Here is a 60,948-nt window from a genome sequence, read left to right on the forward strand (position 1 = left end):
GACATGAGGGGTGTGCCTCATCACTCTTATCTCTGGTCAGAGAGAGTATTGAATATCAGAAGGTGTGGGAGTTCAGAAAGTAGAAACTCTCTCCACAATTTATTGACTCGATAGATCTTGGGTTAGGATCTCAATGCTACAACCATGTAATGGGAGCAAGGAGAAGACTCACAGAATAGTGGGAGATAGGCTACATATCTCTTATATCCACCAATTGCCTTATTTAAAGGACTTTTCCTGCTTGGGACGAACATAAACAATCACAAACATTGCCTCTTAAGGAGAACTTCAGACAGGTGCCTGGCTAAATAACAAGCCAGGTCTTCCAGACTACATGGAGACAAGAGAGTCTACCTCAATGCAAATTGCTATTTAAGCAAAGCAATTCAAGTTCTTAAGAGAACTGAGCAACTAAGGGTACCTGAAATCAATCAAATATAATCAGCATCCCAACATAATCAAACAGACAAATTATAAACCAATAGTCAACATAATCAAACATGTGCAAAGCACAAAGCTCAAAGCTCACATGAGCTAAGCATCCTACAAAACAAACACATTAGTTCATAATGGTCAAGTGAAATAATTCAAATATGAATCAACCTCCTTAAGGCATTAGCTTTTTAACCTGAAAAGTCAAAGTCAAGCTCAAACGTAAGTAACAAGACCACTAGGACAAGCCTAGGGTCCAAAGGAGGGAAAAGTCTTAAAACAGCAAGTAAAACATGATCAAAGTCAAGATAATTCAAATAATAGGAGATCCCAATTGGTCTCATATCCAAACTATGCACTAATTTTATTTCATGCACAAATTAAGGCAAAGTGATCAAAGTTGAATCACATATGGACAACCAGAATGATTTCAATCAAAAAAATATCAAAACAACACAGTAAATTCCACAAAAATTATATCCTAAACAGAGGACATTCAACAAGCTGCATATCAATTTTCATGCCATTTGGACTAGTGGAGCTATGTCAATTAAATCAACATGTTAAGGCATGCAAAAACACAACCAAAACTAGGTCACAATATGAGTATCAATTTCAATCAATGGTAAAACAGTGAAATCAAATTAGAAATGAGTGGGACCAAAGCCAAATTAAATCTACACATGTTAGGAAGCACTCCACCAAATTTCATATTCATAGGGTTAGGGATGAGTATTTAACAACACATGTACATTTGTCACTCATAAAACAATCCAAAAATGCTAAACAGCAATCAAAAATCCAAATCAAATGGAAAATGGATCAATTAAATCCACAAAAATTCATGGTGAGACCTAACATATAAATTGTATCTCATGCAAAAAATCAGGGCCATAGGCCTAGGGGAAGCATGGAAAAATAATTCATGAACTCAGCATAGCATAGTGTGACACATATTGTCACACTCAAAAAAGATAAATCATATCTAACAAACCAGAGGTCCAAAAATTACAAATCATATATCAAAATCTCCAGAAATGTGTCAAGAGTCATCATATGAAATTTCATTAATTTTGGAGCTAGCATGAATATTTGGTGATTAAAATGGTAAAACATATGAATATTGCACACATGTCAAAAATCAATAAGCCAATTAAAAATTCTACCAGGCACAACTTACACTACTATGCCTAAAAAAAAGTAGATTAAATTTGGAATCTATCAAAAAAAGTCCCATCTAATTTGGACTAATATTGGATTTTATGTGAATTTTTAAAGATTTGATTAATTATTGAAATGTTATTTTAATGTTATACGAATTAATTAATGATTAATTGAATTAATGTTGATATGGATCAAATAACAGCAAGAGCAGTAACGTGATATTCCACGCCAGGCTTTGAAATGGTACTGTGTTCATTTATTACATGGCGGCCTCTCATTGGTCAAACCAGGTGGGAAACAAGTTTTTGAAAGTGCCATGACAGTGAAACAGATCTACCGCGGGATTTTCCAGAAAGCTTCATGTTCATCGCGGTTCTTCAAGCTCAATCACTTCCAGCTTCCGTCACGGCGATTTCTTCACCAAATCAAACAAACCGCATACCGTTCTCTCCGTCTCTCAGCGTAGGTTACGATTATGGCAACGCTTTTGTCCGAAGATTAACGCACGCAAAGAATCGATCGAAAGAAGTTTCGCACGCAAATATTCGGATCAACATATCTAGCTCAATACTTAACGGAATCGCGCGATTCAAACAGCAGAATGATCTATGTTCAACGATCTATCTAAACCACATGCTGATTTCAAGAATCGAAGAGTTCGAATTTTTACCTTCTTGAAGTGCAGCTCGTGATTCAGTGTTTGTTTCGCTTCGATTGATGAAAACAGATGGAGTATAATGCTCTAGGAAGTGAATGGTGATGATCTTTCAGCTCAAGAACGCACGAATCAATCGATCTTGCCAACCGCCATTGAAGAAGAAGCTTTGCACAGTTGGAGTTTTGGATGGTTTTTGCTTCAATTTGCTACAAACAGAACTCTAAGATCACCTGCAAATGAAGATTCAACCAAGAATTCGCAGAAAACAATAGTGGATTATTGAAGAATTGATGAAAAAGTGTATGTGGAAATTGGAGAAAAAGTGAGAGAATTTGAGAGTTTTTTGGATGAATCTGAAAAAATGATTATCCATCTGAGTTTCTGTTATAATTAAGTTTATATACTAATGCCTAATCCAACTCATAATCATGCTTAAGCCAAAAATGATAATTAGTGAAATATGCTTATATGTGCAATTTGGCATCTTTGCCCTTGGATGGCTAGAAGCAATGAAACAGTAATTTTTCACTTTGGACAAGTCACAATTGGCATTTAGAAGCTATTGGAATTGGTCCCATGCCAAAATTCCAAATATTTTGAAAGTTGGACCGTTTTGCCCTTGGTCTTTAATTAGTGCACTTGAAAAATGGCCTTTTTATGTGAATGCTTTTGGCGAAATGTGATGATGGATTATGAAAGTACATATCAAATGTGGTTTGCTCAAAGAAGAACCATCCAATTTGGCCATTCCATGTGAGAGTTATGCCACTTTGAATTCGGGCATTTTCTGAAATTGATCTGACCATATCTTGTCAACCACACATGGGAATTGAGTGTTCTTGGACTTTTTGGAATGGTGAGAACAAGATCTTCAACTTTCATGTTGGACAAAATTTCATTTGAAGCTTTCTTGGACACGTAATATTTGGGAGAAAAACTTTCCATTTTGGGCAGGTGAAAATTACAGGTCATTTCCATTTTTGGAAACTTTTTGTCTGACCTCAAATCCTTCAACCTTGATCTTTGAAATGTCAAATGAGACTTGTATGGACATGAAAGAGGTCTTTCTAACCATCTCACACCCTCCAATCCCTGATTAAATGCACAGTTGACCATAGTTGACTTTTGTTGACTGGGCCAAGTTCTGATGAATTCCAAATCTCTTTCACATGGGATTTTGGTTCCAAATGATATCACAAGTTATATGAACTCTTTATGAATGATCATGGTGTCCAAATTCTTCAAGAATGGCCACCATCTATTGCTCAGGGCCTGATTTGACTGTTTGACTGATGATTGCTTCAGCTGCAAGAAACAAGGTTAGATGACAATATTTTTGTACTTTTGGTTAGTGAACGTATGAAAAGCAGTGATATACAAAAGCAACACATGCTTGATGATCAAGAACCACACTCACAAGGTATCCCACCCACTAGGAGGGCAGCTAGGGTATGCAATGATCCTTGAGGCCATGATATGATATGATATGAGCCATGAGGGATCTTAGGGCAAAAATTGGGGTCTTACAAAAAGCATGCAATTTTTTATTAACTTAAGAAAGCAAACAAAAACATAAACAGAGAAAAACTGAAAACAAAACAAATAAATGGTTCTCTCCCTCATACTTAAAACATACATTGTCCTCAATGAAAATACATAAATATAAAATAAGAGTGAGAGAAAGGAAAGAACACAACCAAGGAGTCAGGGCGGATAAATGATCGCATAAGCAGTCTTTCCCAAATATAGCTCTTCTACAGTCTCTTCTTCCAAAGTCGGGTTCTCATGGAGTAGCTTTGGATAATGTCCATTGAACTTGAAATTTTGATTAGTGTCTTCACCTTGTATTCCAGGATCAAAGAAGTATCTTCGATAAGTAAAAGTGTTGAATGACACGCGAAATTGATCTCCTTTTTCACAACACCAAGAATAAAAGGATTACGGGGTTGTCTCACTACTTTTGTTTCATCTTTAAGTGAGATCCTATGCATACATATGGATGGGCTAATATCACGAGTGTTAGCCAAGGTTCATCTAATTCCCTTCTTATGTTTCTGCTTAAGTTGAAGCTTTGGTGAATAATATGAATCCTCAAGAAGTGGTTTAGGCTCTAAATAAGGTGGTTGTTCAATGGATGGTATATTTGGGGGAGCCCTAATGTCAATAACTTAAGCTACATAAACAACTTCATTTACACTATCACCTTACAAGGCAACATCAATCTCAACACAAACAACACAAAGGTTAGTGTTAGTACAATCATCACATGAGTAAATATCATTAAAACCAGATAAAGTTGGAAAATCAGCTGAAAACAAATCAGAATAAACTTCATCAACAATTACAGAAAGCAACACTATTTGAAAAATGGAATGCTCTTCCAGGGGATGTTTCATATCATCAAAAATATTGAATTTCACGACAATGTCACCAAATTCCATGGACATGGTTCCATCGTCAATATCAACTTTTATTTTATCTGTTTTCATGAACGGTCTGTCCAAAATGATTTGTGATCTGCTTGAATTTGTTTCCCCATACATGTCCAGAATGTAAAAGTCTACACGAAAAATCAAGTCATTAACTTGAACAAGCACATCTTCTACTTCTCTGGTGGGCGGGCATTGCTTTTGTTCGCTAGTTGAATAATTAAACTTGTATGCTGCAAAGGACCAAGATCAAGATTATTATACACATAAGTAGGTATAACATTAATTCCCGCTCCTAAATCAAGCATGCAATTTTTGAATTTATTATCCCCAGTGGTACAAGGAATAGCAAAAGTTCCTGCATTCTTGCACTTTTGTGGCATGCCCTGAGTGAGGGTTGGACTGGTAAGTGAAGTGTTAGGCTGAATAAGGGCCGAAACAATTCGTCCCAAATTCACTCTCTCATTTCCGGTAAGCCTCCTCTTATGTGCGTATATATCCTTCAGAAATTTTGCATATTTCGGAACCTGCTTAATCACATAAAGTAGTGGAATATTCACTTCCACCTTTCTGAATACATCCAAAATCTCTCTCTCTCTCTCTCTCACTCTCTCTCTCTCTGTCTTCCTCATCAACTTTCTTATTTTTCATAACTCTTTGTGGGAAAGGGATTGGTGGTACATACTCTTTTTTAGCCTCAACAACAACCGAAGGTTCAGATGTTGCACTAACAATTTTTTTTTATTTTTTCTGGGGTTGGTTCTGAACTTTTTTGGTCCTCAAGGAAATTGCGCTCACATTAGGGCCTTTTGGCTTCACTACTATTTGGGTAGATAGTTGGTTCGATCCTTGAGCTTGTTGCATGGAATTCATTAAAGTGGCAAGCTGTCCAATTTGTGTTTGCAATGTCTAAATACTAGAATCTATTCGCTGCTGAAATTGGAGACTATTTACAGCCATTTGCTTGACAAGTTCCTCTAGTGAAGGTTCAGAAGGTGAATAAGTGGTTACTTATGGAGGGATATATGGTGGTGGTGGTAGAAGGGGTAGCATCAACTGTTTCACTAAAGAGGTAAGTTCATCAACTCTGGTTTCTAGAGCATTGTTGAAAGAAGAAACCTGAATCTCATTCACACATTTTGCTTAGACTATAAAATTATCCCTTGTTGTGAACTGTTGAGAGTTAAGTGACATGTTCTCAATCAAGGATTTGGCAGCAGCTAGAGTCTTATCAACAAGTGCTCCACCACTAGCAGCATCTAAAATGTTTCTTTCCATTGGTAGCAATCCCTCATAAAAGTATTGTATTAGCAATTGTTCTGAAATCTGGTGGTGAGGATAACTCGACACTAACTTCTTGAATCTCTCCCAGTATTCGGCCAATGATTCCATGTCAACCTGTCTAATACCATTTTTTTTCCTGATTGAAGAAGCTCTTGAAGTAGGGAAAAATCTTTCTAGGAATATTTTCTTCATATTATTCCAACTTGTAATAGAATTTGGCTCAAGATAATATAACCAATCTTTTGCAACACCTTGTAGTGAGAACAGAAATGTTTTAAGCTTGACATGATCTTCGGTAATTCCTTGAGGCCTCAATGGTGTAAAACACACAATCTGAAATTCTTTTATATGCCTATGTGGATCCTCACTTGCAAGACCATTAAACCTTGGCAACAAGTGTATTAAACCAGATTCCAACTCAAAAGATACAACATCAACAGGATATTCAATACATAAAGCATTATAATTAACATCAGGGGCAACAAGTTCTCTTAAAGTTTTTTGGTTAGCCATGTTAAACTCAATAGACAAAAAATCAACAAAACAATGAGAAAACACACAATTAATTCAGCAATGCAACAACAAATAGGAAAATACCGATAATGTCCTTATTAAGAAAAAAAATTGAAATACAGAAAAAAAAACTATTAAAATAAAAGGAAAAACACAAAAATTAATCTAATAATGTCAATTAAGAATTTTGAGATTTTTTTCAGAATTTTCCGAAACTATCAAAACAGAAAAAAAATCATAAAAAATAGAAAAATAAGGAATTTCAGATTTTTAGGACGACTTCTACGATTTAGTTCTTAAATAGAGGCTTTTGATCCTTGATTTTTTTCCTAGTTAATCAACAAAGAATCAGAATAATTTGAGACAATTTTCTAAAAAAAACAGATTTTTAAATCCTAAAACGCGAAAAGACCATAACGCAAAAAAGTTATGGCAAAAAATGCTAGAACACATATGACTATAATAATGGTTAGACTATAATAGTAGTTAAAATCTACAAGAGTCCCCGGCAACAACGCCAATTTGATTCGTTGTCGCACACGAGTCAAAACGAGTAATTAAGAATGGTAGTCTAGGGAAGTGACGCTCGAGTATCGTATCGCAAAGACTCTTGATAAATTAACCAAATAAGAGAATGAAATAGGGGGATTTTGATTCGATTAATAATAAGTGATTATAAAATATGATTATAAAATATGATTATAAAATGTGATTATGAAATAAGTTGATCTATTGATTTGGTTACTTATCATTGGTTAATATAATTTTCATGCCCTAAGCGGATTCTAATCCCTTTTTTATTACAGTAACAATAACAAGCCATTGATACTAATATATGATATGTGTTCCTAATTTCTGAATTAAGCAAACGGATTCTGAATTAAGCAAACGGGTTAAGCACACGCGAATTAAGCAAACACGATTATGGAACATATATCAATCAAAATTAATCAACACGTATTCTATAGAACTTGAATAAAGCATACAAGACATAGAACAAAATATTGAAAGGGAAAAGACATTTGATTGAAAATTAGGAAATCTCAAAGTATCAGCGGAAACCAATTACAGCAGATCAACCTTGTGAACTTTAGTTCTCCATGAAATCTTTTAAGCAATATTGTATCATCCAAATTCAGAATAGGATTCCTGTAGTAGTGAAAGACCTAATATAATAAAAGGGAAATTCGGGCCATTATGGGATCCAACCCAAAAATTACAAAATCCAGCCCAAACTAACTATTTTAATTAAGTATGGAACTTCAACAAATTATTCGACCATTCTTCATTCTGAATCTAACTTTTACTTAAACATGAAACTTGTAGTTCTTTCTCTTATCTTTCCAACGCATATTAGAACGCATCAGTCCGACTTCTATAGTTCAAGTTATGATTTATATAGTGACAAGGTATCAAATAACTGTTTATGCTGAAAATAAAGTACGAAAATAAAATAAAGCCAAAAATAAACTTAAATATAAAAACACACTAAAATAGTAAAAGTAATAGAATAAATTATTGAGTTGCCTAAGTAGAATTGTATAAGAATGTGCATCAAAATATATTGATCACATGGTTATTTCCAGACTATGCTAGTTTCTTCTTTGTACTTTTGGGATAATACCCATCACACTTTTCCCCTTCCATGTGGTATGATGACACCCACATTATTCGACATTGCTTCCATCACATGGCTCAAACCTATGGGCGAAACCTATGACCTAGATTTCTTATCTAAAGACAACATTGGTTTCGACACTTCCAGGGTCGCCTTCACCACGCATATTGCTTATTATCATGACAAATATATTGAGGAAGTTTCTGACACTGAACATATCGCTTTCCTGGATTTGTGGATGTCTCACTGTGTCTTCTACTCAAAGTTTCTCGAAGTAGCCAAGAAATTTCTTACATTGGCAAATCAACTTCATGTTGGGCGTAACATATGCCTCAGCGAAATGATCTTAGCCAATCTCTATGAATCTCTGGGTGAAAGAGTCACTGCCCTTAAGAACATTAGAACAAAGGGAAATGTGTTACTCTCTAGCCCCTTTTGGTTGCTACAGTTATGGTTAAATGCAATCTTTGAAGCATGCCTTCCAACCCACAACCTCATTGATGCAAATTTTGTAGAGGTGAGAAATAGGAGAGTCGAAGGAACTCGCTTAGCAATGTTAACTCCAAGTGATGAAGGTCAAAACCTTCAGCAAAGTTTCACTAATTACGTGATGATGTTTTCTAAGCGCTACAACTTCACCCCAACCACGGCCCTTTTTGCCTTTAGAACATGTGGCCCAGACTGCTTTACAAGGAAGTTTCCCTCTCTGTCGAAAGATAAAGAGGCTGAATCGGTTGCTATCTGGGAATCATTCCTCACTCCTAGGGTATTCTCCCTAAGACTCAATCAGTCGAAAAGTCAGGTTACCCTGATATCATATCAACCAAATCTAGTCGCTCGATAGTTTGGCCTAATTCAGATTTTCCCAGAACCTCTCTATGTAAGAAAAAATTCTTTCCTCCTTTATAACACTATTCACAACAAGGCTACTAGCAGCAAGAAAATAGCCAGATATGCTGGTCAAACAAAACTCAGTCCATTTGCCTTCAAGCCTTATTTTCTTTGCACGCACGAATTCGACTTGTGGTGGCGTGATTACTATGCAACCGAATTTTTTAATGTTCCTGCATTTCAACGTCATCTTACCAAAGATTTTTCATATGGGCATGATAAGGTTAAAAAAGGTATTTTGACTCACATCAAAGAAATCCAAGCATTCCAAAAGTACTTTGAAACTGCCTACAGACCTGATGATCTTAGTCGAATCGTCCATGAAGCAACAGTCACTTTGAACGAGAAATTTACGAAAATATGGAATTTTTAAAATTACCTTCATACTTTAAACCTAAGCAGCGATATCAAACCGGTTTTAATATATATCCACTTAAATTCCCTCGACTACCAAGTGTTGAATTTGGTGTGGCTTTTAGCCCTCCATTTCCAGATTGGTTCGTCTGTGGGGAATTTATAAAAATTCTTCGACAAGAATCTCAAAAAAAAGCTAAACGGGTGGTTTCGACTAAGAACAACTTGGACATTTTTAAATGGCACCTTCATATTGGCATAAAAGACATTCACATAGAATCTGAAATTTATGAAGGTGTGGAATGAGAGGTTTTTTCGACTCACTCATTCTTTTGGTCCTTACTTCTTTATTTTGCAATAATCCGATCCCTTTTTTCAGTTGTAAGAGTTTCACCCAAGAAAACTGCCCCCACAACAAAGAGACTCACCTAAGTAAGAGAAGAGGATACCAACAAAACAACAACAACAACAAAGGTATGCGTATTCCACATAATGACACCTTCGACTTGGGCAAGACTTTCTTGTTACTTAATGTTCCTACTCCTTTTTTCCTTTTATGCCAGCCGAAAACCACCGTTAACCCCCAAGAAAAGGAAGCAAAAAGAAATTGAGGTCGAAGCCAATGACTCTGATGATGAAAACTTATCTCCAGATGCCCCTAAACCCACAAAACAAAAGATGAAGAAACAATTTAAGCTCCAAGGTGCTCCTGTCCACCCAAAAAATACCAGTACGTCGAAGAGACCTATTGCCCAAAAAACAAATGACGTTGAATCTGAGTCTCAGTCGAAGAAGACGCCAGAACAAATGGAGAGTGATAACTCCAGTCCCGGGGCTGAAGATCCTAAGGTAAAACGTCTCACCCTTATTTTTTACTAGATATATTCTTATTTTGCCTTCGACTTACCCAATCTTCGTCTTATTTCCAGGATGCTGCAGGAAATCTCCAACATCCACCTATCACACCGATCGTTGTTACAATTCAACCTAAAAGCAGTGGAGCTCCCACCTATCATCCTACAACTCCCCTTGATTCCGATAAAGGATCTATGGGCAAAGTGAACAATCCTGCTGCAAAAGGACACGAAAACTCTCCACCAAAAATCATCACCCAACATTCCCACACTAGCGGTTCTGAACCTGAGGATGAACACAACGAAGATGCCCCAGTGGAAAGAGATGTCGAGATGCGAAACCTTGGGGAAATCCCTGAAGATGAATCTGAAGACGGTTCCCCTGACACTAACCAAGATGTGGATGATCCTGATAACGAAGAAGAACCTTATCATTCTATGTTTAACTTCGACGAAGAACTCCCTGAGGACGAGGTTGAGGATCAAAATGATGTTGGTGATGAAGAAAGGAATGCCCCAGAAGATCACCTAATACCGGAACAAACCAAGACCAACTTGAAAGTTGATGCTGCTAATAATGTCACAAAGCCTTCGACAGACACTGTCGTTGCCCTATCTCCTGCAAAATTAGAAGTGCTTAAATGAAGTAATCCATTGGAATATCTGAAGGTCGTCATTAATGCTAGAGGCAGCTCATCATAAAAATGTTCCAGCACTTCGACAGTTTCAGGAGGTCCGACCACAAGCCATTCTGGTAGCGAAGTGCTCCAGAAACTTAAAGAGAAAGCCTTCGACATTAACTTAATCCAACTTTTAGAAAACGACACCTCTGCCTCTTACGGGATCAAAGATCTCCTAAAACAAATTGATGTCGTAAATGCCTCCTCAGAAGTTGTTGATTTTCTCATGGATTTAGGGCTGCTGAAAGATTGTGTTGTTGCTGACCTTGGTCGAATAAGGGGAACTTCTAACAAAATTCAGAATAAATCAGACACTCAAATAACAGAGTGGGAAGCCACCTCTAAATCCATCGTAAAAAGTGTTGAGCTGGAAAAGACTTCTGAGAAGAATAAAAAGGAAATTGAAACCTGTGACAAGAACATAAGAGCTTGGGAGCAACAAATCAAAGAGTTGTAAACCAAGATTGTCACGGCTAAGGAGTGCAAAGAGCAACTCCTAAAGTTGGATGAAGACGTGCTGGCGAAAGAAGTGCAAATTGGTCTTCAGCATGTGGGAAAGGCCCAAAAATAGAGGGAGGAGATTGACACTCTTACCGCTTACAAATCTAGTAGGGAACGTCGCTTACAGCTTAACAAATTGAAGTATCAGAAAATGAAAGAATCTCTCCCATTTTAAATGGGTCGAAATTAATTCAAATGTTTGTCTTAGTTTGATTTTTGTTGGATAGGGAATAGAGTATCGGGGTTTGTTATCGTCTCCACAGGGATTATGTGATATTGCCGCCGTTCGACAGTTGTTAAGTTCTTAACTTATAGTAACAAGGGGTTTTAGTTTGATTACAGTAGCTTGCATAAAAAGTAAGAAATTGCGGTAAAAGTTTTGGTTTTATGATTTTAGAAAGATTGTCAAAGTTAGGGTTCGACGATCACTTTGCATGCATATGTCCGATCAAACAAATTCATAAACTCCATTAGATGATAAACACATCCACAAAGTCCTCCCAATGTGTTTATCTCTAACACACATTGTGGGTTTTCCCATTTTGATCCATTGTGGATCTCTCACACAATCTATCAAAATGACAACTTTTAGGTTTAACTTTTTAGTGAACAAACTCATTCAAGACTATCTCTAGCTCAAGAACAAAGATGGATGAAAACCTAGGTCAAGAGTTGGAAAATACCTTTCAATAATAAACCAACACAAAGAGTTATCAATAAGACAAGGTTTTTCACCATATATTCATCATCAAAGAGTTTACACATGAAGATCAATCCATTTACATACAAAGTTTATGATCATCTACATCTAATCTTGACAAAATGAAGGACTTAGCTACTCATTTTTATGGTAGCTTGCACAATAAGTTTCGGAAGAAGGTTGATCAACATCTGAGTCGAAGAATCGATATTGGATGGGAATCCACCTTCTTTTTGTGAAATATTATCAAGGGAAGAAAAAATATGAGAAAATGGGTTTCTAAGGTACAAAAATATGATCCCAAGAAAAATGAAAAGATCTGAAAAAATATCTAAGTGTACTTTCCAAAAAGTAGCCCCTGCTACTTATAGTACTGGTTACTGAGCTGTCATGCTCGCTAGGCGAGCAGAATGGTTCGCCTAGCGAGCCCCAAAATAGGCCACCAGAAGAGCCTGCACCCAGAAGAATCATCAAAGTCTAGAATGCATAAGTTCGCTAGGCGAAGCCCACGCTTCCTCCTTCGCTCCAGCGAGTCTTCAAGGTTTTGCTACTGGAATTGCTCGCTGGGAGCTCGTTGGATGTTCGCCTTGCGAATGTTGGTGATTTTTCCACTGGAAGTGTTTGCTACATCCCTCGCCACAACGAGTTTGAACAATTTGCTACTGTAAAATTCTGGGAATGTTTGCTGGCAGCTCGCTGGGGACTCGCCTAGCGAGCACCTCGCCACCATGCTCGCCTAGCGAGCTTGCTGATGTTTGCTTTCTTTCTTGGTTCCTTTGCCATTTTTCTTGTGCCTTTGTTTTCTACTCTTTTCATGCCTATTTCCTGCACAATAACACACAAATTAAAGGTACCAAGATCATTTCACATTGTATTGCAAATCATCAAAAGCAAGGGCGATTTCGAACACTTTTTCGACAAAAAGGAGTGAAAGATGCCCACATTTGATAGCTCAAATAAACACACTTTGGCATCTAACAACTCTCCCCAACTAGATTCTTGCTTGCCCTCAAGAAAAGTATGCCTCTTGAAGAACAAGAGGATTTGCTTAAAGAAAAATATTTCTCCGAAATCGGATAAAACGGCTCAAACACAAGAGAATCAACTAGACACGAGTTCCAAATGGTTAGAATAACATAATACACAAGAACTAAAGCCTTATAGCAATGCAAAATACGTATCAATCCACAACAATGTTATCCTAAATGAAACACCCTATCTCTCCTCTTCGAATAAGGATTGAAGAAATTACGCGTTTGCAACCGCGGGGACTATTTCACTCTCCAACAAACAATGCACAAGTCAATTCAATTCATACAATGTCTAACAATTATAAATAAAAATGCGGAAGCACGGAGATCACTAAGGTCTTTTCCGGTTGTAGCTTGGTTAGGTTTACAAACAAGGGTCATATCTAAAGCCATTGAAAACAAACTTGCCGATGCAAAAGAGACATTCACTGTACAAGCTATTTACACATCTCAACTTCGTTCCACTTATTTCTCATTTGAAACCTTCACAACTCTTATTTCACAACTCAATTTTTGTTTTTCACTATTTTTCTTCCAAGCAAGCACTCATTTTCATTTTTTTTCCACATCATATTCACAAAACAAATGTTTCTCTTTTCTATTTTTTTTTCAATGCTTGCTCGGTTATTCAAGAGTTGTGGCACCTACCGATTCTCATTTTCGTTCTCCCCAACTTATCTTTTACTCACCCCAAGTGAATGCTTTTGACTTTTTACGGCAAAAGAACAATTATCAAAAATTTCAGGGTTTTAAGAAAAAAGATTTTGACATCTCGCCTTATTTCAAGCAGAGATTCAACTGTTTAAGCTCAAAGGGGTTCACGAATACTCTCTACTCACGGGTAAGTTATATTTGGAACTGGTTGTGCTCGAAAGAAAACAAGCGCCTTGATCATTTCTAATTGCTTCCACAAATTCACAATAATAAAAGACAAAGCATGAATCAAATGAATCGACACAGTTTATTAGAATCCAGCATTTTAGTGTACAATGGAGGTTTCCTCACAATTTGTGGTTCTAAGTTCTATGTGAATCATTCATTCAATTATGTTGCAAAAAGAACAATATTCAATTACAAAAAGAGTAAAGTTCTTAATGCATTCTAAAATTCTAACCGGAGGTAACCATGTACCTTAGCATTATTCGCTTGTTTATTTTTATCATCGCCATCCAAGCTCGGATGCACCTTCATTGGATACTTCTTTGAGGAGCAACCAATCTAGAAGGTTTGACCCTCAACAACCAAAATTCTATTAAACAAAAGAAATTCAAACTAAACACAATAATTTAAAACATAAGCAATAATTATCACTTCAAAATCTTAAAAATGTGTATGGGGGACAAAACACCCCAAAAAGCACATAACCAACTACAAAATATCTGAAAATGAAACATAACATAAAAACAAACTTAGTCCTCATAGGACTTAGAACCCTCTTCACTACCGGCCTCAGAACCGGAACCATCATCACTATCATCATCATCAGCAGCAGCATCCTCAGCAGCACCAGAACCAGAAGCACCAGCACCCGCCCCTTCTCCGAAAACAGGTCTGTCCTCAGGCCAGCCAGCGTGTTGCAGGAACTGCTCACGCGTCATCAGAGGATGCTCTCCTAAAGGGTCACGTACCTACAACTGTAACAACTGCATAGAATCATGAATATCAATCATGGCGCGCTGAGTCGCCGCCATCCAATCCCAATTATAATTGCAGACAGCCTGCTGGAAAGGATCAAATCCCTGAGCAAAAGTACCAGGACCATCAGCAGTCCCGGTATTACCAGCACCTATACTACTCCTGAAGTTCTTTGGCTTACAATAATTGGCCACATATCTATCGTCGATGGCTGACGGAATCCTCACTTGATTGCGGGAGGGTAGCTTCACCCTCGACTGTTGGCACAAAGCCATGATGAGACAAGGAAAAGCAAGGGGGCAGTTAACTCGTGCCCCCGACTTCAGCCCGCTCTCAACCACGGACTTCATCTCTAAAGCAATGATTCTCGCCACATCGATCTGAATATTAGTGGAAATGCAGTGGACCAAGTGTGCCATTGGGATCGGCACGGTCGACGTGTGGGACTTGGGCTTAATATTGGTCAGAACCAGCATTAGGATCAGCTGAGCCAAGGGAATCATATCCTCCCTATGGTACCTCATAGGAACTCTAGATGGGTTCACCTCAACTGACTTCCCCTCAAACAACAGGGTGGCAAAAATAGAATCAGTATCCCTGTGAAGCCTCAGATCCCTGTGGTATGTGTCCCTCTCATTAGCTCCCAGATGGAGCGGTTCACCCAGCACACGGTTGATAGCATCCCTATCGAAAGTAACCTGACGTCCTGACACTCTTGTCGTCCAAGTGAAAGGCTCGTCGTCATTTGGTAGTGCGTTAGCATAGAACTCACACACTATCTCGATGTCATAGCTTTCAAGTGGGGAGATCAATCGGTCCCATTTCTTGCTATGAATCAACCCTGCAAAAGTCCTATACTCCCCTTGTTCGTTGATCACAAACCTCTTTTCAGGTAAAATCTTCCTTTTTTCCGAAGCCACCTACCGTGCGGCTTGCTTTGGCCCAACGAACTTATCTGTGTCAAATTGTATTGGCACAGTGCGAGAAGTGCTCCCGACCTTTCTCTTCTTTGCAGAGCTTGACCTGGATGCCATCTGTAAAATCATAGAAAAGAAACAGCACACAACCACAAAACAGATTAGAGAACAAAACATAAAAACCAACTACTGTCATGGTCGCTACTGCTTCGCTTAGCGAGGACCCAGCGAAGACTCGCTACAGGTTCGCTTAGCGAAGTGGCAGCGAATGCTCGCCACTAATTCGCCTAGCGAAGATGCTAGCGAATGTTACGGGATTTTGGATTCTCCATTGTTAACAACCAATTTTCAGAAAACCCTAAGTCTAATGGTACCCATTTCAGAAACAAAGTGATTTATCATGCAAGGCATCGTTCTAAACATTCATGCAAACCAAAACATACATGCAAAACCTAATGATACCCACTCTCCCAAATTCACCCTTAATGTCTCATACTTCAGAATTTACAACTTGAAAGCATAAAGTAATGGAGATAGGACAAACCTGATTGGAGAGATCGATTGAATTTGAAATGCAACAGTGGTTAGGGTTTGCAATGTAACAGTTAGGGTTTGTGTGAGATGGAAAGTGAGAGAGTGATTGTGAGTTTGTGAGTTTCAGACTAAAACAATTTAAATTGGTTTTGGGCCCAAATGAGTGGCCCGCTGAAAATTAAATGGGTTTCTGCCATGCAACGCTCGCTACTGCTTCGCCTAGCGAGCAGCTAGCGAATCAGCTCGATACTGCTTCGCCTAGCGAGCTTGCTAGCGAACATGACAGTATTTTGTTTTTTTCAACACAGCATGCACAACACATTTCAGCAAGGTTTCATCAGTTTGAACACCAATACCATACAACAGTAAGCTATAAATACTTACAATGTTGGGGTGCCTCCCAACAAATGCTTGTTTAACGTCGGATAAGCTCGACGGATCGAGGTGCTTAAAGAGGAGCACCCAAACAGATTGCACATTTCTCGCGATCCACATGACCGCCAAGATAAATCTTCAAACGTTGGCTGTTAACCGTCCAACTATCCTTCGTTTCCAAGTCCTCAATGACAACAACTCCATATTCTTTGACCTCTTTGACACGAAATGGCCTGGACCATTTAGATTTCAATTTTCCGGGGAATAGCTTCAACCTGGAATTGAACAAAAGGACCAACTGTCCGGGCACAAATTCCTTCTTCCTAAGCTTTTTGTCATGATACTTTTTCACCTTTTCTTTGTACAACCAACTCGAGTGATATGCGACATTGCACATTTCTTCCAACTCAAGAAATTGCACTTTTCTTTTTTCACCGGCCAAATCCTTATCAAAGTTTAATAATTTTAGAGCCCACAAAGCTTTGTGCTCCAATTCGACCGGCAAATGGAAAGTCTTACCAAATACCAATTGAAAATGAGTTAGCCCAATTGGAGCTTTGAAAGCGGTACGGTATGCCCATAAAGCTTCATCCAACTTTTGTGACCACTCTTTTTTAGAATTTGACACGGTTTTTTCAAGAATTCTCTTAATCTCACGATTAGAGACTTCGGCTTGACCGTTTGCTTGTGGGTGATACGGAGTCGCCACTCTATGCGATACACCGTAATGTTTCAAAACGCTTTCTAATGGTGCATTACAAAAGTGTGACCCTCCATCACTAATCAACACACGGAGGGTTCCAAAACGGGAAAAGATGTTTTTCTTCAAAAATTTGATTACCGTTTTAGCATCCGCCCGAGGTGAGGCAATCGCCTCAACCCACTTGGAAACATAGTCAACCGCCACAAGCATATATTCATTACCATATGAGGGTGGGAATGGTCCAACAAAGTCGATACCCCAACAATCGAATACTTCAACCTCTTGGATGTTTTGGAGAGGCATCTCGTCTCTCTTACCAATCCCACCACTTCTTTGGCAACTATCACAACTTTGCGCATGGGCATTTGCGTCTTTGAAAATAGTAGGCCAATAAAATCCTGACTGAAGGACTTTAGTGGCCGTTCTTACCCCATTGTAGTGTCCGTCGTAAGGCAAGTTGTGACAATGCCAAAGAATACTTTGCGCTTCATCGCCAGTGACACATCTCCTTAAAAGGTTATCACCACCCAATTTAAACAAGTATGGGTCGTCCCACACGTAATACTTAGCATCCGAGAGAGATTTCCTTTTTTGGTTCGAAGTTAGGTCGGGAGGAACCAAACCACTAGCCTTATGGTTCGCAAAGTCCGCAAACCACGACCTAACTTGAATTTTGAAAAGTTCTTCATCAGGAAACTCTTCCCGGATTTCCTTCTCGGAAGCGGTAACCTCCACATTAACTAAGCGAGATAAATGATCCGCCACCAAATTTTCCGATCCTTCAACATCAAATTCTTGCAACAAGAGGATCCAACGGATGAGCCTTTGCTTCGAGTTCGGTTCGGTGAGCAAATATTTAATCGCCGAGTGGTCGGTATACACTACGACCTTGGACCCAATAAGATAGGACCTAAACTTTTCAAGCGCATACACTATCGCAAGTAATTCTTTTTCAGTGGTGGCATAGTTAACTTGAGCCTCATTAAGAACTTTACTTGCGTAGTGTACCGCATGAAATTTTTTCTCTTTTCTTTGGTTAATACCACTCCGATTGCATAGTCGCTCGCATCACACATGAGCTCAAAATTTAAATTCTAATTTGGAGCGACTATAATTGGAGCGATAACCAATTTTTCCTTTAAAATTTCAAAAGCTTGTAAACACTCATCAGTTAAAAGAAATACCCGATCCTTAGCTAACAAGTTACTCAAAGGCCTAACTACCTTTGAGAAGTCTTTGATAAAGCGCCGATAGAAACCGGCATGCCCCAAAAAGCTTCGGATTCCCTTCAAATTCACCGGAGGAGGTAACTTTTCAATCACTTCAACTTTAGCACGATCAACTTCAAGCCCTCTTGAAGAGACTTTATGGCCAAGCACTATCCCCTCGGTCACCATGAAGTGGCACTTCTCCCAATTAAGAACAAGGTTTGTCTTCACACATCTTTCAAGAACCGTTTTCAAGTTGTCCAAGCATAGACCAAAGGAACCATCAAATACGAAGAAGTCGTCCATAAAGACTTCCATTGTTTTCTCGATAAGGTCGTCAAAAATAGCTTGCACACATCTTTGGAAAGTCGCCGGTGCATTGCACAACCCAAAGGGCATTTTACGGTATGCGAAAATTCCAAAAGGACATGTGAAGGCCGTCTTTTCATGATCGGCCGGGTCAACCGCAATTTGGTTATACCCGGAATAGCCATCTAAGAAACAATAGTATTGTTGCCCAGAAAGTCTTTCTAGCATTTGATCCATGAACGGGAGTGGAAAATGATCTTTTCGAGTCGCGGTATTCAACCGCCTATAATCAATGCACATACGCCACCCCGTTGCAACTTTTGTCGGGATCAACTCATCTTTTTCATTTCGAATCACGGTAATGCCACCTTTCTTCGGAACCACATGTACAAGACTAACCCATGGGCTATCCGAAATCGGGTAAATCATTCCCGCATCCAACAACTTAACAACCTCCTTTCTAACAACTTCCTTCATAGTAGGATTTAAGCGGCGTTGTGGTTGAGCTACCGACTTAAAGTCCTCTTCCATTAAGATCTTATGCATGCAATAGGAAGGACTAATTCCTTTAAGATCGGAAAGAGTCCAACCCATGGCTTCTTGATTCTTTTTCAAAACATCGATCAAACGGGCTTCTTCATTCTTTGACAAAAGATTGCTTTTGATAACCGGATTTGCTTCGGTCTCGTCGAGGAATGCATACTTCAAATTGGAAGGTAACATTTTCAATTCAATCGGTGATTTTTCTTCATTAACCTCCTTCTTCAATACTTCCTCCTCAACTTCCCACGGGTGTAACTCTTTTAGACTATCAAGTTCCCTTAGGCATTCATCAAGAGCTTGCTCTTCTTCAATTGTGAAAACTTCAAAGGAGTCATCAAGAGCTAACTCCATAGGAGATATCTCATGAATATGCTTAGAAACTTCAAAAGTCGCCTCTTCGATCACATCAATGCGAAAGCTATCACGTCTATCCTTTGAATGTTTCATGGCTTCAAATAGATCAAAAGTTACTTCTTCATTTTGGACCCTTACCTTCATCAAACCGTCGTCAACGTCAATCATCATGCGTGCGGTTTTCATGAACGGTCGACCAAGAATGAGCGGAGCATCGTCATCCTCTTCCATATCAATCACAATGAAATCAACCGGGAAGAAGAATTTGTCAACTTTAACCAATACATCTTGGGCTAACCCATGAGGATGGGTAGTCGACTTATCTGCCAATTGCAAAGTCATCCGGATGGCTTTCATTTCAATGTTGCCAAGCCTCTACACAATAGACAATGGTATTAGATTAATGCTTGACCCCAAATCAATTAGCCATTTTCCGACATAGAAATCACCAATTATAACCGGCAAAGTAACTCGTCCCGGGTCAACTTCTTTTCTCGAAAGCGTTCGATGAATGATTGCACTACAACTAGCATCTAGGACAATCGTCTCCGGTTCCGTGTACCTCCGCTTTTTAGTAAGTATGTCTTTCATGAATTTCACATACTTAGGCATTTGCTCCAATGCTTCGGCAAACAGAATGTTCACTTGAAGTTGTTTGAATATATCCATGAACCGGGCGTAATGTCGTTCATTCTCCCTCTTAGATGGAGCATGTGGATACGGAAGGTTTTGAATTGGAGTAGCGCCCACTACCTCCTTTCCTTTAGAAGCTCTAGAATTCCTCTCTCTTTTCTTTTTTACTCCCTCCACCTTCACTTCATCACTCTTATTTTCTTCAACTTCCACACTTTCTTTATTTTCTACTTCACCATTTTTTTCATTCTTTTCGACTTCTTCCTCACTCTACTCCCCAACTTCAACATCAATGCTATTCTCTATTTTTTTCTCCTCATTTTTGTTCTCATCCTCTCTTTTTTTACTCTCATCTCTTTTTTTACTCTCACTAATCAACTCCTTCCCACTTCTCGTCGTTATCGCTTTACAATGCTCTTTTGGATTTGTTTGCGTGTTCGCCAAAAAAGATGGTCCGGTTTGTTGTTCCGCTAGTTGTTTAGCAAGTTGACCGACTTGAGTTTCGAGATTTTTGATTGCCGCATCGTTGCTTTTTTGATTAGCCATTGACATTTGCATAAATTGTGTCAATGTCTCTTCTAACTTTGAAGTCACGACCGACGGTGGTTGAGGTTGGTAAGGATTTTGACGGCTAGAAGTACCACCCCCATAACCTTGGTTATGGTGATAGTTAGCCCTTGGTTGGAACCCTTGATTCCCTTGAAAGTGTTGTTGTTGATTTTGAGGATGTTGTTGATACGGTTGTTGTTGTTGTTGCCTCGGTTGGTAGTCTCGTTGGTTCGCCATGTAATTTACTTCTTCGAACCCGGGAGGTGGACAAAACCCGGTGTCATGATCACCCTTGCAAAGCTCGCAACAAGCTATTTGTTTAGCTCTTGACGGCTTTTTCAATTCTTTGATTTGTTGAGTTAAGAGTTCAACTTGTTGTGAAATGAGCTTATTTTGGGCAAGAATAGCATTGTTTGTCCCAAGTTCAAGCACTCCCGTTTTCTTCAAAGTGTTGCCGCTACTTTGACTTTGGAGGTCATTTAGAGCCATACGGTTAATGATATCAGTAGCTTCTTCGGTGCTTTTAGACAACAAAGAACCACCCGAGGTAGCATCCAACAAAGTCTTGCAATTAGGTTGAAGGCCATTCTTGAAAATATGGATTTGAGTCAATTTGTCAAAACCATGCCCTTTGCATTTTCGAAGCATGGATTTAAATCTTTCCCATGCCTCATTCAATGATTCGTTGGTTCCTTGCAAAAACACGGAGATAGCCGTTTTGGATTCCATGAACCGGTTGTGGGAGAAAAATCTTTCAATGAACTTCTCTTCCAACACGTTCCAATCCATCATGACGGCAGGTGTTTGATCCAAGTACCAATCTTTGGCTTTGCCGAGCAAAGCATGAGGAAATAATCTCTTGAACAACGGTAGCTCTTGAGCTTGATCAACTCCGGCTGCCAATGCTATCTCATAAAATTTGGTGAGAAAATCAAAGGGGTCTTCGTAGTCCATTCCGGTGAATGGACTTCCGTATAGCAAGTTAAGAGTTCCCGTCTTCATTTCGGCTTGCCTTCCCGTGTGGTTGGCAAATTGAGCTGTATTCCTTGGACTGTTCACACATGGTGTGGAAACGGGCGGTGGTTGTGGTGGTGGATCCATGATAGGTATGAAAGGTGGTGTGTGTGTGTTGTAGAAGAACCTTCTCCTTGTTCTTGTCGTTGTCTAGCTTGTTGCCTCCTTCATCTCGTTCTGTTATTCAATCTCCTAGCGGTTCTTTCGATCTCGGGATCAAAAAGAAGTTGGTCCTCAGGAACCTTCCCTCGCATAAAACAAAAGTTGCACACTAAACCAAACAAATTAACAAGCACAAGTCAAAAATTCAAAAGTTAAAAATTTAGCAACTATTGCGATGCTCGCAATATCAATTCACAATTCCCGACAACGACGCCATTTTGTTGGTTAGCGAATAGAGTATCGGGGTTTGTTATCGTCTCCACAGGGATTATCTGATATTGCCGCCGTTCGACAGTTGTTAAGTTCTTAACTTATAGTAACAAGGGGTTTTAGTTTGATTACGGTAGCATGCATAAAAAGTAAGAAATTGCGGTAAAAGTTTTGGTTTTATGATTTTAGAAAGATTGTCAAAGTTAGGGTTCGACGATCACTTTGCATGCATATGTCCGACCAAACAAATTCATAAACTCCATTAGATGATAAACACATCCACAAAGTCCTCCCAATGTGTTTATCTCTAACACACATTGTGGGTTTTCCCATTTTGATCCATTGTGGATCTCTCACACAATCTATCAAAATGACAACTTTTAGGTTTAACTTTTTAGTGAACAAACTCATTCAAGACTATCTCTAGCTCAAGAACAAAGATGGATGAAAACCTAGGTCAAGAGTTGGAAAATACCTTTCAATAAGAAACCAACACAAAGAGTTATCAATAAAACAAGGTTTTTCACCATATATTCATCATCAAAGAGTTTACACATGAAGATCAATCCATTTACATACAAAGCTTATGATCATCTACATCTAATCTAGACAAAATGAAGGACTTAGCTACTCATTTTCATGGTAGCTTGCACAACAAGTTTCGAAAGAAGGTTGATCAACATCTGAGTCGAAGAATCGAGATTGGATGGGAATCCACCTTCTTTTTGTGAAATATTATCAAGGGAAGAAGAAATATGAGAAAATGGGTTTCTAAGGTACAAAAATATGATCCCAAGAAAAATGAAAAGATCTGAAAAAATATCTAAGTATACTTTCCAAAAAGTAGCCCCTGCTACTTATAGTACTGGTTACTGAGCTGTCATGCTCGCTAGGCGAGCAGAATGGTTCACCTAGCGAGCCCCAAAATAGGCCACCATAAGAGCCTGGACCCAGAAGAATCATCCAAGTCCAGAATGCATAAGTTCGCTAGGCGAAGCCCACGCTTCCTCCTTCGCTCCAGCGAGTCTTCAAGGTTTTGCTACTGGAATTGCTCGCTGGATGTTCGCCTAGCGAATGTTGGTGATTTTTCCACTGGAAGTGTTCGCTACATCCCTCGCCACAGCGACTTTGAACAATTTGCTACTGTAAAATTCTGGGAATGTTCGCTGGCAGCTCACTGGGGACTCGCCTAGCGAGCACCTCGCCACCATGCTCGCCTAGCGAGCTTGCTGATGTTTGCTTTCTTTCTTGGTTCCTTTGCCATTTTTCTTTTGCATTTGTTTTCTACTCTTTTCATGCCTAATTCCTGCACAATAACACACAAATTAAAGGTACCAAGATCATTTCACATTGTATTGCAAATCATCAAAAAGCAAGGGCGATTTCGAACACTTTTTCGACAAAAAGGAGTGAAAGATGCCCACATTTGATAGCTCAAATAAACACACTTTGGCATCTAAACATTTTAATGTGATAACTTTTAAAGCCCTTCATGGCTCTATATGTAAAAACTTGGCCATTTTGGCAAACTTGTTAATTTTACCATTATGGCTCTGATTCTTTTTTTAAAAAAATTATTCTTTCGCTATTTTTATCTCCTGAAGTGCAGGCTTATATTTCTTCAAATATTTCCCATTTACTCTCAAGAGTCTTCAATCTCTTCGATTTCATATGCCCCGTTTGAAAAAACTTGAGTGACTTAAAAAGGGCCTTCCCATTTAGGGGACTATTTCCCAAATGCTCCATATTTCCGATCCATGGGTAAAATCACTTTCCACACTAAATCTCCAGTCAAAAATAATTTAACTTTAACCCTTTTGTTATAAGATTTTTCTACTCTCTTTTTCTGCCTTTTTAATAATTCTAAGGCACTTAATCTTTCTTCGTCTAAATCGACTAATTCATCCAACATCATATTCCAATAAGACTCAAATGGAATTTCATGATGCCTCTAAGTTTTTGTTGATTGTAAGTAGATTTCGACTGGAAAAACAACATCATGACCATATGTTAATCGGAAGGGTGTAGCATTTGTAGCCTCTTTAGAGGAGGTTTGACAAGCCCATACAATATGGTCTAATGTCTTATGCCAATTTCTTGAATTTTTCCCCACATGCTTTTTAATTAGCCCAATTACCACCTTATTTGTTGCTTCGACCTGGCCATTAGCCTGAGCATAATAGGGTGTAGACGTTAATAATTTGAACCTCATTTCTTTAGCAAAATCCTAGACTTTTCGACTAGTAAAAACTGATCCTTGATCTGTTGTAATAGTTTCTGGGATTTCGAACCTATAGATAATATGCTTCTGAATGAATTCGATTAAGGCCTCTTGGTCGATATTCGTCAAAGGTATAGCCTCAATCCACTTGGTGAAATAATTTATACCCACTAGAATGTATCTTTGACTCTTATATGACGTTGGTCGAATTTCTCCAACTAGGTCCAACGCCCAGCCTCTAAAAGGCCAAGGTTTCACAATTAATGGAGTTCGCTTGTAGGGACATGTTGTATGCCTGCATGCACTTTGCACTCTTGACACCCTTTAGCGAATTCCATACAATCCTTAAGCATGGTAGGCCAATACATTCCTTGTTGAAATAATAGCTATTTCATCTTATGACCAACTTGATGTGCCCCACATGCCCCACTATGGACGCTAGAGAGGGCTATGTATGCCTCAAATTCACTAAGGCATTTAAGTAAGACTCCTTAATGTGTCTTTTTAAACAACCTGTTTCCCATAAGAATGTAACTTAAAGCTCGATACTTGAATTTTTGTTCAGTAGATGCTGTTGGATTTTCTAAATATTCCACTATTGGTTTTCTCCAATCTTCGTCTGCCAAACAATCCATTTCCAGAATCTCGAAATTTTCTTTGTTAGCATATCCTAGCTTTGTTTCCTCCAAATCTGATGGGAAAAGTCTAGTCGACACTACTCTTCCTCTGACCCTGATCACATCTTGTAACTTCTCTTTCGAAATTTTATATCTAGAGGCAATCTGAGCTAAGTCATTGGCCTCTTGATTCTGAAGTCGAGGTATATGTCGAATGTTTACCACCTCAAACTTACGTCTACTAGCTATCACAAGGTATATAATCAAATTTTCTTTAGCACATTTGTATTCCTTTGTAATTTATTTTATTACTAATTATGAGTCTCCCATTATTTCAACTTGAGTTGCCCCCAATTCCAACAAGATCTCAAGGCCGACTATCAGAGCCTCATACTCAGCCTCATTGTTCGAACAAAGGCCTTCAACCTTATACTTGAATTTTATTGGAATTTTGCTAGGAGAAATAATTAGTACCCCCACGCCTGTTCCATCTTTATGAGTAGAACCATCGAAGTACAACTTCCAAGGCTCCAACTCCAGATAATTTAAGGAGTTTTGTACTATGGAGTGGTCAACTATAAAGTATGCTACCACTTGTCCCTTAGCCGTCTTTAAGGGCCTATAAGTTAAAGAATACTATATCAAAGCCAAAGCTCATTTACCAATTCGACTATGTAAGATAGGTTTAGATAACATATACTTAATAACGCCAAAATGAGACGAAACGTACACATCAACTGGCTTTATATAATGCTTTAGTTTTGTACAAGAGAAATATAGACATAGGCATAATTTTTCGACTATACTATATTTGGTTTCTGCATCATTTAAGACTCTACTAAGGTAGTAAATGGCTATTTCGACACCATTTTCATCCTCCTGAGCCAACATGCTCCCTAAAGTTACATCAGACACAGCTATGTACAATCTCATACATCTATTCCTACAAGGAGGTGACAGAATCAGAGGATGCACAAGGTAGTCTTTCATCTTGTCGAAAGCCTATTATTGTATGTCCCCCCATTCAAAGCCTTCCTGCTTGAGTCGAAGTAGAGATGAGAAGGCCTGAGTCTTGCCACTTAAGTTCGATATAAACCTCCTTAAGAAGTTAATCTTGCCTAGCAACGACTGTAATTCCTTATTTATTGATGGCGCCTTCGCTTCCATAATGGCCTTCGTCTTGTTCTAATTAATTTCGATCCCTTTCTTGTGGACCACAAAGCCAAAGAAATCCCCTGTCTGCACACAGAAAGCACACTTTGGAGGATTTATTTTTAAACCATGTTTCCTCATTTTATCGAATGATTGTCGAAGATGGTCTACATGATTCTTCGCTGAAACGGACTTAACTACAATATCATATATGTAGATTTGCATAAACGTTTTGATGAAGTCATGAAAAATGGAATTCATTGCCCGCTGATAAGTTGCCCCAACGTTTTTTAATCCAAAAGGCATTATTACCCATTCGTGGGTACCTAATGCTTCGGGGCATTGAAATACCGTTTTTGGCACATCTTTTTCAATAATGAAGATCTAATTATGTCTAGAATACCTGTCGAGCATACTAAGATACTCGTATCCCGCGGCAGAATCTACTAGCATTTTTGCCACAGGCATTAGATACTCATTTTTTGGGGTTGCAACATTCAAATCTCTAAAATCAATGCAAACCCTTAAAGTACCGTTCTTTTTAATATCTGGTATAATATTAGCAATCCATTCGACGTACCTGGTGGTGCAGATGAAATTGCATCTGAGAAGTCTTTCGACCTCCTCTTTGATCTTTGACATAACTTCGAATACAAATCACCTCGGGGTTTTCTTGATAGGCTTCTTCCCAGGCTTTATTGGTAACTTCAATTCAACCAGATCTCTGCTCAAACCAGGCATCTCATCGTAATCCCATGCGAAGCAGTCTTTGTACTCCTTCAGCAGTTGGATCACTTTGATCTTAAGTTCTAGGCTGATGTTGACACTTACATACATGGGCCTTTTGATTCCCCCTGTCCCCAAGTCGATTTCTTCCAATGGATCCTGCGATAGCATCTTCGTGTTACTTGCCCGCAGATCTTTTTCGAAACCCAAAGGCTCGTCATCATAGATGGCATCGAGCCTCTGGCCTTGCACTTTGTCCGGAACCTTATCAGGTGGTTTTGGATCGAAGTTCGTTCCAGGACCATCCGAGTATATTTCTGTCAATTTGGCTTCGATAGCCATGTATTTAACTTTGGTCTCCAATGCTGCTTTTAATTTATTTTTGGATACATAAGCCGAAATCCTTTTTAATGTCTTTAGATAAGACATCGTCACCAAATTCACTTCCCTAACATGTAGGTTGGATACCTTCGACACTTCCATAGCAGAAGTCCTCTTCTCCAACTACTTCTCTATCCGATTGGAACCCGTAAGTTAGGTGCAGATAGAGGGAGAAAAATGCGTTGTTCATAGGTGAAAGGTCGAAACATGCTGGACTGCAAGGCGCTATGTGGGCCAGGTTCCTGTCAAAGCCGCTCTGTCCACATGGTTAACCTCAGCCATAAAATAGCTTTGGTTCGCCTCTATATTTTCCACAATCTCATCGCTTCACCAAATGGAGACTCTCTGATGCATCGAAGATGGGATTGTTCCTATGCCATGAATCCATTCCCTAACCAATAATAAATTATAGTTGGCTTTTGCTGCTGTTACCATGAACGTTGTTGGCCTTGTTATTATGCTGACGGTGAGGTCAACTTGTATCACCCCTATTTAAGTTCACTTCCGCTCCACCATCCACAAGGATCTTACTTACCCCCACATTTCCTACTTTGCCTCTGATAAACAGAGGTTTTAGATGGCTTCTCATCGACTCATCTGGTCTTTCAAAGAAAGTGTTTTACTCCTCCACACAGCCATTGTTCATGATGTAATAACACACAAGCTTATGTTTCGCCATCTCCATTTCAGCTATTTCTTATGGCTCCTTTACCTCAATTACTTGGCCATATTCTCTGGGAAGGACAGACACCACATTGCATGCAATGTCCAAAGAGGCGTCCAAATCAGAGTTGAAGTCGTCTGTCACCATGTCTTCGTCATGATCAGACTTCGCCGCAGGCACCTGTTGGTGTAAGCCTTAGAGGCCAATACTTTTGGTACTTGTATCGAATTATTTATGAATAATAAAAGGCTTTTTCTTTATTATGTTTGTTTAATAAAGTCCCTAGAATAGCTAGTCCGTTTAATGTATCAAGTGTGACTTAATCATGAGATCCCATTAAACATAAGGACACTATTCTTAAAGTATCCGTAGTCGAGCTTTATTGTGAAATGGGATAATATTAAAGCATTAAGACTATTATGTATATAGACCAATGATCACATCTCATGGATCATGGATAAGGAGTTATCAAGTCTTAAATATATGTATGAATATTAAGAGTAATATTTATACTGGATTGACCCGCTATGAGAATACTATATAAAATGTTATGCAAAGTGTCATAAGTTATTCTCATGGTGATAATGGTGCATACCACCCTTCGACCTGAAACCATTATGGCCCCTAGATGTAGAGTCGAGTGCCTTATTGCTGATCAAACATTGTTCATAACTGGATGACCATAAAGACAATTGATGGGTACTCCACGAAGCATGCTGAGAGACATGAGTGACCTAGATGGAATTTGCCCATCCTGCATAACAGGATAAATGTCTACGGGCCCAATATTGAACTGGACAAGGATGACACTGTTTATGCCTTGTGTTCAATATGGACATAAGGGCAAAAGGATAATTGTACACATAAGTATTATCACAAAAGGATTTGTCCGGTCACATGACATTTTCGTGTCTTGGGTAGCAATGTGTGTTGCTAGATACCGCTCACTATTTATTATGTTAAATATGTGATTTAATATAATTGTCAATGCCGTAAAAACCCACAGGGTCACACACAAAAGGGCAGATTGATCAGAGATAGAGTAACTAAGGAACACCGTAAGGTACGGTGCACTTAAGTGAATTGTAGAACATTGTAAGGTACGATGTACTTAAGTAGAATATGAAATATGGTAAGGTACCACGCGCTTAAGTGATTTTGACATATTATAAGATATGTGCCATATACACTTAAGTGGGCATTTTAGCTTGCAGCCCACACAAGTGGTTCTATAAATAGAACCCTTGTGCAGAAGCATTTGTATAGTTATAATTTCGTTTCTCTCTCTCTCTCTCTCTCTCTCTCACACACACACACACACACACACACACACACACTCAAAGCCTTCATTTGTAGCAGCTAAGACTGAGTTTGAAGGAATCCGTTCGTGTGGACTGAGTAGAGGCATTGTCACCGTTCAACGTTCGTGATCGCTCCATAGATTTGCATCAAAGTTTTCAATCGCCCATAAGAGGTAACAATTTTATCACTGATCATGCCCATTCGTAAGGATCACTAAAGGAGAATTTTTTTAGATCCCACTGCGTTTTGGATCGCTCTTCTCCTTCAGCACCTTCCTTTGAGGAGAGAATAACTTCCTTTCTACCGACTTCTTTTCCTACTTGGGCACCATGTTGCTACTGGATTCCGGCTTCGCCTATTCTGCAACTTCTCTTTCGGTTTTCCTCTGTCGTTGTTGCCTTCTCCAATGGGATCGGGACATTGGGTTTTTTACTTTATAATTCTCAGAATGATAGGCCACTTGTTTCGACACCTGAAACTCTTTTCGATAAGCCATTGAGGACCCTCTTTTGACATCAAAGTTTTGCCATTTTTGATGACCTTGCCCCCCCCCCCCCCCCCTTCAGCTAGTTTCGCCCAAGTATCCTTAGAGGCTTCAGTAGTAGGCATATAAGTTGAAGGCCTATTCGCCTGAAGGGGAAAGCCCTTTTGGTTTCCCCTTCTGGGATCCCATCTGCCGTTAGATGCTTGGATATTTCTTACATCCCTCCAATTTTTTCCCATTTTTGGCATGTCGAACCCCTTCGAGGTTCTCCGTAGCTTTCCTGTCGAAAACCGAACTGCACCTTGGGCACAACATAACTTCTGACCTTTTCCTCTGGCACTTATGGAGGAATTCGACTAGGCCTTCCTCCTGTTTGAGGTAGGTCGTTTTGTTGTATTCTTCATGTCGAAGACTTTCTTCATCTACCTCCATTTCAATGGTCTTTTTAGTCAATTCGACCATGTTGATTCCCATGTTGACATCCTTAGTAATGTCTAACTCTTGCAGCTTAACTCTAAGGCCCTCAATAGCCTCAGTCATGTTTACGTGTATGAAACCTTCAATGGTCTCATTTGTTATCAAACCCTCAGCAGTTTCTGTTGGGACCATTCGATGGGGATCCTCAGCGACCCCTCTAATAGCTTCCTGTTTTAGGTCATCAGCCACTTCGACCATACTGGCCTTCTCCCCAGATTCTTCAGAAATTTCCACCATGTTGACAATGGAAGGCTCAATATAATGGGCATCAACGATCTGAAGAGGGTCGGCGTCAATCCTCATTGGAATCTTCAATTTGTCTCCAAATTGGAGCCTTCCATCTCTTATAGTGTTTTGCACAAGGTCCCTGAAAAGAAAACATTGTGAGATTTTATGGCCCAAAAAATTATGATACTTACAAAAACCTCTCTTTTTCCTTTGTTCTAGAGGGGAAATTTTAGCGCCATGAGGCACTATCATCTGGTCATCTTTAACAAGTAAATCAAAGATTTCGTCACATGTAGTGACGTCGAAGGTATAAGTCTTCTTAGGGAACCTAGGATCCTTGTCTGGTTCGACTTGATTTTTTCCACTCGAAGAAGTTAGAACTTTACAGGAATAAGGTGGTCCTTGCTTCAGTTCAACAAGGTCGACTTCACCGTTGTCAAAATCTACCTGCTCCCCGAACGTTCCAGGTTCGTTAGTACCTAGTTTGACATAGGCTATTCTATCCTTCCTATTGTTTTTGTTTGCTCTGGCTTTCCCAGCCTTCAAACGTTCCACCTGTTGAACTCTATCGGCCAACTAGGTCATGTCTCTCAGGTCATTGGTATCCAACTTTTTCCTAATAGAATAGTCAAGGCCCCTAGCCGCCATTTCGGCCAACTCATGCTCAGGCACTTGCGTAAAACATCTTGCCTTAAGCAGACAAAACATGTTAAGGTAATCATCTATTGACTCAGTAAACTTTCATTTAATACTGGTCAATTCTTTCATACTTATGTTCGACTCTCCCATGTAAAATTGCTCATGAAACAGACTCTCCAAACGAGTCCAAGTATCAACGGAGTTCGCTGGTAATGTGGTGAACCACGTAAATGCGTTCTTCGTCAAGGAACTTGGGAAATATTTTATCCTAAGACTCTCATTGTTCGCAATTTCCTCTGCCTCTATGAGGTATCTGGCCACATATTCTATAGTGGATTCACTAGTATCCCCAGAAAACTTGGTGAATTTAGGGACTTTCCACCTAGGGGGTAATTCCGCATGCAGAACGTATTCAGATAAAGGGGACATATAATTTGGCCTATGGAGGCCAACGTCTACCCCATTTCGCGCCATGATTCTTTTGACTAAGGCTTCCAGATTATTATCTGCTGCCATATCATCGCGTCGAATTCGCTGTATAAGTTCATCAGCATCTTGGTGCATATTTGCCAACACTACCCGTGGCTCCCTTTCCCTAGGGGCTTCGACCATGTTCTCTTGTGGTGTATTTCGTGGGACTTGGTTAATGGTAAGGTCATCTTTGATGGCTATTCCTTGATTCTCTCTTGTCCATCCCCTCTGAGGGTGTTGAGGCGGTTGTGGGACTCCAAAGAAATCTGCAATGCGCGTCGTTTGCGCTGCCATTTGTTGGTTCGTTTGGGTAGTATCTTGGATTAATGGGTTGAATATTGTACCCATTGTTTAGGCCAGCATCTGAAGCATTTCATGGTTACTCTCGTCCATTTGCTGCCTCAACACCGCTGCAGAATTATTTGTCATATTCGACATTTGGGTATGAAGACCCACCCCTAAAGGCTGGCTTCGACCCAAATTGTTTACACCAGACCCAGATCCCTGCAATGGAGAAGATACATTCGTCAGGGGGTCTGCATATGTCGACGTCGAATTATGTAAATTCGTCATCATCGCAGTTGTCATGCCAAAGTGCTGTTCGTGACCATTCACTGGCATCGAAAAATCGCTCACATAAGGCCTAAAAACTTGATTTCCCCTTGGATGGGGAGGGGGGGGGGGTTCGTGGTGGCCCCTGTGTTCCTAAAGGATTCACTGGTGGGGCTTGTGGCCCCACGTAAGACAAAATAGGCCCACTATGGGCCTTCGAACACGCAGGCGTCGAATTTATCGTGAATGGTACCAATTCGGCAGCAGACACCGCAACCGTACTTCCCCTTGGCGCTGACGTAGGGGGTGGTTCTCCATTATTATCTAGAGGATTCTGACTATCTGGTGGATTCACCATTCTACTTGTGTATCCTCTCCTTGATTTATCTTCGTTGGTTGTGGCAACTTTACCACTTCTCAATAACATCCAACGAAGTTATACAAAGAGATATTGAAAAATGAAGAATGCAAATTGTTTTTTCAGAAAATACTAGCACTAGTTCCACTAGGCGTGCCAATTTGTTTACCGTGAAAATTGGTAAACAACCGCTGGTCTTCCAAATTGTAGAAACTTTGGTTACTCACAAGATCGGCCAGATTGATCATAGGACATGTGATATTTGTTCTAAAAATCTTGTATGAAAGATGGACACTTCGATAGTATCCTTGAATAAAGAATGTTTGATGAAAGCGTTCTTAAGACGATAAATGGCAGAAATACAAGTGAAGTTTACAATAATACTTGATAAATGACCGGTAGTAAGAGATAATTGTTAAACAAGAAGATGCAAATAAGCTTTAATTGATATAAATATAATGGTGTTATCGAACGTAAATTCTCAATTGTACTCTTTTCTCTACACACTGGATACTTTTGAGTAAATATGATTGATTGAACAACAATTTGAACGCCCCAATCCCAACATTAGGATGCATATTTATACTAAATTGAAATAACTATCTCCAACGAATCTTCTCCCAGGTACTGGTACGTTACACTCGGCATGTCTTCGACTCATGAGAACGTTCCACGTATCCTTTCTTATCAAAAATGGATAAGAATGAAATAAGGTTACTCCTTTGTCATTCAAAATTCAAATATATGTCGAACAACCCTTTTGTCGAAGTAATCTGCTGAACTTGAGATTATCCCTAAGTTTCATATTCATCTTCTTTCACAGAAGGCAAATTTCGACACATTCTGAGTTTCACATGCTTGTCAAACAACGTATCTGTCGAAATCCTAGATAACTCCAAAGAGCATTCTCTATTTTATCATATCTAACTCGATGTCAAAATTCCCACCTAACAGTTAGTTGATTTTCTAATTATAAACATATTATCACTTTTTGGAATCATGATAGATGAACAATAACACATTTCTATCTTCTCTGATTTCACTTAGAATTCCAACTTATTATCTTGTAAAACAAGTAATTCCAACAAGAACGAAGAATTCATAAATAAATATTGAGATGTTCATATAACTATATCCGCTGACATTGAAATGTGAATTTAAATATGATGCTTTCCCATTTACAAAATCAAAAGTTGTGGAAATTATATTATTCAATATCCCCCATTCATAGAAATACCTTCAACAAAACAAATTTATTCCACACACGAACTCACAAATGAGATCTTTCAATGCTATAATTCTCTGTCAACAATTGATAAACTTGTTGGACCAAAAATTTATGGTCATGGGCATTCTTCCATATTCGCCCCCTATATCGATTGTGATTTCCTACAAAGGAAGCTTATTAAAACCAACTAAAAACAATCCACACCCAATTCGTCCTCTTAGTCAAACAACGAATGCCTCCAATATCACTTAATTCTAATGCATTCGGCTTCGCCAAATAACATATAAACAACTATAGCATTTTTTATCTACAACCAAACTATATAATATAATAAAATGATCCATTAACACCCCACTCCATCCGCGAGTCATTCCAAAAACCAATTAACTTTATCGCAATGATACTTATTCTGCATGAATTTAATATCTCAATGCCACACTGAATATTTGCTTAAACTCCTAACGACTCTACCATGACAATCCATACTTTTGTGCCAATACTTTTAACCATAAACCCTTGTGATATATCCAATCTTTAACACCATTTTTTAAAAATATAGTTCATAAAAAATCTATTATGAATTCATTTTTATAAATGATACGTGAAAAAGTTTTGAAAAAGATATAAAGTAAGTCGTAAGTGCAACACATGATAACTTTGTGAAGTACAAGAGAAGCTCACGTAAATAAATATTAATTTCTATCCATGTATGCATTTTCCTTTCTTTTCAATTATAGCATCGAAGATATTTAAACAATGCATTTCCACTTAGCAATTAATGACTAAAAGCTCCCTCAACAAACTAGGATAAATGAATATGGTTTAATTAAAAAAATTGTAAAATAATATAAATATATAAAATTATTTAATTAAAAAAAAAGACAAAATGGTGAAAAAATCAAATAAATGATAAAATTAAACTAAAATGATATGCACAAATCTGATATCTTTTTAAAATAGAAGTATATATATTTTTAAAAATTGATTATTAAATTAGATAAAGAAAACTTAAATTATACATAAATAAATAAAAAATATATATTTCTAAAGAAAAAAAAAAAGTAATTCCTCTCGTGCATTTTGCTCTACAAATACCCATCAAGGGAATAATCACCAAAACCAGGATTTTACAACACTTCACCGTAGAACGAACGATTCAAATAATAATAAACAGGGCACGGCAACAACTTGCTCAGATCAACGATAACTCTCTCTCTTCCTTCCGATCACGCCTCCGTTCTGGTTTCAGCTGAATCTAATTCTCTCAGGAAAATAACCTCAAAGCTACGCAAATTCGGAGGGTTTTGATTTTTCTGCGGACACCATCTTCCGGTATACTATCCGTGCCCTAATTGATCGACGACCGGCGAATTGAGAAACTCCGAGCGAAATTCCCTAGGGTTCGTTGCCGCCGGCGAGGGGGAGAAACCTGATTTGTCAACTTGGATGATTTTAGCGTTTTCGTAAAGCAAGAGGAAGTTGCAGGGTGATTTAGCGTCAGTGAAGTTTCAATTTGAGGGTTTTTGAGGTCTATGTCATTGATCGGACAGCAAGCACCGGCTTAGAAGGTATAAGGCGTTTGGTGAAGGCAGTTATCGGAATTGGCTTGTTCGGGATAACTGTGGCTTAATGAGTTATCTATTTCGGCATTGAATTGTTCTAAAGGGTTGTTCAATAACAACATGGGATATGATTCTGATAGCCCCTCACGAGATGAAGGTATTTGTGTTTACTGAAACCTTTAGAATAACGGTATCAGAGGTGAAAGGAACTAGGAGAAAGTGGAAGTGTATTATGTAGTATCAAATGTATTATGTATCATTTAATTAAGAGTGTTTTTCAGCTTCATATTTTTTCTTCGAGCAGCATAGTTAGAAGTTAGAATTGTAAGGAAACCCTATTTTATCCCAATAAACAAATACAGGCACTAAGTTAAGTAGTGACAAACATAAATATTGGAGCAATGGAGCATCTATTCTTAAAATTTGTGGATTGATCTATGGACAAGAATGTAGTTGTCTTTCCTTTGCTTGTAGTTTCTGTTTATCAAATTCAAGACCTCTAGTTGTACTGAATTTTTAATAACGGGTTTAGTCTCTAAAGTGGAGTTATCAATCTCAAATAGCGGGGCGGAGCGTGGCCGATCCCAAAAATGGAATAGCAGATAGCAGGATAACCGACATTTGACTATTTTTTAGATTAATTATATTAATAATTAGTTGAAAACTGAAGCGAAAGTGTGTGAGAAGATAAAATCCTCTGTTTTGTGTTTGAGTCAGGGCAAATTGGAAAAATTCCTCAAAACTCCTCCAACGTTTACTTTTATTTAGGGGTAAATCTGGGTTTTCACTTTCAAAATAATGAATGCTTGGGCCAGGAAGCGCTCCGCTCTTGTGAGTTGTGACCTGCTAAACCTCAAATCACGGCTGCAGTCTTAAACTGAGACGCGAACCGCTCCTCCATATCGGAGGGTCACCACTCCGGGATGCTATCCCGGGGTAGCGCCGCTATCGACCGCTATTGATAACTCTGCTCTAAAGCACGTCTGACTTGATGACATTGTTGTTTGTGACCATGTGCTGAAATCTAGAAATTGTTTGTATGGGAATTTGAAGCGGTGTTCATTTATTTAGCTTAGTTTTTGTTTGATGTAGTTCATTAACTCAGTATGTGTGATAAATTTGAATTGATAGATGACGAAGAAGAATATGAGGAGTCTGGCAAGGGTAATGGTTTATTTGGGTTCATGTTTGGAAATGTTGATAACTCTGGTGATCTTGATGCTGATTATCTTGATGAGGTAATTTAATGTGGCCTTTGATGTCTTATGTGAACTTGATTGTTGAAATGTTTGGAGAACCAAGATTGAGCTCATGCATGCATATATACTGGGATTAGATTGCTTGCTAGTTTTTTTTTTTGTTATTTTCCATGATTCCCAAAGCACCTCCTAAGTAGTTTTCTTCAATTTCTAAGCTATTGTAGTATCATCATGATTGGTAAGTGGAAGTTTCCTTAGTTACCAAACTTTTATATTATAAGATTTAAAGCCATTTGTATGGTTTTAAGACATAACTTTTGAAAGATCATGTTTTAATGGGAGACCTTCACTGAAACTTAAAAAAAAAACTAGTAGGCAGTTTGGACATATTGCTGCATTATGGTTGTCTAAACAAAAAAGAGCTATTATGTAATGTGATTCAGTTTTGGAGGATTTGGTTTAGTGTGCATAGTCAAGTGGTTACTTTACAAATAAAATTGATCTTTACTAAACGGGTTTAAGATTTTAAGCATCAGAATTCACAGCTGAGTAAGCTGAGTGTAGAGCGTAATAAAAGGTTGCCTTACATTTTTGTACTATAAGATTGATTAACTTTTATACTTTTACTTTTTTACTGTGTTTAATGATGTTGGAGTCGGACATTCCAGATTATCAATTATCCATAGTAGGATCTGTTGAAGGTTCTAGGATAATTGCTTCTTTTAGGATTCATTATCTTACTTTGAAAAATAGAATTATGTTTATTGTGGGATGCACATTTCCTTGTCCTGGATTGTTTATGCTTCTTGATTTGTTTGTGTTTTGGTCAAAAACAGTAAAATTGGTGCTAATAAGCATATTTCCTTTTAGGATGCAAAGGAGCATCTCTCTGCATTGGCTGACAAGCTGGGACCATCACTGACAGATATAGATGTAAGGACATCGAAATATCTTCATTGTTTTTACAGGAGTATCAAATATCATTATCAGGCTGTAGTGTTGAATTTAGAAATAAAAATTCTATCTGTAGATTTTGTTAACAATTGTTTAAATATCAAAATTTTCTCGTATTATCATTGTTTTCACATCTTCTACTTTGATGATGATATGAATATGCTCTCTTTGCAGTTGTCAGGAAAGTCACCACATACACCACATGGCATTGTTGAACAAGGTGAAGTTGTCTGCCAGGAAAAAACTATATCATGCAGTTTTTGATATTCTGTTGGTATCTTTTTTTCCCCTCATCATCTGAGAGCACTGCCCCTATGTTTTATTTCTACTGGAATTCTTTCCCACACAAAGTATACTCTGGTGGAAAATATCACGTGAAGTAGCTATTTTCCTTTCGTCTTCCATGATTTTTCCTTCTTATGTCAAGTGTAATACCCCATGGTATTGGGTGATAGAGGAATGCTAGCAACACGCTCTTCATCACACTACCTATGCTTTGTCCTTTTTAAAAACATTCAGCACACTCATCACACTACCTATGATTTGATCACTTCTTAAAAAGAATGCTGACCTTTAAAAATATGATTCAATCATAAAGATTGTGTTCAAAAGAATTTGTTGCTAACATTCTTCTTGGGGGATAAGAGTGAGTCGACTATTCTTGGCGGACACTTCATTTTGGATATAGAAAAGTATCGTTTTTGTTTAACTAAGTAGTCATGTCTGATGTTAGGGGTTAGTAAGGGCTAGTCAATAGAACTAGACCAATAAAGCTATCTGATGTGTAGTTTTAGTGATGACTTGTAGCTGGTTGTTCACAACATGAATAGGTAATAGCCATCTAGTGGTAGCCATATAGTGTTCCATGGCTTGGCTTCTGAAATATAGTGTCAGTGTATGTGCTGCTTTCTGTGTGTGTGATGCACACATAACAAGTTCTTATTTCTCAGCTGGAGTGCATTTTAGTTGATACGAGCTGTCTTTTAAAATACTTCATTGGACCCCTTTTTTGTGATTCATTCAATTTTCTGTGTCCTTCTCTCGGTCTCCAGTGGCTAGGTTATGGGACGTAGGGCATGTGCATCTTGTTTTCCTTTCTTTTTTTAATTCACCTTTGCAATTTTTGCTTAAAACTGATGTTAGGGTTGGGTTAGGTCTGTGTGTCTAGCTTTGGCTGAGTCACAATAAAGTTGCTTCATGGTTTGGTCTGTTTGTTTAGTTAGCTTAAGCTATTAATTTAATTCATGAATTGGGTAATGTTTATGTTTCACATATGACACATGAATTTTTATCCACCCGCCCACACATATAATATACGACTTTTGTGAATTTTATAGGATCTGACGGTCCATGTTACAATTCCATGATGTACAATTTTGTCCCTCCTTCTTGGTCCTAAGTAAAATTTTGATTTTGACTACTCCTTCCAATCTTGAATATTAGCAACACAGAAATTTTCTTTGATGATCTAAAATATAAGCAAATGTTAGCTACTTCTGTTGTATTTAATGCTATTATACCTAAGTTACTCTTCAATTAATTTAAATATTATTTTCTAGTAACTTTTTTATTCTCATGGAACAGGTTCTCATGAGGGGTAATTTAGAAACTGCAATTGTTTTTTCATTATTTTTAAAAATTTAAATGAGCCTGTGAGAGATGTATAGTTAGAAGCTTTCTATAGAAGCTTCTCCTAGCTCCACTGCTACCTCAGCATAACTAACTTAGTGTTAGTTATGACTAGGTGTAGGTTAGGGCACCAAGTGGAGCAGAATTAGGAATGCTATATAAGTCCTAATCACTTTTCTAATTAATTCAGCTTTCTAATAACAGAAAGTTCCTAAGGATGAAACAGTTTTCCCTCTCTTTTCTCTAATCTTACAGGGACTAACAACTTTTTTTAAGGGGTGCGAAGTAGTGTTTTTTTTTTACTTATATGACACCGGAGGGAGTAGCCGCATATAATAGAATATAGCAGAAAACAATATTAGAAACTATTGATTATATACATGGTATACAACTCAACTAAATTGGAAAATTCTGTGAATCTTCTTTGAAAAGATAAAAGCTTTAGTGTAACAACTTGCACCCATGCTACATAGACCTTTTGCTTCATGTCTGGTATAAGCTTTCATGTGAAGTTTTCTGGTAATTTACTAACTTTAATTATTTTAATCTTAGACTGTGGTGAAAAGGCTGACGATGCTGTTGATTACGAAGATATTGATGAAGAATATGATGGTCCGGAGACTGAAACTGCAAATGAAGAGGACTATTTATTGCCAAAAAAGGAATTTTTCGCTGCCGAAGCCTCTCTTGAAGCTTTGGAGCACAAAGCTTCCATCTTCGATGATGAAAACTATGATGAAGAATCTGAAAAGGAACAAGACTTAGAGAGTAATGATGCTAAAGTTGATAACATCTCTTTAGCTGGTAATATGTTTTTTATTTTACTTTCATAACTTTAGCTGTTGTACTTTGTGAGCTTTTAAATTAAGGTATAGATTTACATGTGTTCTAGTCGGTATGAAAATGGATGTAAGTTGGTTCTTGTTATGTGGTTCTAGTAATTTCTTTGCTGCCTATCTCAGATATAACCTGTAAACATTTCTTGCCGATAATGCATGAAAACATTTTGAATTTTCATTTTCTTGCATCTCGTTATTCACAATTTATAGATAGTTTTCTCTTTCCTCTTCTAAGGGCAGGTTTGGTGGTATACATTACTACTATTTGATGGAATAGATTTTTGATAATTTGTCTGTTTGCATTTTCTCATTGGTGGTGTGATTGTTTAATCACACTGGTATGCTTTGTAGCTTTTGTAAGATTTATTTTCACATTTCAACCAATAAGAAGATATATTTGTACTGTTTGATACATCATTTAGTAATGGAATGTGTGTAACTATCACCAGGTACTGGTATTGTTGGAAGTTATTTTCATTGAGTTTTTAGACTGATGGAAAGAACACCTGTCTGGGAATTAGATTTGCACTGTGCTGAACTACATATCAAAATAATTAAAACACCGATTTAAAATGGTATTTAATCTAGCTATTTGCTGCACTTGGTAGGTAGATTTGACTTGATGTTACATATTTCGGTAGATTAATTAAATAACTCACCGCTTTCTCCCCTCTAAGTAAAAAAGTATCATTCAAAGATACATATATTTTATGAAATTTATTCGGATTATATGTTTTTGAAAAAAAATTCAAAAACCTCAGAAAAGGTTCTTTTAGTACTCTTTTTGTTGGCTAAAATTAGCTAGCAGGGTTTTGATAGTTTCTATAAAAAGATGCATCACATAATCCCATTTTCTTTATTTAAAATTAACTCATGGATCATATGTTGAATTCAAATTTGTATACAAGGTTTGCGCATTCATAAGCTTGTAAGCTGATTGGCTAAGAATCAGTTAATTGATTACATTTCAAATTGTCATTATAGTAAATTTAATTATATTGTAAGATATAGTATTAAATCAGTCAAGTTTGAGCCCAAGTTATTCCTTAATACTCAGCTTGAATTTGAGTATAGTAACTGTGTGTTTGAGTTTGAGCTATAATTTAATATCAAGTGTTTTGGCTCAATTCACCTCAATGCAACCAACACCTAATAATAATGTGAGGGTTGAAGCATGTAATCTTAGGAAAGGCTGTGAATTTCACATTGGAGTCTTGCAATTTACTAATGTTAGCTTCTCTCTTTCAGTAGAGCAGGAGGAGAGCTTTGTAGATGCATCTACAGGAGGGAATGCTCTTGAGCATGATTTACAAGTTGGGTCACCACAGACTGAAGAACTGGATACTGATGTACAAATACCTGAGGTCAGTTTTTGCTTGTTTTGCTGCCTCCCAAGTGTTTTCATCTTCTTTTCAGCTTTTTTGATGTTTATTGTGCTGCAATAGGGGTTGTGACAGTGAACAACACACGTTCTATTGCGCACTGTTGGCAGCATAGGTCTTGAATGATATTTATGTTTTGTATTTTTCTTATCATTTGATGAATATAAATACTGGGTTGAAGCTTCTACTGTATATGGCCTCCAAATTCTCTATCAAATACGTAACGTTGGATAACTTGTTTGTAGTGTTGCAGTTGCAGACGAGATTTATTAATATAGCTAAGTGCAAGCATTGAGATAATTTTTTTATGCAGAGTTTAGTTAAATATTATGTGCACTTGCTAGCTAAACTTGTACAGCAAGAAAATCAAAGTCATAACAAATATTTTAAAACATAGCTATTAATAGCATGAGGTGGCTGTGCTATTGTGCTGTTGCAGAACATCGCGACTGATGGCCGCCATTTGATCTTGGTTATCCTCTATGACCTGTTGTGTTTTGGCCGGCATCCGTCGCAGTGCCTAAACGGAGAAGAAACTATAAGGAATAACAACAACTAAGCCTTATCCCACTAAGCGGGTTCGGCTACATGGATCAATTTTCGCCATTATGTTCTATCAAGGACCACGCTTCTATCCAAATCATTAATCTCAAGATCTTTCTTAATAACTTCTCTGATAGTCTTTCTAGGTCATCCCCTTCCTCTATAAGGAAGATGGAATAAAATTCAAGAAACAAAGGAGGCGGATAAGAAAGATCTAGAGATGCAGCAATGTAGCTGTGGGTTGCCGCAGTAGGAGAGTAATGGCTGTGTATATTTTAGTGTTTTATGGAGAAGAGGACATTTCAGCTTTGTGGTTTGGGGTTTCACGTAGTATGCCCAATAATGACCTAAGTATTCTTTTGGTCAATAAGTTAGCATGAATAGCTCTCTCACTGAATTGGTGTCAACGGTAACTCAATAAAAAATTTGTGTGACTTGAGCTCCTTCGCTAACATGTTAATGATCCCAATCCTTGCCAATGCAGCTTTTATTATTCATAATTAGATTCCCCTGCCTGCCCAAAAAGTCTATATAGTATTTAATTGCCAGTTATTTTGAGCACAAAATCTGATTAAAATACACTGAATTCAAGCCTATTATGCTTTTGTGGGGTGGGTGAGGGGGGCATGTTTGGGAAATATAACCATTTGTGTCCCTGTACCCAACAACTTAAGCTTTTGGATAGATTGTACTGTGAAAGGTTTTTGGTTATGGTGGCAACAGTAAAATGAATGCTGTATAATGGGACTCACTAACTTCAAAATTTGGTTGACTGTACGCCTTTATGTAATTTTAGGCTTCATACTGGTGCAATACACTGGTAAAAGCCAATCTAACAAAGTATTGCGCACTGACGTTTTTTTTTTCTCCTAAAATGATGATACTTTTTGTTGACAGGATTATAAAATTTCATGGTAACCTTTCTATTCACATGTTAATGGCTTAATTAATGAAACAAGCAGGAAGGACCTGAAGCTTTAAAAAGATCTATGACTGCACCGTTGCCTGTATTGTACGTGGACGATGGAAAAGTAGTTTTACGTTTCTCTGAAATCTTCGGTATTCAGGAACCTCCCCGAAAGGGAGAAAAGAAAGAGCGTCGGCATTCCACTCCTAGAGGTATATACCTATAGATAGCATATTTACCTGAATTTTGTTTGCAAATGTTAGAAACTGTTGAATATTTCCTAGAGAGGCACTTAACCACCACTCTCTCTCTTACCCATTCATCTTCGAATATTCACTAAAGTTATGAAATTTACCAAATAGTAAAGTTAGCAAATTCATTCCCGTGACTTTAGTAGTTGTTTCAATTTTGTACTGTTCACAAACAATTAAATTTATGACTAGCATTGGTGAGATTTTAATGACAAAACTGAGCTGCTTTCTTTCTGCGGTGTATTATATTATGGCTTCTGTCCTTATTGGCTGTTTTTTCACTTCTATTTCCAGATAGATACAAGTCTTTGGATTTATCTGATGATATTGTAGAAGAGGATGAAGAGGAGTTCCTTAAAGGTTTCTCTCAGAGTCTCACACTTAGTAAACAGGTCTGTGTAGTCGATACCGATGTATCAGAAAACAATAATGTTGACTTGGAATTTCCAAAATTTGGATTTCTTCATGGAGATGCCTCACTTACTGCAAAAGATGATCGGCAACCAAAGGACTCTTGTCTTAGTGGTGAACCAATGAAAGGGGATTTTGCAAATGAACTTTCTTGGAAAGATCATCCCCTCATGTTGGCCAACTTTTATCCTCTTGATCAGCGAGACTGGGAAGATGAAATCCTTTGGGGCAACTCTCCTGTTGCAAGTGATAATGATAATACTATTGATAGCTGTGAAATTTCTGGACCTGAATTGAGAGCTTCTGGTGATGGTGAAATAGAAATTGAAAGTGGGATACAAAATCTTCAGTCAGATCCCCATAAGATACTGGAGAAGAAAGATCGTAACGTATTCATTTGTTGCTCTCCTGTTTCATTGGACCCCTTTGACTCAAGGGATTCTAATGGGGCTAAAACTAATTCAATATCTGAAAGTCCATTTCATCCCCAACTTCTGAGGCTAGAAGTAGACGGTTCTCATCTTGAAGATGAAAGAGGGGCAGATATATCTGAGAATCATAATCAAAGTGGTCAAGTAAAGCGTTTGACCAAGGTTATGTCACAAAACAGAGACCTCATGGATGACTCGTGGATAAACAAGATAATGTGGGAAGAGCTTGACAGGCCTAAAATGAAACCAAAGCTTATATTTGATCTTCAGGATAATCAGATGCACTTCGAAGTTTTGGATAGCAAGGATGGTACCCATCTTCGCGTTCATGCCGGGGCTATGATTTTAGCCCGCTCTTTGAATTCAACTAACGTGGACTCTTCTGAGCTACCGGGACTTGGAGGTCAATATGGATGGAGATACGTTGCTAATGACAAACACTATTCAAATCGGAAAACTTCTCAGCAACTGAAATCAAACTCAAAAAAACGCTCAGCTCACGGTGTCAAAATTTTTCACTCGCAACCTGCACTGAAACTGCAGACCATGAAATTGAAGTTGAGCAAGTAAGAATTTTTCATTTGAGGGAGGGTGTTGCATGTTTTACCTAGATTTAAGATGTTCTTTGCTTAGTTAGTATATTATGTTTTTAAAATCAAGTATCTGGTAGTTCTTAGATGCAAGCTTCTTTAATGTTTGTATGGTTACTAGCTATTTGATACTTAATATGGTACCTTCTTCCTAAGACTCTTGGGTTTCTATTTTTCTTGGCTTATTAGCCCTATTCTTGAAGAACATAACTTGTGTCCATAGTTTTTCATAGTTGGGTGCATATGGAAGAATTGTATTTTTTCACTTGTCTTGAGTGGTATGGGCTTCCCTAGTTTGTACAGAAATGTCTTGATAAATAATTACATCCCTGCTTATGAAAGATTAAAATAAAAGGTTATTTTACATGGAATGATAGGAGTAAATATGCTGAAAGGAATAACAGTGCATGCATTCCTACTGAATAACACTGGCCCATTCTTTTATCAGTCACTTGGCTATATTAATTTTTGATTTGCTTATGTCACTTATCAAGTTGCTGTGAAACCTTAACTGATTTGCACAAGCGGGGTCTACCATTTTTCTGTCATTTAATTTCCATATGTGCATTGTAGGTATTTCATGTTTTTATATTCTTACTAACTCTTTTGCAGTAAAGATATTGCAAATTTTCACCGGCCTAGAGCACTGTGGTATCCCCATGATAATGAGGTGGCTGTTAAAGAACAAGGAAAATTGCCAACAAAAGGAGCCATGAAAATTATTATGAAAAGCTTGGGTGGCAAGGGGTGTAAACTGCATGTCGATGCTGAAGAAACTATCTCTTCTGTTAAAGCAAAAGCTTCCAAAAAGCTAGGTTGTCAACTTTTCTTCTTCGTTCTCTAGTAAAATTCCGTATTTCAATAATTAAATATATTAAAATCATGTTATGATGTCATTTTCATTCGGTTCCTTATTTTTTTGTTTTCCTTCTCTTTTGGGTCTTTTTCTTGTGTTTACTTATACTTTAGCCTCTTCTTAATGTGACTGACCAGGGATTTTTGATTTTGGTAGATTTCAAGGCATCCGAAGCAGTGAAAGTATTTTATTTGGGTAGGGAGCTTGAAGATCACATGCCACTTATTGCACAAAATGTTCGGCCAAACTCCTTGTTACATCTTGTCCGTACAAAGATACATTTATGGCCTAGGGCACAAAGAGTTCCTGGTGAGGACAAGTCGTTGCGTCCTCCGGGGGCATTCAAGAAAAAATCTGATCTGTCTGTAAAAGATGGACATGTGTTTCTTATGGAGTGAGTGACTTGAAACTTTTGGTCTGCTACTTTGTATGTGTGCCCTTTGTTGGACCAAAATTATTTTCTATTTTGTATACTTCAAAGTGAAAAATTCTATTTTGAAGGTTGAGATCGACCATTTATGTTACTATTGTCAGAGATACAATGCCATAGTTTGTTCTCTGCTGATTAATAAGCACCTTCTCCATAAAGCCTTCACTAGCAGTTAGCAATGCTTTTTTCCCCTTTCTATGCGTCTGATGATTAACCTATTCAACGCATCTTGCTCGTACAACACTTGTCATTTTACTCTAGTGTTTTGTCCTTTGATTGCTTTATGGAACGGCATACTTTCTTATAAAGATTTGCATTGACTTTGGGTGACTAAATTCTGGAAGTATAATTTTTTGCAAATTAGCTTTCCAGCTTGTTATACCGCTTGCAGTAATATGTAGTAATTCTGAGTGCTCATACTCCCCCTTCCATTGAAATATAAATGATTTTGAGATGGTTCTTTATAATACGTAGTCCTTATGATAAAACATAAATAATTGTGAGCAAGTGAATATTTGTTTTTTGCCTGGATTTAATAGTGAGCATGTCCCCTCGACACCAAATCTGATGTATCGAAGAGAAACATTGTTTTGACAGTGCACTTACCCTGAATTTATTTTGTTAATGTTCTTTTCTAGCAATGATTGTACCCTTGTTATTTTGTTTTCCCTTGGTACTTAGCTAAATGAAAGAGGATTGAGGATACTCCATCATTTAGCTCATTGATTATGTTTTCCTTAGGTATTGTGAAGAAAGGCCTTTACTTCTGAGCAATGTTGGAATGGGTGCAAGACTTTGCACGTATTATCAAAAAAGTTCACCGGAAGACCAATCTGGGTCCTTATTACGCAACACAGATAGTAGCTTGGGGCATTTTATTTCTCTGGACCCTGCCGACAAATCTCCTTTTCTTGGTGATTTAAAACCTGGTAGCAGTCAGTCATCACTCGAGACCAATATGTATAGAGCACCCATATTTACTCATAAAGTTCCACCAACTGACTACCTGCTGGTTCGTTCGTCAAAGGGAAAGCTATCATTAAGGCGCATTGATAAAGTTAATGTTGTTGGACAGCAGGTCAGTGTATCCTTGTTAATTGTTCTTTGTAGAATTCATAATTGTCTTTTAATTCTTTGAATTTAACTTAATGGTAAACTGAATGAGTTTATTTTTAAGTCTCATTGTTTGATATAGTGATTAACAGATGGAATATTTTGAACTGTCATAATATGTTGTTAGTCTCATTAGCTTTTCCTTGTTTGATACTGCCATTTGAATTCGAAATATACACCACTAACAATTTGTTGGTAGATGATATATTCAATTACTCTTTGCAGGAGCCTCTCATGGAGGTGTTCTCGCCTGGAAGTAAGAATCTTCAGACTTTCATGATGAACAGGCTATTGGTACACATGTGCCGCGAGTTCCAAGCTGCAGAGAAGCAGCACTTGTCTCCATACATTCGCATTGACTACTTCCTTTCACAGTTTCCCTTCCTATCAGAAGCCTCATTTCGTAAGAGGATCAAGGAATATGCTAATTTACAGGTATTGATGGTTCACAGAGCTAATTTTCCATGTTAGAATATTGAGCGGAAGTTCTGCAAGATTTTGGATTGGATTTTATGTGATGCTATACAATCTTAGTTTTAACCTTCATTATATCTTCGGTATACCTGAATGTTTCATTCAATGTGTATTACTGCAGAGAGGTGCACATGGGCAATCCATTTTTGTTAAAAAGCGTAATTTCCGCATGTGGTCGGAAGATGAATTGAGGAAAATGGTGACACCAGAGCTTGTGAGTTACATCATTTGAGATTCTGTTTCTTTGTTGATGAATAATACATCTCTTTATGTTGACATGCACTTGTTAACAGCATAATAGTTACACATAAAATTGTCTTAAAAGCGTGATATGATGGTTTGGAACTTGCACTGTAAAAATTATCCCATCAGTTACGCGGTTCAGAGTTGTGTACCTGATACTGTTCTCTTGGGTTGTTGAAAAAATATGGTTTGAAAAATTATCATGAGTTTTTATCAGTTTCTCTGTCTGGTACTTTTATGATTTTATAAGGTTCAGTGTCTTGATGCTTCTTAAGTTGGTGTGTGCTCGGAAGGTCCTTTCATTACTTGTCATTGTGTGTCCCAAATCTGCATACTTATACTTTATTGTTTGTTTTTATAAGATACATCTATTTCTTTAATATGATTCCTTCTTTGCCTATCTGTTTGTTATCCATTGTTTTAGGTTTGTGCTTTTGAAAGCATGCAAGCTGGCCTTTACCGCCTAAAACATTTAGGAATTACTGAAACACATCCGAATAATATTTCATCTGCAATGAGTCGGCTTCCTGATGAAGCAATAGCACTGGCTGCTGCATCACACATTGAGAGGGAACTGCAAATTACTCCATGGAACTTGAGTAGCAATTTTGTTGCCTGTACAACTCAGGTGATATATGCTTATTGGATTTTTTTATTAGTTGACTTCAGCTTCATCATATATCTTGCTTATCAGTTGTGTTCAAAATTTCTAAATATTAGACTTTTTAAGGTAAAAGTAAATCTGGGTTTAAAATTTAAAGGGAAAGAGAGAAAGATTTATTTTCAAGAGAATCAACTGCCTGTAATGAACAGTGTTTATAGATTGATCTTTCTGTAGGATATAATTGTAATACATATATGTAATCTGTTCACAAATGAGTTGCTGACTTGTGTAGGTCCTTCATGCTTCATAGTGTATTTACACATTTTTGTATTTAGTTATTCTAAGATTTTTATACTTGGACCCCTATCTCAAAAAAAAATTGTTCTTTTTTTCTTTTTGACCTTCTCATTTATATTTTGCTACTTGAAAATTCCTGTAGCAAAATAATTCATGCATCCAGTATTTGTGATAATTTTCTTTTATGGATAGAACTGAAACAAAGATTATGTTTTCAGAAGATAGGGTTTATGATGAATTATATCGTCACTATTTTCTGTTTGATATAAAGAAATTTCACTACACTGATTATTGTGTTCTCATCCTTTTTTTCTCTCACTAATTGAAATTGACTAAATTACTTATGAAAAGTTCCTCCCGACCCCTGGGATATTCTCTTTGGCAGGGTAAGGAAAATATTGAACGGATGGAAATTACTGGCGTTGGTGATCCATCAGGCCGCGGCTTGGGTTTTAGCTATGCTAGGGCACCTCCAAAGGCACCAGTGTCTAGTGCAGTGGTGAAGAAAAAAGCAGCTGCTGGCAGGGGAGGTTCCACTGTTACCGGTACGGATGCTGATTTACGTAGATTAAGCATGGAGGCTGCACGAGAGGTGTGTTGCATTTTAGTGGTCTGCTCTGAACTGTATGTGTTTAACTGTAACTGTATGTCAATCATAGAGCTTCACTTTAAAGATGAATTTCTTTTCTAGCATTTTGTATCATTTGACTGTGAGTAAAGCTGAGATAAGTTGAGAAAAATGGAATAAAAAATTAGTGCTGCAAAATGTTTAGTCTGTAATGTACATTAATAACAACAAAAAAAGGTGTCTAAAGGCAGAAGTGGAAATTGATTTTCGTTGATGCCTAGTCAAGAAGTTCATTTACTTAAATAGGCAAGCGCCTTTATGGATGTTGTTCATTACCTTGTCCTTTTTCTTAAACTTGGGACTGCACGGGATTATGAAATATGATTGTTTTGCTTATCTCCAATTTTACAATTGTCCCTTTTTGCACATATTTTAGTCCATATATTAATTGCTTTTGTTTTCTCACACATTAATAGGTAACAAACGAGTGTTCTAGATATAAATGCTCCAAAACAAAGGAATATATCACCATTGCACTGCTTTATGTGTCTTGTTGGCTTCTGATTGCTTGAACCATAGAGGGATAACATAGCATATTTAATCCATATGGATGGATGCATGTTTTTTATTTCCGACATGTTCTTATTCCAGGTACTTCTTAAATTCAATGTTCCCGAGGAAGTCATTGCAAAACAAACTAGATGGCATCGCATTGCTATGATACGCAAACTTTCAAGTGAGCAAGCTGCGTCTGGGGTTAAGGTTGATCCAACAACTATAGGAAAATATGCCCGTGGTCAGCGAATGTCCTTTCTTCAGTTACAGCAGCAGACCAGAGAGAAGTGCCAGGAGATTTGGGATAGGCAAGTTCAGAGTTTGGCAGCTTTAAATGGTGACGATAATGAGAGTGATTCAGAAGGAAATAGTGATCTAGATTCTTTTGCTGGAGATCTGGAAAATTTGCTTGATGCTGAGGAATTTGAAGAGGGAGAAGAAGGCACTAATGACTTAAAACGTGATAAGGGAGACGGTGTTAAGGGTCTTAAAATGAGAAGACGCACAACCTTGGCTCAGGCAGAGGAGGAAATAGAAGATGAAGCAGCTGAGGCCACTGAATTATGCAGGCTGCTTATGGATGGTATGATATCTTATTGATTATTGAATTTTATTCCATACCTTTGTCGGTACTTAATTTGATATTTGTGTTCTTCAATTGAAGTGACCAGAATTTGTTAATTGAATCACTATTTTGAAATGAATGGATGCTGCTTGTCATATTTGACTATTTTTGGCAATATTATATTCAGATGACGGAGCTTACCGGAAGAAAAAGAAGAATGCTAGGGTTATGGTGGATGCAAGAAGATTGATACCGAAACTACAGCCAAAATTTGTCTTTGACAGCACTGAACAAGTAAAGCAAATAACAAATACAATATTGCAACACGATGGAACTAATCATTTTAAGGAGGATGCAATTACAGATCATAGGGAGGTAAGGCAAATATTAGTTTAGTCACATTCTCATGTCAATGTGCATCTTCTCCTTTGGTGCACATATTTCACAATTTGTACTTTGTATGAAGAATATATCATAAATTGTTATTTAAACAATTAAATTTGCTACTGTTGAAGCCTAATTCTTTTACTATGTATGTTTTTGGCAGGATGATAAATTTTCTGCTAAGAAAAGCAAATCAGTTAAGGTCAATAAAGCAAAGAAGAGTGACATTTCACCTATTAGTCTATCAAATAAAAAAATCAAACTAAATATGGGAGAAGGAATCAAGGTAAGCAGGTGACATTTATGTATTTCATTATTCTCTTTTCTCTAAATAGAAAGACTCTTTTAAAAGGCACACCAAAGCTTTTCATTAAACGGTGCTTGCTGATGAAGATGCTTTGCATCTATTCCTGTATCAATGCCTTGATTTTGTTTTTCTGCAAATAATGTATAAATACATATTCATACACGAAATAATTTCACAAGGACGGGAATAGTATTTGATAGAATTAGGTAAAGAGAGAGAATGAAAAGAAACTCTCATTGTATTATATAATGAACAGTAATACAAGAGGCTACTATATATAGCCATGTAATCCAAAACAGAAAAGGTGTGAGGCGCATAACAAGCTAACAGCACACCACTAACAAAGCTGACAGCTCAGCAAAACAGAATAGAAAAATAAAATGAAGGGCATATTAGTAAACTACTCTATTAGTCCCCCTTAGAAGCTGATGGCAGACTGGTCAAAGTAGCCTTATCATACACACGCAACTTGGAACGAAGAGGAACAAACTTGGCAGCAGAGAGGGGCTTAGTGAGAATGTCAGCCCATTGATCTTGAGCTGGTACATGAACAACAGTCAGACTTTTGCTGAGTACTTTCTCTCGCAGAAAGAAAATATCAAGCTCCATATGCTTAGTCCTGTTGTGAAGAATAGGATTGTGAGCCAAAGTAACAGTGCTCAAGTTATCACACAAGATCTTGGGAACTTGAGAGGAATAATGGAGTTCCTTAAGCAAGGACTGAATCCAAATGAGTTCAGCAGCTAGCTGAGCCATACTGCGATATTCCGCCTCAGCACTGGACCTTGCAACAAGCTGTTGCTTTTTGGACCACCAGGAAACAACATTAGGCCCAAGATATATGCAGGCCCCTGAAGTAGATCTCCGGTCATCAGGGTCTGATGCCCAGTCTGCATCACAGAACCCTAGCAACTGCATTGGTTGCTGAATAGGAGCAGGCTGAAGGAGAAGACCATGGTGCAGAGTACCACTTAGGTACCTTAAGATTCTTTTAACAGCCTTCCAATGATCCTCTAAAGGATTGGACAAAAACTGACAGACTTTGTTGACTGAAAAAGAGATCTCTGGCCTAGTTAAGGTAGCATATTGAAGGGCACCAACCACAGACCGAAACTGAGTAGGGTCATCAACCGCAGCAGACCCAACCTTGGACAATTTGCTGCTAGAGATCATGGGAGTAGGCATGCCATTGGCATTCAACATATTAAGCCTTGAAAGCAAATCTGTGATGTACTTAGTCTGAGATAAGAGAAGAGAACCATTAGGGAGATGAGTCACTTGAATCCCTAGAAAATAATCAAGGTGTCCCAGCTGTTTGAGAGAGAAAGAATTATTGAGATGCTTGATCAAGGAAGCTATAAAAGGAGCAGAACTACCCGTGATGATTATATCATCTACATAGACCAGAATTAGAATCTGAAGTTTACCTTGATGCAACAAAAACAAGCTAGGATCACATCTACTAGCCTTAAACCCGAGTTGAACCAAGGCACACTTTAGCTTATCAAACCAGGCCCTAGGAGCCTGTTTTAAACCATAAATAGCCTTATTTAACTTGCAAACAAGAGTGCTGTCAGCAACTTCAAAGCCAGGGGGCTGTTGCATAAAGACTTCTTCTTCAAGAGTGCCATTGAGGAAGGCATTGTTAACATCAATCTGCTGCAATGGCCACCTGTTTGTAACAGCAATAGAAAGAACAATTCTCACAGTGACAGGTTTAATGACAGGAGAGAAAGTCTCTTGAAAATCATTACCAGCCTTTTGATGGAACCCTTTAGCCACTAATCTGGCTTTATACCTGTTTATGGAACCATCAGGATTCTCCTTAGTCCTGAACACCCACTTACATCCAATAGGCTTCCTTCCAGCAGGAGCTTTCACCAAAGTCCAGGTCTGATTTCTCAGCAGTGCCTGATGTTCTTCCTTCATGGCCTGAAACCAGTTAGGAGCAGCCAAGGCTTGTTCAACAGATGTAGGTTCAAGGTGGGCTGTTAATAGAGTAGGGTGAAGTCTAGGAAGGGTGATTCCTCTTTTGGCTCTAGTTTGCATAGGGTGAATGTTTTGAGGGTGAATGGAAGGTAAAGCTGTGGCAGCAGGGTGGGAAATAGGACTAGGGCCAGGGGAGGGACCAACTGAAGGAGAGGAATATGAAGAGGAGGGAGAAAGAGTGCTAGCTTCAGCTGGATCAGAGAGAATGAGGGCAGGAGAGGAAGAAGGAGAAGAGGTAATGGGAATGGCAGTGAGAGGTTGAGGGATAGGTTGCTGACCAGAAGAATAAGAGTAGTTAGAGGGAGCAGCAGAGGAAGAGGAAGAAGAGATTGGAGAAATATTAGGAATAATGGGACTGCTAAGTTGAGGAAAAGCAGAATTTGAGGAAGAAGAAGGCATAGAAGACAGATTAGAAGTAGAGGGAACAGGAGGAAAACTGAGAGAGGGAGAGGAAGAGGATGGAGTGTTAGGAAGAGAGACAGATTTTGAAGAAGAAACCAAGGTGGAATAAGGAAAATTTGCTTCATTAAAAACAACATCCTTGGAAATAAAAATGCGACCATCTGAAGCAAGGCATTTATAGCCTTTGTGAGAGGTAGAGTATCCAAGGAAAATGCACAGTTGAGATCTAAAATCAAGTTTATGAGAATTATAGGGACGAAGGAAAGGATAACAAGCACAGCCAAAGACTTTAAGGGTAGTATAGTCAGGGTTTTTGTGAAGTAATTTAAAATAAGGTGAGACATTGTCAAGTATAGGTGTAGGAAGTCTGTTAATGAGATATGCAGCTGTGACAAATGCATGATCCCAGAATTTTAAGGGAAGGGTGGACTGAGCAAGGAGTGTGAGGCCAGTCTCAACAATGTGCCTGTGCTTACGTTCAACAAGGCCATTTTGGTGATGTGTATGGGGACAAGTGAATCTGTGAACAATCCCTAAATCTGTGAGATATTTGGTAAGAGGCCTAAACTCACCTCCCCCATCAGTTTGGACACATTTAATGGGACAATTGAACTGAAGTTCAACCATTTTTTTAAACTGAAGAAACTGAACCATGGTGTCAGACTTAAGTTTGAGAGGAAAAACCCAAACAAACCTAGAGAAGGCATCAATACAGGTTAGGAAATAGGTATAACCACTGGAAGATTGCATAGGGGCAGGACCCCAGAGATCACATACAACCAGCTCAAAAGGATGAGAGTAAACTGTGGTAGATAAAGAAGAAGGAAGTCTATGAGACTTGCCAATGCAGCAAGCATGACATAACTCAGCAGGGGGTTTAGATGGAAAGGACTGATTACACAGTTTGAAGATTTCAGTGAGGGCATGATGATTGGGGTGTCCCAGCCTAGTATGCCAAAGCACATATTTATTGGATGCAATAGAATTTGCAGCATTAAAGTGTGAGGAAGGTAAAACAGTACTGACAGAGTTTAGAGAAGGATTGAAAAAGGTACTTGTAACATTATAATTGCAAGATTCATTACAAGAAGACAAAGGATTTATAGTATGATTTGCAACCGATTCAGTACACTGAGATATAGAATCTGTAACATCTGTCCTATAGGAACCATTACAATTGTATGCTGCAGGATAACTATGACTAGAACTATAAGAGGAAGAAAACTTGGACAACGGAGGAGCAGCTGGATTGGAGAATTTATAGAGGCCATCAGCACCAACAAGACCACTGAGTAAGACTTCAGAAGTAGCCTGAGATTTGACAACACAAAACTTAGGATGAAATTCAAAAAATACAGAATTATCTTGAGCAAATTTGCTCACACTCATAAGGTTTTTGGTGATGTGAGGGACATGTAAGAGATTGTTAAGAGTGAGAGATAGATGAGGTTTGTGAGGTAAGGGAAAAGACATAGAACCTACAGAGTTGATGGACAAACCTTGGCCGTTACCTATGAGAACTTGTTCAGTTCCAGGCACGGAGGCAGAGTCAGACACATTAGAGGCATCAGGAGTAACATGATGAGAAGCTCCTGAGTCAGGATACCACCACTGGTTTGCACTGCTAGCTTCAGTACCTGCATAAAAGGCTTGTGGTGCAGAAGATCTGGGAGGTGCAGCTCTGGGAGAAGCATAAGCAAGCGGCACAGGATAAACAGCACGAGGAGCCACGTGAAAAGGATTGAAGGGAGCTCGATGATGTGGATAACTAGCACCACTGGAATTGGCATAACGATAGTAGCATACAGAAGCATCATGACCAGGTTTGTGACAAATCTGACACGGTGATTTCCCAAAACGACCTCCTCCACGACCAAAACGACCACCACCGCGACCAGAACGACCACCACGTGCACCATAGGAATGATTTTCAGCATTAGCGGTGACGTGACTCGTTCCTTGAGGAAACGCCTCGGAGACGACTTGATCAGAAGCGCCTGGAGTAGGAGGAGGTGTTGCTTGAGTGAGATTGACCGTCGCCGTCGCAGGTTCTGTAATCGCAGCTTTGCGATGCTTCTCCAATCGCGACTCATGAGCAAGCAAGGAAGACTCCAACTCTTCCAAGGAGCTAACGTCATCTTTGCTGTTGACGGCGGCGACAATAGAATCATAATCCTCAGGTAACGAATCGAGAACAATCTCAATTAGGTTACGAAGAGGAACGGGATCACCGATGGAGGTTAGCGACTCACTGATGTCACGAGAACGCGTCATAAGCTCAGTAATCGTTAGTGAACCCTTCGTAAGACGCCGGAGTTCTGAACGAAGTTGACGAGCCTTGGTGGAGAGAAGAACATCAAAGTAGCGATGAACTTCTGTCCACACCTGCCACGCATGCTTGCAGTCAACGAGCTTAGGAAGGAGAGCATCGGAGATAGTAGAGAGAAGCCAGGTGCAAATGAGAGCATCCTGCTGTTCCCACTCAAGAAACGCACTGTGAGATGCAGGATCTGAGGGAGACGGTGACGGAATCACCGGAACAGTGACAAAGCGTTGAAGACGATGACCACGGACGACGCCATCAATCTGCTGCTTCCACTGTTTGAAGTTCTTGTCGTCAAGCTTAACAGAAATTAGGTGAGAAAGTTTCACCTGAGAGGAAGGGAATAAAGATTCCATGGATCGGAAAAAAAATTTAAGCTCTGTATACCATGATAGAATTAGGTAAAGAGAGAGAATGAAAAGAAACTCTCATTGTATTATATAATGAACAGTAATACAAGAGGCTACTATATATAGCCATGTAATCCAAAACAGAAAAGGTGTGAGGCGCATAACAAGCTAACAGCACACCACTAACAAAGCTGACAGCTCAGCAAAACAGAATAGAAAAATAAAATGAAGGGCATATTAGTAAACTACTCTATTAGTATTTCTATGTAATCAGGTCTGTTCTAGGATTACTGACAAAAATTCATTAAGGTACACCAAAGAATTTCACAGGGATATTTGAAAACAATTTCAGACAAAGTATGTTTCTAATTTCTCGATTATTGATAGAAAGACTGTGTTAATCCTAGAACAAAAACAAATGCTTGGAAATAGTCTCTTCTATATGCTTTGTTATGAGTCCCACATCGGACAATATATGGCCTGAACATGTGTTTATAAGTGGGGGAAGTCCTCACTCTACCAACCGGTTTTGTAGGGTTGAGTTAGGCCCAACCACACTTCTTAACATGGTATCAGAGTCTGATTTAAGATCCGTTGGGCCACCTACTATTAGGTTTCCGCTATCGGGCCACCCACCATTTATATCCACGCTCCAGATGTCCATTCCTGGATGTGAGGGGGTGTGTTATGAGTCCCACATCGGATAATATATGGCCTGAACATGTGTTTATAAGTGGGGGCAGTCCTCACTCTACCAGCCGGTTTTGTAGGGTTGAGTTAGGCCCAACCACACTTCTTAACATGCTCAAAGATTGCAAACCATTATCATGTTTGACTAACGTGCCATAATCTTTGATATTATTCTGTTTCTGTGTGAGTTTTGTAACTGCATTGGAAGATTGTGGTTTTTACCCCTTCTGAAATTATCTTGAAATTATCTTTAATTTATGTCCGAAGAACCAGGTATTTAAGGAGAAAAAACCATCAAGGGAAACTTTCGTTTGTGGAGCATGTGGCCAGGTGCGTATCTGGAGTTTACCCTTGTAGCCTTTTAGTTTTGTAAAGTTTTTGCACTCCATACCTTTATATATTATTGTTGTAATTATTTTGTTGATGAACCAGCTTGGGCACATGCGAACGAACAAGAATTGTCCAAAATATGGTGAAGATCTAGAAGCACAACTTGAATCTACGGACATGGAAAAATTAACTGGAAGATCCAGCTTTGTTGATTCTTCTAGCCAGTCTCAGCATAAACTCTCATCCAAAAAGTCAATATCAAAGATCGTAACAAAAATTGCTCCAGTTGAGAATTCAACAAAAATTCCGTTGAAGTTCAAATGCAGTTCGACAGAGAAATCTTCTGATAGACCTGCAATAGAAACCTTGCAGAGTTCTGACAAGCCAGTCACTTCTGACTCAGAAACTGCCAAGTCTGCTAAGATTAGTAAGATAATTATTCCAAACAAAGTGAAATCAGATGATACACAGGCTGAATCACTTAAGCATGCTATTGTTATACGTCCTCCTACTGATCCAGGTAGAGGCCAGGTTGATTCTCATAAGTTCCCAATTAAAATCCGCCCGCCTGCAGAAATAGATAGGGAGCAAAGTCACAAAAAGATTGTTATAAAACGTACAAAGGATGTTGCTGATCTGGAACTTGACAGTCCTGGTGGAAACACAGGACTTGAACACAGAAAAACTAAAAGAATTGTGGAATTGGCGAATTTTGAGAAGCACAGAAAGCAGGAGACCATGTATTCAACTGAAAGTATGGCAAAATGGAATTCTAAAGAGGATAGAAGATGGTGGGAAGAGCAAGAGAAACGAAGAAATGAAGTGAGACTTAGAGAAAACAACGCAAAGAGGCATGGCACAGAAGAAAGGAGGATGCGCAAGGAACGAGAAAGGTTAGATGAGTTAAAAAGATATGAACAAGAAAGGTTAGATGAGTTAAAAAGATATGAAGAAGATATTAGAAGAGAGAGGGAAGAAGAAGAACGCCAAAAAGCTAAGAAGAAAAAGAAAAAGAGAAAGCCCGATTTAAGAGATGAGTATTTAGATGATCCCAGGGAAAGAAGATATGGTAAGAGGATGCTAGAAAGAGAACGGAGTGGAAAACGGAGATCAGTTGTTGAGACAGGAAAGATTAGTGGAGATTTTATGCCGCCAACTAAACGCCGAAGAGGGGGAGGAGGAGAGGTACATTTCTTGCTTGTCATTTTCACTATTTTGTGCACTTGTTTCACCTTCTTGTACACATACATGTCAAGAAGAGCAACACTAGTGATATCTTTCTATTAGTTTTGAGGAAAGTACTGTCATTTATTGTGTGTTGGTTTCACCATCATTTACACATCCACATACCTTTGGTGTAGGAGAAATAACTACAATGTCATTTGAATTATAGACTTGTGGTTATATTTGCTGTGAATTTTTCTAGAATAGCAATTAAAGAGTTAGCAGCTTGCCTTCTTCTTAAGCAGTTGAAATTATGCTGTAATCCTAATAATTTTGGGTGTATGTCATTTAGGGATGTAACAAGGTGGGGATGCAGGGAGGTATCTCCTGCCAGGAATATACCCTTCATTCCCTACAGAGACCTGCTGACCTTTTTTTGTCATTTGAATGTCCTACTTTTCTTAATGGAACCTTTTTTTGTCATTTGAATGTCCTACTTTTCTTAATGGAAGGATTTAGTCTTTAGGATTTTTTTGGTTGGTTTTGAAAGAACATAATTTCTTTTGGGGTGAATAAACGGAACAAATGCCTGAGAAAAAAAATGTCATTTAATTGTGGGTGCTGTACGTTTTATTTTATAAAAACTACTATACGTGATTTTAGTAAGATGTTTTAAGAAAAAAATATTTGTGTGGTTGTGGTGGTCGGTCCTTTCAATTATTTTTTGGAAAATGCTAACTTGTGCCCTAAGGGCACAAGTTAAGAAACCAAATGTAGAAATTTTGCTTTGTTATGCAGACTTTCTCTATTCTTGGGACTTTTGAGTCCTCTTAACTTGTGCCTTGGGGAACAAGTTGGCATGACACTTTATTTGTAGCATAGGTAGTGTGTGTTGACTCACTACTTGGCTTGAATTCTATGCTAACTTAAAATTTTTTCTGAAGGTTGGTTTGGCAAATATCTTGGAGAGTATTGTGGATGCCATTGTGAAAGATAGGCACGATCTGTCTTATCTTTTTGTGAAACCAGTGCCCAAGAAAGAGGCCCCTGACTACCTGGATATCATAGAGACGCCTATGGATCTTTCCAAAATCAGGCAACGGGTACGGAATATGGAGTACAAAAGTCGCGAAGACTTCAGACATGATGTATGGCAAATTACTTTTAATGCCCATAAATATAATGATGGACGAAATCCTGGAATCCCTCCAGTTGCGGATATGCTTTTGGAATATTGTGATTATTTGTTGAATGAGAATGATGATAATCTTACTGCCGCTGAAGCTGGTATTGAAATTAAAGATTTCTAAGTGATTTCAAATTCAAATCATGATATTGGCATGAAGTGTAAGTTCTAGATTTTTTGGTAGATAGTGTAGTGTAAGTTCTAGTTTGAAAAAGAAAAGTAAAATCATTTTGTATTTTTCTTTTTAAGATGTCAAAGAGCGTTGCAATTTGTATGGAAACAAGGTGATAATATCACTCTGTGGCTCATTGATTTTTTAGGCGTGTAATTGTAGTATATGATAGTGTCCCCTCAATAATTTTCAGGGTTAGAAAAAAAAACAGCAGATGCAGAGTACTGGTCATAGAAAACTTTCGAAATAGTGTTGACATCTCTAAAATTCAAATACCATTAATGAAGTTTGGGATCATTGTTTTTTTTGTCTTCTTTAAACCAATTATTTTTTAGATCTGCACACCCTGTTATGGTTGCCATGGTATTGAGGAAAGGGTAGCTTTAAACTAACGTACATTTTGGCTTAGGCGCATGTCTAACTTAATTGTTATTTTTAACTAATCGATGTTCTATTATACCTAAACACAAGAACACTTTCTTTTTTGGCCTTTTTCTTGTTGAAAATTTAGTTGTCTATATATTCTCAACTTTTTTTCCAAAGATCGTGTTTGCTGTTGATTCTCACGTCACTTTGTTTTCTTATTTGAACTCCTTGTCTCAATGACCAAGTTATAATTGCATTAATTGGTTTATATACGATTGAAGATGAGAGCATAGTTCTCCTTGAAATGAAGTTAATCTAAAATAGAAAAACTATAGGCCATACCTCAATTCAATTACTTTCCCATCTAACAGGTTTTTTCTGGAAAAAAATTGAATTTTGGCCGACTACATCTATCATGTTGGGAAAGTAGAGAGCCGGAGTAATAATATACTAATGATCTGATTAGTTAAAAATGACTGACTATCATTCGGTTTTTAAAAATCTATTCTTGTCCACTTAATTAATAACTCGATTCAACCTGTTTTAGTGTAGGTTTGATTGGGTTTATCCAGTATGTTCACACACCTATAACTTTCCATCAACACATTAGATAGATGCTCCTTTAATAATCTACGCACGGCTACTAGTAATACTGATGCTCCTTTAATAAAATATCTTTGTCTAAGCACGGCTACTAGTAATACGTATTTATTTTTAAAATATAATAAAAATCGAATGAAATAAAAATAAAATCACTTAATCAAAAGAGTATTATTTTTAGAACAGATAATAAATTGGTGCCTATAATTTTTTTTATATATAAATATAAGCATCAATTTCATGTTCATGTTATTATTTAATATTTTAATTAGTAAGTTCATTTTAATTAATAAGTTCATGTTCTCGTTATTATTTAATATTTTGATTTGGTCAAAATTTATTTTCTATATTGACAAACATCATCAAAAATACTAATAACAATAAAAATCTTAAATTGACAAATAGAAATTATATATGAAGTAAATAAAGATAAAGTTACATCAAGATCCTTTAAGTTATTTTATTGTAATATTTAATTTTTTTTCTACAAGTATGTCATTTAAATTATCTAACGTCTACACTGTTGC

General features: G+C 38.0%; 1 protein-coding gene across 4 annotated transcripts; it reads left to right on the forward strand.

Moving 5' to 3' along the window:
• The first annotated feature begins 34,827 nt into the window (after window positions 1-34,827).
• LOC127119863 (transcription initiation factor TFIID subunit 1) lies at window positions 34,828-59,752 on the forward strand. 4 transcript variants are annotated; one of them, XM_051050212.1, is made up of 21 exons: window positions 34,828-35,474; window positions 36,449-36,555; window positions 37,387-37,449; window positions 37,645-37,690; window positions 39,652-39,903; window positions 41,187-41,302; window positions 42,826-42,982; window positions 43,316-44,429; window positions 45,066-45,268; window positions 45,466-45,703; window positions 46,481-46,817; window positions 47,078-47,287; window positions 47,448-47,540; window positions 47,994-48,197; window positions 48,856-49,062; window positions 49,690-50,176; window positions 50,346-50,533; window positions 50,706-50,828; window positions 56,871-56,933; window positions 57,036-58,118; window positions 59,042-59,752. In XM_051050212.1, the coding sequence occupies exons 1-21, from the start codon at window positions 35,438-35,440 to the stop codon at window positions 59,405-59,407; spliced, it is 5,694 nt and encodes a 1,897-aa protein (XP_050906169.1). In that variant the 5' UTR covers window positions 34,828-35,437; the 3' UTR covers window positions 59,408-59,752. The 4 variants fall into 4 exon arrangements, with proteins under 4 accessions (XP_050906169.1, XP_050906171.1, XP_050906173.1 ...); XM_051050214.1 differs by having other exon boundaries at window positions 41,190-41,302; XM_051050216.1 differs by lacking the exons at window positions 34,828-35,474; window positions 36,449-36,555; window positions 37,387-37,449 and having other exon boundaries at window positions 37,645-37,744.
• Window positions 59,753-60,948: the final 1,196 nt, after the last annotated feature.

This window comes from Lathyrus oleraceus, chromosome 2 (genome assembly GCF_024323335.1).
Source record: "Lathyrus oleraceus cultivar Zhongwan6 chromosome 2, CAAS_Psat_ZW6_1.0, whole genome shotgun sequence".
NCBI classification, from domain to species: domain Eukaryota; kingdom Viridiplantae; phylum Streptophyta; class Magnoliopsida; order Fabales; family Fabaceae; genus Lathyrus; species Lathyrus oleraceus.

What these genes read in the sequence shown, in the direction of transcription:
- LOC127119863 (XM_051050212.1), top strand. Translation starts at nt 35,438, where the DNA reads ATGGGATATGATTCTGATAGCCCCTCACGAGATGAAG. An exon ending in CATCACTGACAGATATAGAT is followed by an intron (nt 37,450 to 37,644) that starts GTAAGGACATCG and finishes CTCTCTTTGCAG; the next exon opens with TTGTCAGGAAAGTCACCACA. An exon ending in ACATGGCATTGTTGAACAAG is followed by an intron (nt 37,691 to 39,651) that starts GTGAAGTTGTCT and finishes TTTTAATCTTAG; the next exon opens with ACTGTGGTGAAAAGGCTGAC.